General features: G+C 45.1%; 2 protein-coding genes across 9 annotated transcripts; both read left to right on the forward strand.

Moving 5' to 3' along the window:
- Positions 1–9,818: 9,818 nt before the first annotated feature.
- On the forward strand, positions 9,819–36,720 carry LOC103172960 (NACHT, LRR and PYD domains-containing protein 3-like). 8 transcript variants are annotated; one of them, XM_042346247.1, is made up of 11 exons: positions 9,819–9,916; positions 16,941–17,022; positions 18,128–18,162; positions 18,271–18,351; positions 21,137–21,218; positions 22,613–22,693; positions 28,389–28,557; positions 30,119–30,285; positions 30,778–30,949; positions 31,038–31,103; positions 34,901–36,720. In XM_042346247.1, the coding sequence occupies exons 7-11, from the start codon at positions 28,467–28,469 to the stop codon at positions 36,703–36,705; spliced, it is 2,301 nt and encodes a 766-aa protein (XP_042202181.1). In that variant the 5' UTR covers positions 9,819–9,916; positions 16,941–17,022; positions 18,128–18,162; positions 18,271–18,351; positions 21,137–21,218; positions 22,613–22,693; positions 28,389–28,466; the 3' UTR covers positions 36,706–36,720. The 8 variants fall into 8 exon arrangements, with proteins under 8 accessions (XP_042202181.1, XP_042202176.1, XP_042202183.1 ...); XM_042346242.1 differs by lacking the exon at positions 18,128–18,162; XM_042346244.1 differs by lacking the exons at positions 9,819–9,916; positions 18,128–18,162 and adding an exon at positions 14,452–14,477.
- Positions 36,721–36,842: 122 nt separating this feature from the next.
- On the forward strand, positions 36,843–46,640 carry LOC103173173 (NACHT, LRR and PYD domains-containing protein 3-like). Its single transcript, XM_042346241.1, has 3 exons — positions 36,843–36,873; positions 39,442–41,242; positions 46,550–46,640. The coding sequence occupies exons 1-3, from the start codon at positions 36,843–36,845 to the stop codon at positions 46,638–46,640; spliced, it is 1,923 nt and encodes a 640-aa protein (XP_042202175.1).
- The last annotated feature ends 14,905 nt before the right edge of the window (positions 46,641–61,545 follow it).

Here is a 61,545-nt window from a genome sequence, read left to right on the forward strand (position 1 = left end):
ACATCAACCAGTTTCAATAAACTCCACCCACAGTCATTAAACAGCAACAGCTAAACACCTCCAATAAACACCGGCTCGCAGCCAAAAACCACCAGCTTGCAGCCACTGAACACCGGCAAGCAGCCAATAAACACCGGCAAGCAGCCAATAAACATCGGCTAGCAGCCAATAAACACCGGCTAGCAGCCAATAAACACCGGCAAGCAGCCAATAAACATCGGCTAGCAGCCAATAAACACCGGCTAGCAGCCAATAAACACCAGCGAGCAGCCAATAAACACCAGCGAGCAGCCAAAAACCACCAGCTAGCAACCAGTAAACACAAGATTGCAGCCAATAAACACCAGATTGCAGCCACTAAACACCAGCCACAGCCATTACAAACCAGCTACAGCCACTAAACACCGGCTATCAGCCACAAACACCGGGTGTCAGCCACAAACCACCAGATCGCAGCCACTGAACACTAGTTAATAGCCAAAAACACCAGACTGCAGCAACTAAACACCAGCCACAGCAAACCAGCCGCAGCCATTAAACACCAGCTGGCAGCCACTACACCCCTGCTAGCCGCCAATAAATACAAGATAACAGCCACAAACACCAGCTTCGAGGCACCAAACACCAGCATGCAGCCACATACACCAGCCAGCAGCTTCCAAACACCGGCAACCACTGAATAGCAGCTACAGCCACTGAACAACAGCAACAGATGCGCACACACAGACAAAGGAACAAAGACACACATACAGATCTACATACACATTGTAACATCAGACTGTAGAGAGGTGCTCCCTGTTAACATCAGACAACCAGAGCCACGAACCAGCTGGAAGATACTAAACACCCCCTATAAAAACAACAGACACAGACACATGATTGCATAGATTGACACATAGATGCGTACAGACCAGAAAATAGAGGCACACACATATACACACTTTGTAAATATCTGACTATATTGAGGTGCTCATTGTTAATATCAGACAATATAGCCGTCATTATTAATATCATTATATAGACAAACCCAGCGAAACACACAACCATACACATAGACACACATACTCGATCACACACACCAGCTACAAGAAAACAGACGCGAACTAGCAGCCAATAAACACTTCCAGAGTCACGAAACACCACCCACAGCCACTGAAATCCAGACACAACCAGCCGCTGAAGATCTGCCACAGCCACTGAGCAAAAGGGAGCGGCCACAGCCGCTAAACACCAGCTTGCAGCCATTCAACACCAGTTTGGCGGTACAGATTAACAACTACACAAATGAACATCAGCAACAGATGCGCACACACAGAAACACAGAAACCCGGGAGCACATACACAGACACACACAAACAGATCTACATACAGTGTTAACATCAGACTACACAGAGGTGCTCCCTCATAATATCAGACAGCCAGAGCCACGAAACAGCTGGAAGATATTAAAAACCATCTGTAACAACAACAGACAGAGACACATGAAAGCAAAGATTCACAAATGGATTCATACAGACCATAAATCACAGGCAGACACATATGCACACTCCCTAAATATCTGACTATATTGAGGTGCTCACTGTTAATATCAGGCGATAAAGTAGTCATTGTTAAATCATTATATAGACACAAACAAACACAGAGAGAGACGCACGAACACAAAAAGACACACATATGCGCGAATATAGAAACACACACTCGATCACACACACACACAGATATACATATGCGTGAAAATACCAATACGCACACGATCACAGATATTCAGACACACATACATGATGCACCAACTGGAATCAACAGACGCAACTTAGCAAATGATAAACAACTTACACAATCGCTAAACACAACCCGCAGACACTGACCACCAACTAGCAGCCACAAAACACCAGCTACCAGCCACTAAACACCGGCTAACAGCCAATATACACCGGCTAGCAGCCACTAAACACCGGCCAGCAGCCACAGAATAACAGACACAGACACTGAACACCACCAGCAGATGCGCACACAGAGATAGATAGAAACACAGACACATAGACGAACATACACAGACACACACACATACTGATCTACGTACGCACAGTTAACATCAGATTATATAGAGGTGTTCCATGTCAATATCAGACACCCAGAGCCACTAAACAGGTAGAAGCTATTAAACACCCACTGTAAGACAACGGACATTGACACAGGAAAGCAAAGATTCACAGATAGATTCATAGAGACCAGAAAATACAGACACACACAAATACGCGCTCCGTAAATATCCGACGATATTGAGGTGCTCACTGCTAATATCAGACAGCCAGAGCCGCTAAACATCTAGAAAATAATAAACGCCATCCGCAACAAGAACAGACAGACACATGAAAGTATAGATTCACAGAACCACATAGAGGCCAACAAACAAAGGCAGAAACATAAACACACTCTGTAAATATCTTACTATATAGAGGTGCTCCCTGTTAATATCAGACAACCGGAGCCACTTAAGAGCTGGAAGATGCTAAACACCCGAGATAACAACAACGGACAAAAAGACACATGATAGCATCATGTGTATTGTGTTTGTGTTCACACAGATTCATACAGACCAGAAAACACAGGCACACACATATACACACTCCTTAAATATCTGACTATATTGAGTTGCTCACTGTTAATATCAGACAATATAGCCGTCATTGTAAAATTATGTAGACACACACTGACACACAAGCACACATATTCATAAACATAGAAACACAGAATGAATCACAATAACGCACACACACACACAGGTCAGATGAACAACCACAGCCAATTAACATCAGCAACAAATGCGCACACACAGAAACACGGGAGTACATACAGACACACATAAATACAGATCTACATATACACTGTTAACATTAGACTAAATAGAGGTTCTCCCTGTTAATATCAGACAGCCAGAGCCACTAAACAGCTGGAAGATATTAAACACCACCTGTAACAACAACAGACAGACACATGAAAGCAAAGATGCACAAATGGATTCATACAGATCATAAAACACATGCAGACACATAGACACTCTCCGTAAATATCTGACTAAATTGAGGTGTTCACTGTTAATATCAGACGATATAGCTGTTATTGCTAAAATCATTATATAGACACACAAACATACAGCGAGACGCAAAAACACGCAGACACACATAAGCGTAAATATAGAAACACTCATTCGTTCACCAAGCCGCTAATAAACACCTGCCAATAAAACACCAGCCGTGGCCACTAAACACCACCACAGCCAATAAACACCACCACAGCCAATAAACACCACCACAGCCTATAAACACCACCACAGCCAATAAACACCAGCTTGCATACACTGAACACGAGATGGCAGCCACTGAACACCATTTAGCTGCCACAAAACACCAGTTTACAGGCACAGATTAACAACCACAGCCAGTGATATCAGCAACAGATGCGCACCAATAGAAACACGAGATTACATACACAGACAAATACAGATCTACATACACAACGATAACATCAGACTATATACAGGTGCTCCCTATTTATATCAGACAACCAGAGCCACGAAACAGCTGGAAGATATTAAACACCATCTAATACAACAACAGACACATAAACATCAAATCAAAGATTCACGCATAGATTCATACAGATAAGAAAACACATATACGCTCTCCGTAAATATCTGACTATATTGAGGTGCTCACTGTTAATGTCAGACGATATAGTGGTCATTGTTAAAATCATTATATAGACACTCACAATCACACACATCGAGACCCAAAAAGACAAACAGTGAGACGCACAAACACACACACGCATATCTGCAAACATAGAAACACACACTCGATCACAGACACGCAGACAGACACACACATATGATGCACCAGATAGAAGTCACCAGATGCAATTTAGCAACTAGTAACCAACTTCCGCAATCACTAAGCACAGAAACTCAGACACATGTGAACACATACACATATACGCACACATATATAGAACTGCATACACGCTGTTAACAAAAGACTATACAGTGGTGCTCCGGGTTAGTATCAGACAGCCACAGCCACTAAACAGCTGGAAGATATTAAACGCCATCCGCAACACAGACACATAGATTCAGACAACCACATACAGGCCAATAAACACAGGCAGACACACAAACTCGCTTTGTAAATACCTGACTATATTGAGGTGCTCACTGTTAATATCTGACATTATAACCGTTACTGTTAGTATCATTATATAGAAACACACAGCGAAACACGCAATCATACACACAGATATACACACTCGATCACACATGCGCAGACACACACATATGCACACCAGCTGCAAGTGAACAGACAACAACAACAACAAGATTCCATTTATAAAGCGCCTTTCACGTCAGGAGGACGTCCCAAGACGCGATTTAAACACTTCCAGAGTCAAGAAACACCACCCAAAGCCACTGAAATCCAGATACAACCAACAAGCACCAGCCGCTAAAGACCAGCCAATAAACACCAGCCACAGCCAGTAAACAACACCACAGCCAACAAACACCAGCCAGCAGCCGCTAAACACAGGCTGGCAGCCACTAAACGCGAGACAGGTGCCAAAAAACACCATCTTGCAGGCACAGAATAACAGCGAGTAGCGACTACACACCTGGTAGCAGCCACTCAACACGTGATAACAGTCACTGAATAACAGCCATAGCCACTGAACAACAGCTACAAATGCGCAAACACAGATAGACAGAAACACAGATACATGGACGAACATACAAAGACACACACACATACAAATCTACATACACACTCTTACTATATAGAGGTGCTCCCTGTTAATATCAGACCACCAGAGCCACTAAACAGTTGGAAGATATTAAACCCCTTCTATAACAACAACAGACACAGACACACGATAGCACAGATTTACACATAGATTAATACAGACCAGAAAACCCAGGCACACACATATACACACTCCGTAAATATCTGACTATATTGAGGTGTTCACTTTTAATATCAGACAATATAGCCGTCATTGTAAAATTATATAGACACACACAGACACACAAACACACATATGCATGAACAAAGAAACACATACTCGATGACAATTACGCAGACAGACACACACACAAACACACCCGCTACAAATCAAGAAACGCGATTCAACAGCCAATAAACATATCCACAGTCACTAAACTCCAGACACAGCCAATAAAAAATTCCACAGTCACTAAACTGCAGACACAGCCAACAAACAGCAGCCGCTAAACGCCTGCCAGTGAACAACAGCCTTAACGACTAAACACCACCACAGACACGAAACAACAGAGAGCAGCCAATAAACACCAGCTTCAGCCTTCAACACGAGTTGGCAGCCACTAAACACCAGATAGCTGCCACATAACACCAGTTTGCAGCCACAGATTAACAACCACAGCCAATGAACATCAGCAACAGATGCGCACACACAGAAACACAGCAACACGGGAGCACATACACAGACACACACAAATACAGATCTGCATACACACTGTTAACTTCAGACTGTATAGTGGTGCTCCCTGTTATATCAAACAACCAGAGCCACGAAACAGCGGGAAGATAATAAACACTATCTGTAACAACAACAGACACAGACACATGAAAGTAAAGATTCAAAAATGGATTCATACAGAACATAAAACACCCGAAGACTGGTATACACACACTGTAAATATCTGACTATATTGAGGTGCTCACTGTTAATATCAGACGATATAGCCGTCATTGTTAAAATCATTATATAGACACACAAACACACAGTGAGAAGCACGAACACAGAATATGAACCAAACGGTATTGTAACTCTCGCTCATTCAGTTAGTCCTGATTTCCTTAATTACAATAAATGTTGCACGAACAACAACAACTTGCATTTATATGGGTTGTTCTCTCTGTGCGCGTACAACCTGGGATAACAGTATGACTTTATTTCAGCCACAATCAGATCTAATAAGAGACTCACCGTCTTGTCTCCCCATTGACTGAGCTGCGGTTCCTGCCTTTGGTTCCCGAGCCTCTCAGTGATGTGGCTTCAATGTTCTGGGCTGTTCAGGTAATAGCACACCCTGGTCAGAGTCTGGTAGTAAATCATAGCCAAGCCATGTTCCCTTGGAGATTTCCACACAAAGCAATGGTTTATTAATTAGACACTGTTGACGCAAATCTGAAACAAACAAAATTACCTTTTTTGCTATTTGCCAAATAAACTTTAGCATGGCGATGGGTCCAGAAATTACCTGTGCAACTCAAAACTTATATCGTCTTGTACTACTTGCTTGGTGGGTCCCAACTTACTGTACACTCTTTAGTTTTTCAATCCCAATTAGAAAGTTCTATCCCTTACAGTGTCTCCTCTCTCTCATCCCAGTCAGTCCAATCCTCTGTTTACCATCACAGCTCATCTAAACCCCTCTCTCTGTTAATCTAACCGTCTCTCATAAAAGCCAGTCTAACCCTCTCTCTCCCTCCTCAAAGCCAACCAAACTCTCTATCTTTCTGATCGAAGTCAGTCTAAACCCTCTCTTCTCATAAAATCAGTCTGACCCTCTCTCTGTCCCTCCTCACAGACAGTCGAAACCACTATCTCGCTTTTGACAACCAGACTAACCTTCTCTCGTTAAAGCCAATCTAACCGTTGGTCTCTCATCACAGGCAGCGTAATCCTTCCTTAATATCATTGTAATAGAATTGGTGGATACGACCAATACCGTTGTTTAATAATCGAAAGTTTATTAAGTGAGTCACAAAAGCTCCAACTGAGACAATAGTTACAGTAAAATCCATCTTATCCGGTCCAACTGGGAAGATGTGTTCATCCCCTTATTTCGACTCTCATGTCAACTCCAAAGATTTCATAGTAACATATTTCCTTTAAGAGATCCTAACTCTGCCGACCCTGGTCACAGAGATAGCCCCCACCATTCGCAAACTGCTGGTGACTCTGAGCAGGGAAATTTCCCATAGAAAAATACACTGATCGAGAGAAAGACAGATTGGCACCTTTGGTTCTGGCGATCTTCTCCAGCCTGAGAGGTTCTCCGCCTTGAGCTCCGCAGGTGTGTGAGACTGCAGCCATTTCTCTCTGTGGTCCTTTATTCTTACATCTGTGCTCAAGGACCTGATTGCTCATTATCTCAGAGGAGTGAACTTCTCCCCAGACAGGTAAGAAATGTCATAAAAATCTTACGTCAACCGGTCCAGCAAAGCTACATATAATCTGGTCATTAAATCAAACGCAACTTATTAAACTGCTACAAGTGAGAGGTTAATTTAAAAGCCTTAAAGACGTTAAGGAATACAAATAGAATCTTACACCATATATCAAAGATTGTGCTTTTATCTTAGCGGCATAATCAAGGTAAATGTTACCAGACATTTCTGCACTGAGAGAGTTACTATTCATTCATCTGCAGAGGCCGGATGACAAGAGAGCAAAACTGAACTGAGTAAAAAAGAACATTGAGGGTATATGGGGTGAAAGATGGACGTGTTTCGTATGCGAGACATTCAAATTGTCGGGTTTACTGGAGCCTCAGTTTACTCAATAAGAGTTGGCACAAAGATTCAAAGTAAAGGTCTTTATTCAATACAAGAGCAACAGTCTCTGCATTAACCGTGACATTATATGTTCATATCAGCATACAGATTTATACAGCAAAACAATAGAAATGTATTTTACCCGCGATAACATCACACTGCGAATAGAGGAAGCCCTCCTTCCTCAAGGACTTCACTGCTCCTCCTCTTCCTCTTGTAAGGGTCACTTTCTTACTGGAGGTAAATCCCCTCACCCCATGTATATCTACTGTTCTCCTTTACGGTCCCTTGAATTGATCAGTCCGAAGTTCTGTCATCTTTGACTCACATATAACTGATATCTTAGATTTGGGAGAATCAATATCGATTCCACTGGTAAATGTGCAGACCCTCAACACAAATCCATCTCTTCCAAAATTACATTTTTTTGGTGTGTATCTACCTCCACCTCCCGTTATCACAGAGGAAGGCCCCACCCTTCATACGCTGCTTTACACAGCGAGAGAGAGAGAGAGATGGACAACTTCTGAGCAGCCTTTCCCGATCTGCTTGTTTCTCATACTTCAGTTCGGCAGATGTCTGAAGCTCAGCCTTTAATTTCTGTGGTCCAATTATCTTACATCTGTGCTGAAGGATCTAATTGCTCTTTATCTCAGAGGTGTGAACTTCTTTGCTGCAAAATATGGAATGTGTTAGGAAGCTGACCTCGATCAGTCCAGCAAAGCTCTGCATAACCCCAAGGGGCAAGGAAAGGGGCGCTGTAAATTGGGTAGTTGTATGAAAGTTTAGAGGGATTGCGGGTGGGTATTTGGAGGAGGGGTTGGTAACAGCAATGTTCTATATCAAGGTCAAGTTATGTGTCTCTTAATAACCCGCATGTTATCTGCATCACATTGAAAAGGTACAATAGAGAATAAGGCGATACTAGTTAATAGAGCAAAGTTACCGCAAGTTCCCAGCGGTCGGACCTTCAGCCATTCTGCCCCACTCGCTGGTACTCTATCCCACAGTCCCTCTGCCTCGCCCTCTCCATTGGCTTCTTGAAGACCCATCTCAAAACCCTCCACTTCGACCATGGTTTTGGTCGCCCTCCTTTCCCCCCTCCCCAATCCCAACCCACAGCTCAGGTCTGACTGCCCAGTGCCTTGGGACATCCTCCCGATGTGAAAGCTGCTGTACAAATGTGATGTTATTCTTGTTCTAACCTTGAGATGTTTAGGTTTTCACCGGTTGCCTTCTTCCTCAGAAGCCGACAATACAAACGAGATTGTCATGAACTGTCTCCTCGAGGAATTTGTCCTCATATTGACGTTGAGGTGAAACGTAAAAGCCACAGTAAACCCGCGATTCGATGCCATTCCAGCGCTTGGCTCTCAGTGTCAGAGAACGCAGACAATTCATTGAAGGATACTCTGTGAAGACGCGATAAGGCGCTGTACCAAATGCAAGAATTAATATTATTATTGTATTAAATAAATCATATAAAATGCTATGATCTGGAACGATGCAACTTCTGTCATGGTTTAACAGTGTAATGTTGAGGTGTTGCTGGATGGCTATTTGATGTCTGTTGGATCAGAATGGAATCTTTTCTAATCCAAAGCGTCCACATCTATTCATTTATTTCCAATGGTGAACATTAGTGCCCTTATGGTTTCCGGGGGTGTTATTTGTTGGCAGCGATATAATCGGTGGAGTCCTGTAGCGGAAGCAGTTAGTGCAAAACACTAGTAATTTGAGCGATAACACTAATAATATTTGCATTTGTTGTGGCGCCTCATCACATCTTAAAGCGCAACACAGGATATAGTGTAAAGTGAACTCACTGTGTGTATTGTGGGCAATATATTTGGGTGAGGCCCCAATGTCTGGGCTCTCTGTGGATCAAGTGCGTGGATGACTGTAGTGACGGGATCCGCCTTTGTCATTCGGGTACAAAATTCCAGAATTGTTTGTGTGTGTTATTCATTGGCGTCGGGAGGCCTCAGTGTGAGGTTTAAACGGTCGATGGGTTCAGTCGCCTCTGTCGGTCGGTTGTCTCTCACTCTCTCTCTCTGTGTCTCTCGTCGCCTGACTTTGGCGCCTCTTTTTCCCTCTGACTCGGCGCCTGCGCAGTGGTGTCCCCGAGCGCGAGGCCGACGGTTTTATTTGAACTCGGCGCCTGCGCAGTGCCGTCTCCGGGCGCGAGGCCGACGGTTTTTTTTTGAACTCGGCGCCTGCGCAGTGCCGTCTCCGGGCGCGGGGCTGCCGGTGTTTCGGGGCGCGGCGCCTGTCTGTCTGAGCGCGAGGCGGGACCGCGGGAGGTGGTGATGGCGGCGGAGACGACGGTCAGTGTCGGTGACAGAGAAAGAGAGAGTGTGTGAGAGAGAGAATGTGAAACTGAGAGAGAGAGTGAGATTGTGAGAGAGTGAGAGAGAAAGAGTGTGAGAGAGAAAGTGTGAGTGAGTGTGAGAGAGAGTGAGACAGAGTGTCAGAGAATGAGAGTGAGTGAGTGAGAGTGAGTGAGAGTGTGAGAGAGAGAGAGACTGTGTGAGAGAATGAGAGTGTGACAGAGAGAGAGACTGTGTGAGAGAGTCAGTGTGTGAGAGAGAGTGTGAGAGACAGAGACTGAAAGAGTGAGAGTGTGACAGAGAGAGACTGTGTGAGACTGAGTGTGTGAGAGTGTGTGTGAGAGTGAGTGTGTGAGAGAGAGTGTGTGTGAGAGACTGTGTGAGTGAGTGAGAGTATGAGAGAGAGAGAGTGAGAGTGTGAGAGAGAGACTGTGAGAGACTGAGAGTGTGTGAGAGAGACTGTGAGAGTGAGAGAGACTGTGAGAGAGTAAGTGTGAGAAAGTGTATGAGAGTGAGAGAGAGAGAGTGTGTGAGAGATAGAGAGACAGAGAGAGTGAGAGAGTGGAAGTGTTTGTTTCTGTGTATAATATTATTAAGTTTTATGGTCCGAACTGATATGACTTCTGTGATGATGTATTGAGGAACATTGAGCGGTTTCGTGGCGGATGATATTCCCGTCTCATTTGCTGTTGTACACTGTGGGATCAGACGGGACCTTCATTCCAGGCCGAGGGGAGAGAGGGACTGAAGCTCCAACAACATTCTTCCACATTTATTCATTCATTTCTAATTCGGGGTATTATTTTTCTCGTGTTGCCTGGTTCGGTGTCAGGGTTTGTTTGTGTGTGTGTGTGTGTGTGTGTGGGTTCAATGTGTGTGAGAGCGAATGTGGGAGAGAGGGTGAGAGACTGACAGTGAGAGTGTGTGTCAGTCTGTGTGTTTGTCTGTATTTGTGTGATAGACTGACTCTGTGTGTGTGTGTGTGTGTGTCAGTCTCTGTGTGTGTGTGTCAGTCTCTGTGTGTGTGCGTATGTCAGTCTGTGTGTGTGTATGTGTCTTAGTGTGTCTGTGTGTGTCCGTGTATGTGTATGTCTGTTTGTGTGTGTGTTTCAGGCTCAGTGTGTGTGAGAGAGAGTGACAGAGAGTGAGAGTATGTGTTTGTGTGTCTATGTCTCTCTCTTTCTCTCTCTCTGTCACCGACACTGACCGTCGTCTCCGCCGCCATCACCACCTCCCGCGGTCCCGCCTCGCGCTCAGACAGACAGGCGCCGCGCCCCGAAACACCGTCAGCCCCGCGCCCGGAGACGGCACTGCGCAGGCGCCGAGTTCAAAAAAATACCGTCGGCCTCGCGCTCAGGGACACCACTGCGCAGGCGCCGAGTCAGAGGGAAAAAGGCGCCAAAGTCAGGCGACGAGAGACACAGAGAGAGAGTCAGACAACAGTGCGGCCATGTCACCCCCCACCCCCCAGTCACCCCCACACCCCAGTCTCCCCCCACCCCCAGTAACCCCCACCCCCCAGTCACCCCGCCTCCCCCCCAGTCACACACACAGACAGTGAGGAGCCAATGTCAACACCTGGTCACCAGACACACAGACACAGGGACACAGAAAGAGAGAGAAAGACCGACAGACATTGGCGAATTTAAACAGTTTACTCCTCACACTGAGGCCTCCCGTCGCCGAGGAGTAAACCCCACAAACAAATCAGGAATGTTTTACCCCAAAAAGATAAAGTTTAATTCCCTCATTAATTCCGAAGAGAAGGAAAGACGAGACAGGAAGGGGTTTGTGTGTGTGAGTGACGCCGCGGCTTCTCTGTCAGGACGTCGGTGAAGTGAAACCTCCGGACAGAGACTCGAAGCTTTTCTGACCCGATGACCGGACGCGGTGAAGACCTTCGTGTTGGACCGTGACCTGCGGTCACCTCACCCCTCGGCTCGGCCTCGAGCGCCGCCACTGTCCAGCGCTCTGGGACCCTCCCCTTCACCAGCGGCGCCATATAAAGGCAAGTTGTTGTTGTTGGTACAGACACAGTATTAATACAGAATGGTTTAGTTTGACACAGTAGCCGTTGTCCCCACCGCAGGGCGAGGAGACGGGCAAACTGTGCAGTGTAATGTTTTATCCGAGGCTCCAGGAAAACAGTACATTGACACTGTACGAAAGGCTGATCCCGTCACTACAGTCATCCAAACAGGTCACTGGGGCCACAAACAGCCCAGACATTTGGGCGTCACCCAAATATATTGCCCACAAAACATACAGTCAGTTCTCTTCACAATATATCCTGTGAAGCGCTTTCAGGCGTCTCGGGTACGCGATGAGACGCCGTATCAAATGCGCGGCTTATTACTGAATTTATTATTAAATGACGAATTACTAACTGATATGCTACAGGACTCCACCGATTAAATCACTCCACAAAAATAACATCCCCGCAAACCATAAGGAAACTAATATTCAAAATTGTAAATAAATGAATAGAAGAGTTTTGTTGGATTCTTTAGGCACTCTACGCCTTTGGCCAAGTAAAAGATTCAGCCCTTTCCAGGTATCCAACAGACAAATGAATATTAGCAATCCCGAAACCTCCAAATGTACCACAATAAATCATCAGAGAAGCATATCCGTCTGGACCCAAACATTGAATATGACTTATGTGAATATAATAATAATAATTCTTGTATTAATGGAGTTCAGGTCCTCCAGCATGTGAGGCGAGAGCTTTAACCGCTGAGCTGCAGGACTCCGCGTGAAGTCCGAATTGCAGGCAAATTGTACAAATTGTGAAAAAGTAGATTTAATAAACATGTGCAATTTAGTACAGCCAGAAAATGTCAGGAACGGATTAAGACTACAGTTTCCCCGATTTAATGTGTCTTGATCCATAACCACATGCGCACAGAGAGCCAAGCGCTGGAATGACATTGAATCGCGGGTTTATTGTGGCTTCTGGATTTCACATCACTCTCAACGTGAAGGACAAATATATTGTGGAAACTGTTCATGACAATCCCGTTGGTTTGACAGCTTTTGAGGAAGAAAGAAACAGCGACAACCTGAACATCTCAAGGTTAGCCTTTACAACAACAGCAATAACAAAACTACACGAGTCTTTTTGGAGTCCTGTAGCTCAGTGATTAGAGCACTCGCTTTGCAAGCGAGAGATCTGAGTTCAATTCCAGGCACAGGGCGAAACCTTGGGCAAGTTTCCTTACTCCACACAGAGCCTAATAATAATCCCTCCAAAGCCAAAAACAATAATAAATTGCTCATTTTCAATCTTCGACTGTTTGTGGGACATTACTGTGCGCTTTGGGACGTCCTCCCGACGTGGAAAGCGCTGTGTCAAATGCAAGGATTATTATTATTATTAGTGCCTTTCACTTCGGGAAGGGACTGGATGGTTAGTGTTTCTGAACCGAGCGCGGGGTCCGGATTGGGGCGGGAGGAAGGTATGGCGGGGTAGTGGAAGGCAGGTGATCGAAACTACTGTTGAAGTGGAGGGTCCTGAGTTGCGTGTTGAAGAAGCCAATGGAGGGAGTGAGTCAGTGGGACTACGGAAAGGAGTTCCAAATGATGGGGACAGAGTGGCTGAAGGCCCACCCACCAGGTACATCTGGAAACTTTGCGGTTTAGCTCGTACCTTTTTATTCTCTGTTGTACATATTCATTATGATGCAGATAACATGCAGATTATTAAAAAAAACATACCTTGTCCTTGATATAGCACTTTGATTTTATCAACCCCCTCCTCAAACCACCCCCCAGCCCCTCAATCGCTCTAACCCCTAATACAACTATCCCATTTCTATCCTAGTATTTCCAATCTGCCCCTCCTTGTCAAACGCATTGTGGCAGGTCAACTTTGGTCTCATCTCTCTCGCCACTTGCTCCTCGAGCCCCTGCTGTCTGGTTTTCGTCCTGACTGCGCACAGCACAGAGATGACGCTGGTCAAAGTCACAAACAATGTTCTCTCTATTTGCGATCAGGATTCCCCCTGCCTCCTCGTCCTCCTGGATCTCTTTACCGTGTTCGACAAGGATGACCATTTAATCTTCCTCTACCACCTCCTCCTCCCTCATCCACCTCAGTGGGACAGTACTCGCATGGTTTGAACCCTACTTAACAAAGAGCCCCGACTTCATCTTGGCCAACGTTTGCTCCTCCTGCCCCCGCCTGATAACCTGTGGGTACCCCAGGTCTACATTCTTGGCCCTCTTCTTTTCCTCATCTATATGCTCCCTCTGGGCTATGTCATCCGCAGATATGGAGTAAACGTCCACATATATACTGATGGTACACAAATCTACTTTGTCTTCTCCAGTATCGACTGCAGGTCCACGAATGTTCCATCATCTTGACTGGCAGACATTGGGGCCTGGATGAGGGCAAACTTCCTGCAGCTGAATATGGACAAGATGGAAGCCATACTCTTTGGCTCCCGTCAACGTATTCACTCCTGCGGATCTGAGCTCCTCAAACTCCATGGGCTCTCCCTCAGACTCACTGAACCTGTGCACAATCTTGGTGTCTGGTTTGACCCCCAGCTCTGTAAAGTTATATTTATGATGTTTATATCAATGCTAATTGCTGTCGTTATTTGAACTGATCACCTTAGTATGGTTTAATGCATAAATGGTCTCCAAAATCCATAGGGGAAACTTGATTTATCTGAACTACTGTTTACACAGAGATGTGGAGTATAAGCAACAGCCTGGCAGTTGGGCCGAATAGCCTGTATTTTCTAACCATCTATGAATCTAAGAGCCACAGCTTGTCTAATCCTTGTTCATATTTATTTCCTCTAACACTGGTGATCATCCTGGTCGCTCTCCTCTTCACTGCGTTAAGGATCTGTGCTGACTCTTTAGTTATTCTTTGCCTCAATCCTTCCATCTTGCGGTTTTGGCTGGTTAGACTCCAGCCTGGGTGATTCTCCCTAGATTATCTAACGATAGTTTACAACTTATCCCTCCAACTCGAGAGATCGGTCTGCTCCGAATATGGTGACACTATAGAGAAGATGGCATATTTCTGAATGGTTTTCACTTTCTTTTACGCTGTAGGAAATAAGACTAAATTATGTTGCAGTCTACAATCTAACGGACTGAATGCCGCCATTTTCTTTCTCTTTCCCGACAAGTGGAAATGATTTTTGATAAATTGGTGCTCATGTTGTTGACTATCTTCCTGGTCCCAAGTCCGAAGCCCAATCCACAGTTACATTAACTGAAATTATCCATAAAAGGCAACATTGCATATTGTTGTAACGTTTCGCTGACTGTTACACAAATGAGGTTCAAAGATCAGGATTAGGAGATTAGATAGAGAACGCAGTGGATGCTCTAAATTGGGCGGGTTGTTAAAATGAATCAAAGGTGAATTTGAAGTTGGAGGTGGCAAAGTCACACTGGTGTTGGTCTGATGATGGGTGGGAAAACAGATTCCCACCTACTCTTGCTCTATAGCAGATTGTACAGTTTCTGGAGACGAGCTTTATTGATGACACTCTATGAAATGGATAATGACCGGAACTCGTCAATCATCTTCTTGTTGTATTAACATAGACAACAACAAATGTCTTATATCGTGCAATGCATGCAGCATATAATCACAGAAACCTTGCGCCTGAGAAATGAGAGTCAGTCCGATTTACAGAAATGAGGGAGAGTGTGTTAGAGATAGGATGGGCATGAGAGAAAGAAACAGATTCAGCGAGCGAGAGATGGAGAAAGCAGTGAATGACTGAGTGAGTGAGATTGTGAGATGGATTTTGTGTGAGGAGCAGTGAGGGAGAAGGTTTGTGAGAGAATGAGAGAAGAGAGTGTGTGTGGGTCAGAGTGTGAGTAAGAAATGAGAGAGACAGTGGAGGGAGAGGGGTGGATGGATATGGAATAAAGAGAGAGATAGAGTGAGTGTGGGTGAGAGAATGAAACAGAAGTTTAGGGAGTGGGAGAAATCAAAGAGGTGAGAGAGAAGCAACCAGTGAGTGTTTGACAGAGGGGGAGACAGATTGATTGTTACAGAGACTGATAGAAGCGAAACAGAGTGGGAGAGTGTGAGTGAGAAAAGAGGGCGAGAGTGATTGACAGAAATGGTGGATGGAGTGAAAGAGAAAGACGGGCTGTGGCGAGAGTAAGAAACCGAGACAGAGAGAAAGCAGAGACAGAGAGTGAAAGGGAATGATTGAGCGTGTGGGTGGAGAAAGTGTTTGCGAAAGAGGAGAGTGAAGAGGGGGGTGTGAGTGACAGAAAGGGGAGATAGAGAGAGTGTGAGAGGGGAAAGAGAGTGCGAGAGCGGTGATGTTGTTTGTGAGAAAGGGTGTGTGAGAGGGTAACTGAGAGAGGGAAGGAATGTGTGAGAGAAACAAAGGGAGAGAGGGCAGAGACTGATTGAGAGAGTGATACAGACAGAGTGTGAGTTGAAAGAGTGAAAATGAGCGAGAAAATCCACAACATTTAACACAATATTAAAAACATTGGCATTTCCAATAAGGTTATTTCTTCCTTTCCCATTTAGTTTTTCGAGAAATCCCTGAAGCCAAACTTTTGTACCACACCCACAAACAAAGAGCCATAGAGATGTACAGCGCAGACGAAGATTATTCAGCTTATAGTGGATGTGGTGGCACTTTTTGATAACAATTCTTTCAGTCCCGTTTCCCTGCTCTGTTCCCAAATTCATTTTTAGATAGTCTACGCCATTCATATCGATATGTAGACATGTTTTGAAAACCAATATGGATTCTGCCTCAACACCATTCCCGCCAGCGCTTTCCATAACCCAACAACCAAATGTGTAGGACAACATATTCTCCAAACCTGCTCATTTACTAGTTTGCTAACTCTCTATCTTAAATTGATGCTTTAAGAACTGAACCTCGACCAGTGGAACTTTTATAGCAGGTAAAGATTGAGTTTCTGTGGAAATCTCCTAGGGAACAGGGCGAGGCTATGATTTACTGCCAGACATTAGCTGCTGGACTCTGACCAGTGTGTGTTATTACCTGTACAGCTCAGAACACTGAAGCCACATCACGAAGAGGCTCGGAAACCAGAGGCAGGAACCGCAGCTCAGTCAGTGGGGAGACAAGACGGTGAGTCTCTCATTAGCTCTGATTGTGGCTGAAACAAAACAGTAAAGTTACACCAGGTTTTAAGCACTTGGAATGAGAGGATAGAAGAAATAGAGTGCGCGTGAGAATTGAGAGGGAGAGGTTGGAGGGAAGAATGGTTGACAGGAATAGGGAGAGAATGAGAGAGAGAGAGAGAAAGAGAGAGAGAGAGTGTAGATGAGTGAAAGAAACAGAGACAGGAAGAGAGGGAGGGGGGGAAAAAACAGAGTGTGAGTGAGAGATCGATAGTGTGAGAAGGAGTGTGTGTGTGTTAGAGGGGGAGACAGAGTGCGGTAGAGAGACGATGGGGTGACAGAAAGAAACAGAGACCGGGAGGGAAAGAAGGAATAAGCAAAGCGGTGAGAGATTGGCAGTGAGTGACTGCACGACGGAGGCGAAGAGATACCTATTGAGTGAGAGAGTGTGTGTGAGAATGTGAGTGAAATGTGAGTGGCAAAGTGAATGACAGAAAGGAGGTGAGAGGGAGAGAGGTGGTGAGAAAGAAACAGAGATATGGAGACAGAGAGTGAAAGAAAGTGAATAAGATTGTGGGAGGAGAGAGTGTTTGTGAAAGAGAGGAGGGAGAAAAGGAGGAGTGAGTTATCGAGAGAGCGTAGACGGAGAGACCTTGAGAGGGGAAAGGAAGTATGAGTGGAGGGAGGGCTGGTGTGGGAGAAGAGTGGGATAGAGAGAGAGGAACTGAGAGAACGAAAGAGTGTCGGTAAGACAGAGAGAGAGGGGGAGCCAATGACTGAGAGAGGACAGAGAGAGAGTGTGTGAGAAGAAAAAGAGAAAATGAGAGAAAAATTTCACAACATTGAACAAAATATAAAACCGGGCATATCCAATATGCTTTTTCCTTCCTTTACTGATCAGTTTTACATTGCTCTTTTCCCAAATCCCTTTTTAGATAGTTGACTCCATTTAGATCGGTTTCAAGTGATTATCTGAAAACCAATCTGGAATCTGCCTCAAACATCATTCCCGCCAATGCTTTCCATCACCCAACAACCAACTGTGCAGGAAAACAAATTCTCCAAACGTCCCAATTTGCCAGTTTGCTAACTCTCTGAAATTGATGCTTTAGGGATTGAACTCTGACCAGAAGGACTTTTATATCAGGTAATCTTGAGTTTCTGTAGAAATCTCCAAGGGAACAGGGTTTGGCTATGATTTACTGCCAGACATTAGCTGTTGGACTCTGACCAGTGTTTGTTGTTACCTGTACAGCCCAGAATACTGAAGCCACTTCACTAGAGGCTCGGGAACCAAAGGCAGGAACGGCAGCTCAGTCAGTGGGGAGACTAGACGGTGAGTCTCTTATTAGATCTGATTGTGGCTGAAATAATGTCATACTATTATCCCAGGTTGTAAGCGCACAGAGAGAAAAACCCATATAAATGCAAGTTGTTGTTGCTCGTGCAACATTTATTGTAATTAAGGAAACCATGAGTAACTGAATGAGCAAGAGTTAAAATATCATTTGTTTCATAAACGGAAGATCTCGCTTTACGACTGTGCTTACGGTCATCCTCCTTCACACATAGTATCCTCCACCACTCCAACATTCTCCGACACACTGTCCGGCGAGTTGGCCGCTATATCAATGCAAGTTGTTGCTGTTATTTGAATTAATCATCGTAGAATGTTTTAAGAAATAAATGGTCTCCGAAATCCATTGGGGAACTTGATTGATCTGAACCATTGTTAACATACTAATGTGGAATTTAAGCAACAGCCACGTGGTCGGACCAAAACTGAGCTGTACTTTCTATGCATCTATGTTGTTGATCGGGTTTCGGTGGGACAGACACTCGGCTGACAAAAAAATTTCAGCTCAGATACCACACTGCTGCTTACATGCTCCAAGCTGCAACCCACTAGAAGGGCACTCTATAGTTGTTGTTGCCATTGTTTTTATTTCCTCCTCTGAGACGTCTCTTTTGTTTGGCGCTGTTTGTCCTACAATAGTTTAAAATTCATCCCTCCAATTTAAGAGATCAGTCTTCTCCGAATATGGAGACGCTGTAGAGGAGCTGGGGTATTGATGAATGGTTCTCACTTTCTTTTACCTTGTAGGAAATAAGACTAAAGTATGTTTCAGTCTGCAATGAAACGGACTGAATGCCGCCATTTTCTTTCTCTTTCTCCGGAAGTGGAAATGATTTTTGACAAAATGGTGCTCAAGTTGTTGACTTTCAAGGACTATCTTCTCGGTCCCACGTCCGGAGCCCAACCCACAGTTACATTAACTGGAAATATCCATAAAAGGCAACATTGCATATTGGCAATGATAACGTTTCACTGACTGTTACACAAGTGAGGTTCAAAGATCAGGATCAGGAGATTAGATAGAGAGCCCAGTGAATGCTCTGAATTGGGCGGGTTGTTAAAATGAATCTAAGGTAAGTTTGAAGTGGGAAGTGGCAAAGTCACGTTGGTGTTAGTCTGATGATGGATGTGAAAATAGATTCCCAACTATTGCTCTGCAGCAGACTGTAGAGTTTCTGGAGACGAGCTTTATTGGTGACACTCTCTCAAATGGATAATTACCAGAACTCGTCACTCATCTTCTTGTTGTATTAACTTACGCAACAACAAATGCTTTACATAGTGCAAATGGTGCAGCGTATAATCACAGAGAAATTGACAGAATGTGAAAGAGGAGTGAATCGAGATAAATTGAGAAAGAAGAACAGAATAGAGGAGAGAGGGAGAGTGTGCTTCAGAAATGAGACAGTCCGATTTACAGAAATGGCGGAGCGTGTGTTGGAGAAAGGATGGGCATGCGAGAAAGAAACAGATTCAGGGAGAGAGCGATTGAGAAAGCAGTGAGTGACTGAGTGAGTGAGATTGTGAGACGGAGTGTGTGTGAGAGTGGTGGAGAGGGGCACTGATGGAGAATGATTGTGAGAGAATGAGAGAAGAGAGTGTGTGTGGGTAAGAGAGTGAGTAAGAAATGAGAGAGACAGTGTGGGGAGAGGGGTGGATGGACATGGAGTAAAGAGAGAGATAGAGTGAGTGTGTAGTGAGATAATGAAACAGAGAAGTTTAGGGAACGGAAGAAAGAAAGAGGTGATAGAGTGAGTGTTTAACAGCGGGGGAGACAGATTGATTGATACTCAGACTGATAGAAGAAAGACAGAGTGTGAGAGTGATTGATAGAAAGGGTGGATGGAGTGAAAGAGAAGGACGAGCTGGGGAGGGTGGGGCGAGAGTAAGAGACAGAGAGGGAGAAAGCAGAGAGAGAGTGAAAGGGAATGATTGAGAGTGTGGGAGGAGAAAGTTTTTGCGAAAGAGGAGAGTGAAGAGGGGGAGTGAGTGACAGAGAGATGGGAGATAGAGAGAGTGTGAGAGGGGAAAGAGACTGAGAGAGGGATGATGTCGTGTGGGGAGAACGGGTGTGTGTGAGAGAGAGTAACTGAGGGAGGGAGGCAACGTGTGAGAGAAACAAAGGGAGAGGGGGAATAGAGTGATTGAGAGAGTGATACAGAGAGAGTGTGAGGGGAAAGAGAGAAAATGAGCGACAAAATCCACAACATTTACCACAATATTAAAAAAATTGGCATCTCCAATAAGTTTATTTCTTCCTTTCCCATTCGGTATTTTGAAAATCCCTGAAGCCAAACTTTTGTTCCACACCCACAAACAAAGAACCATAGAGATGTACAGCACAGACGAAGATTATTCAGCTTATGGTGGATGTGATGGCACTTTTTGATAACAATCCTTTCAGTCCCATTTCCTTGCTCTGTTCCCAAATGCATTTGTAGATAGTTCATTCCTTTTAGATCTATATCTGGATATGTTTTGAAAGCCAATATAGATTCTGCCTCAAACACCATTCCCGCCAGGGTTTCCATAACCCAACAACCAAATGTGCAGGACAACATAGTCTCCAAACCTCCTCATTTGCTAACTTGCTATCTCTCTATCTTAAATTGATGCTTTAAGAACTGAACCCCGACCAGTGGAACTTTTATAGCAGGTAAACATTAAGTTTCTCTGGCAATCTCCAAGGGAACAGGGCGAGGCTATGATTTACTGCCAGGCATTAGCTGTGGACTCTGACCAGGGTGTGTTATGACCTGTACAGCCCAGAACACTGAAACCACATCACTGAGAGGCTCGGGAACCAGAGGCAGGAACCGGAGCTCAGTCAACGGGGAGACAAGACTGTGAGTCTCTCATTTGCTCTGATTGTGACTGAAATAAGGCAGTAAAGTTACTTCAGGTTTTTAGCACTTGGAATGATAGGAGAAGGAGAGATAAACTGCGCGAGAAATGAATGGGAGTCAGAGGGTTGGAGGGTACAGTGGTTGACAGAAATGGGGGAGAGAGTGACAGAAAGGGCGTGGGTGAGTGAATGAAACAGAGACCGGGAGAGAGCGAGAGAGAGACAGCAGACTGTGAGTGCATGGTTGAGAGTGTGGGAAAGAGTGTGTGTGTGTTTGGAGAGGCGTAGAGAGCAAATGGTGGAGAGAGGATATGTTGAGAGAAACAAGCAGAGACAGGGAGGGAGAAAAGGGAGGAAGCAGATCAGTGAGAGAGTGGCAGTGAGTGACTTTATGGCAGAGGGGGAGAGAAATGTGTTAAGAGTGAGAGTGTGGGTAAGAATGTGAGTGGAAAAGTGATTGACGGAAAGGGGTGAGAGAGTGAGAGAGAGTTGAAGTGGTGAGAGAAAGAAAGAGAGACAGTGAGAAAGCAGAGACACAGAGTGAAAGAAAGTGACTGAGATTGTGGGAGGTGAGAGTGTGAAGGAGAGGGGCGAGTGAGTGATCGAGAGAGTGGAGATAGAGAGTCTGTGAGAGGGTAAAGAGAGTGTGAGTGGAGGGATAGGCGTGTGTGAGAGAAGGGGATAGAGCGGGAGAGAGAGAAAGAGGAATTGAGACAGCGAAAGAGTGTCTGTGAGACAGAGCGAGAAGGGGGAGCCAATGATTGAGAGAGGACAGAGAGAAAGTGTGAAAGAGGGAAAGTGAGAAAGAAGGAAAAGAGGAAATCAGAGAGAAAATCTACAATATTTAACACAACATAAGAAACGAATGTCCCCAATATGTTTTTTTTTGGACCTTTCCCGATTAGTTTTTCGAAAAATTCCAGAAGCCAACGTTTTATATCACCCCCACAAACAAACAACCATAGAGATGTACAGCACAGAAGAAGGTTATTCGGTTTATGGTCACATTGGTAGCACTTTTTATAACAATCCTTTCCGTCCCATTTTTCCTGCTCTGTTCGCAAATCGCTCTTTAGATAGGTCACTCCTTTCAGATCGAGATCGAGACATATTTTGAAAGCAAACATGGATTCTGCCTCAAACTTCCCTCCCATCAGGGCTTTCCATAACCAAACAACCAGCTGTGCAGGAAAAAAAAATCACCAAACCTCCCTATATGCCAGTTTGTTAACGATCTTAAATTGGTGCTTAGGCACTTAATCTCGAACAGTGGAACGTTTATAGCTGATAAGCATTTATTTTCTGTGGAAATCTCCTTGGGAACAGGGCGAGGCTGTGATTTACTGCCAGACATTAGCTGCTGGACTCTGACCAGGTGTGTTATTACCTGTACAGCCCAGAACACTGAAGCTCATCACTGAGAGGCTCGGGAACCAGAGGCAGGAACCGGAGCTCAGTCAGCGGGGAGACAAGACGGTGAGTCTCTCATTTGCTCTGATTGTGGCTGAAATAAAGCAGGAAAGTTATTGCAGGTTTTAAACGCAGGGAGATGCCACTCCATGCGAACAGCGCAAGATAAATGCAACTTGCTGTTTTGTAGTTAGTGAAAGTTTACTTATATGAAATAAACGCGGAGCCAGTGATCGTGGAATCATTTAAATTTAATTTGCTTAATTAGTTTAACTAACCATCGTGACATCGTTTAAGGGAGAAATGTTCTTTTACATCTACTCATAAATTTGATTGACCCGAAATATTGTTGATCAACGATGGGCCCTCGTGTGGAATATTAGCACCAGCCAGACTGCACGGGCTGAATGGCTTTTTGCTGAGCTTGTTTAATCCTGGCTGGTAGACGGTTCTTCTAAAACTAGCCATGATCCTGCTTGTTTTCCTCTACACTGCCTTAAGGAGCTGGGCAGACACTTTTGACAGCCATTACCTCAATCGTTCCATCCTGCTCTTTGTGGAGTTAGACTCCAGCTATTAACCCAAAGCACATTCTGGGCTCTCACAAACCTTGGCTCTTGCCAATCTGTGCCGAGCACTTTCCAGCAGTAGTTAAGAAGGATAGACACTCCATAGAGAGGTTGGTCATTCCATCTACAATCGATCGCTGTAGTGTCCACGTATAGGTGGGGTGCATGGACATCTCAACTTTATTTGGATACTGTTTGGTTTGGTGATGGGTGGTGTTAGACCCTCAGCTGACAAAAGTAATACTCAATACAGCAACTACACTACTGTTTAAGTGCTCTAAGATGCCAAAAACGTGAAGGAGCCTATATTGTTGTTCTTGATATTGTTTTGTTGACTTCTCTGAGATGTCCCTTGTTATGGCTGAAGCTCCACAGAATATCTCATTTTGTTTAAAATTCATCCCTGTAACTCAGAGTTTCAGTCTATTGTGGATCTGGAGATGGTGAAGAGAACCTGGACCTTTCTGAATATTGCTCACTAGCTTTCACTATGTGGGAAATCAGACTTAATGCTCAATCGTAATCTTCCCGACTGAATTGCCTCCATTTTCTTTGTCATTCCCCACAACTAGATATGATTTTGTTAAGATGGCTCTCATGTTATTGACTTTTAAAGAGTTGAGTGTAGCTCGCCTGATCTTATTGGTCCAAAGTCTAGAGTCCAACACCCAGTTATATTACCCGAAAATATCCATAAAAGGCAGCATTGCCTGTTTGCATTGATAATGTTTCACTGACTGTTACATAAATGAGGGTTCAAAGAGCACGAACAGGAGATTGAAGCACTGAACACAGTGGAATTAGGCAGTAAACTCAAGTACATCAAAGGGAAGGTTGAAGTTGCAGATGGTACTCGCACCGGTACTCGTGTTAGTCTGATGATGTGTAGGAAGCCGAGTGATTGGGGAATAGAAATAGATACAACACCAATTTGCATTTATATTGCACCCTTCTCGCAGGGTCAGTATCCCAGAGCGCTTCAAACATAACGGGCTATAACAGATATATATTGTAAGAGGAACTGTGTAGGCTGGAGTGAATTGTTTTATTGCTCACATGAAAAGATTAATAAAGAAATGCAGCACTACCTGCACATGACAGCCTGGCTCAGTGCTTGCACTCTCTTACCTGTGTCAGAAGGGTGGGTTTACCCACAAGTCTGGACATGAAATAACACGGTCTAAGATGAGAATCCAATGCAGTGCTTGGGGTATTTTTCATTATCAGAGGTGCAATGCCAAAGGAGTAGAGTTTCAGAACAGGGAAAGAGGAGATGGAGCTTGGCCACTGATGTTCGAGAGCATCAGGCATGGGACCAAAAGTACACATGAGCCAGAATGGAGAGAGCAGCTGGGGCAGTGGCTTTGTAAAATGTCAAAGAGATAGAATGGGCGATCCTTGCAGAGATGTAAACAAGGGGACACGGATCTGAATTGAATCTGAAAGAGAAGCTTTCTAAACAGTGTTCTGAAGGCAAGCCACACATTTTGAGCTGGGTAAACTCCATCAGTGTCCCCTATACATAACCATACCCAATGAGGTCCCCACGCTTCCACTCTTGCCAATTTGTGTCTAATACTTTCAGGGATAAGGTTAAAAGTAGATATACCTCTGGGCCATTCCATTCTAAGCAAAGCGTGTTTGATGTGTTGGTGGGTGGAAGCAGTCTCAGTCTGGTTTGGATATCCTTAATCACCGTGATGGCTTTGTACATGTGCTAGACACCCGACAACCAAGTTACATACTACAGGATCAAGTGAAGCGAGAGGATGATGGTAATACGATACTAAATCTCATCTGATGTGTTTGTGTGGAGGAAGGAGAAGAAGCTGTTAGAGTACACAAAATGCAGAGTGGGGGGGGGTATTGCATGCACAAGTACAAGTGACGAGGAATTGAGGCGGACTCAACAGCAGAAAGAGTAAGTGTGAAATGGATTGAGAGAGAGAAAGAGAGAGAGGACCATAGTTAGGGGCATGGGAACTGTAGGCAATGGTGGTGTGGAGTGGGATATCCAGGTTCAACATGTGATATCCTGGCTGGTGAAGTATGTGCGTGTGTTAGTTTGTCAGTGTTGGTGTCATGGGGCTGAGTTGAAGGGTGTGTGTGTGTAGGTGTTGCTGATTGAGTGTTTGTGTGTGTCAGTGTTGTGACTTGGGGGTTAGTTGTGGAAATATATGTGTGTCATTGTTGATAACATGGAGCTGAGATGGTGAAGTGTGTGGATCAGTGTTGGTAACATGGAGCTCAGCTGTTTATCGTTGTGTGTCAGCGTTGGTGACGATACCATGGGGCTGAGCTGATGGAGGTTGTGTGTGTCATTGTTGGTGCCATGGAGCTGAGCTGGTGAAGTGTGTCTCAGTGTTGATGAAGACACCATGGGGCTGAGCTGCTGGAGCTTTTGTGTGTCGTTGTTGGTGACACGTTGCTGAACTGGTGAAGTGTGGTGTAAGCGTTGGTGACATGGAGCTGAGCTGGTGAAGTGTGTTGGTGTCAGTGTTGGTGATGGCACCATGAGGCTGAGCTGGTGAACTGTGTTGGTGTCAGTGTTGGTGAGGGCAAAGTGGGATGAGCTGGTGAATTGTGCGTGGGTTAGTGTTGTTGAGGACACTGTGGGGCTTTGCTGGAGAAGTGTGTGTCAGTGTCTATGCCATGTGGTTTTGTTGGTGAAGTGTGTGTGAATGTCTGTGGCATGGGGCTGAGTTGGGGAATTGGGTATGTCAGGGTTGGTTACATGGTGCTGAGCTGGAGAAGTCTGCGTTGTCAGTGTTGGTGGCATAGGGCTGAGCTGGTGAAGTGTGTGTGTGTGTTGGTGGCAAGAAGCTGGGCTGTAGATGTGTACGTGTATCAGTGTTGATTAGTGCAGTCCTGCAGCTCAGTGGTTAGAGCACTCGCTATACAAGTGAGAGACTTGAGTTCAATTCCAGAGGGCGAAACCTTGGGCAAGTTTCCTTACTCCACACAGAGCCTAATAATAATCCCTCCAAAACCAAAAACAATAATAAATTGGTCATTTTCAATCTACGATTGTGTGGGACATTGCTGTGCGCAATTGGCTGCCGCGTTCGCCCACAAATATGCAGTCAATTCACTTTACAGTGTGCTCTGTGAAGCGCTTTAGGACGTCCTCCCGACGTGAAAAGCGCTATATCAAATGCAAGGATTATTATTATTATTGATGACATGGTGCTCAGTAGAGGAAGAATGTGTTGGTGTCATGGGGCTGATTTGGGGATGTGTGTGCATCAGTCTTGGTGAGGACACCGTGGTGATGATCTGGAGATGTGTGTTTTTGTCTCTGCGGGTGGCATGGAGCTGGACTGGGTAAGCGTGAATGCCAGGAAAAACCCGGGAAAGAATGCTAAAGCAAGGCCAGTCACACTGACATCAGTGGGAGAGAAACGTCTGGAGACTATAATCCGGGATAATATAAAATTTCACTCAGTAAAGTATGGGTTAATAAAGGACAGTCAACATTGGTTTATTAAAGACAAATCGGTCCTGAAGAAACCGATAGAGTCTTTTAATGAAGGATTGGAGAGTATGGATGAAGGTTGTGCAGTTGATGTAGTTCATATGGATTCTCAAAAGTGTTTGATAAAGTGCCACATAAGAAATTTGTAAGCAAACTGGAACCCCACGGTATCAAATGCACAGTAGTAGCATTGATACAGAACTGGCTGGGAGACAGAAAACTGAGAGGGGTGTGTACACCGGTGTCCCCCAGGAGTCGCTGTTGGATCCACTGCTGTTTCTGATCTACACAAATAACCTGGACTTTGGTGTAGGAGTATATTTTCCAAATTTCCAGTTGAGACTTAGCTCGGAAAGGTAGCAAACAGTGAGGAGGATCGTAGCATAATGTAAGGGGACACAGACAGACTGGTCAAATGGGCAGACACGTGACGTATACATCTTACTGTGGAGAAATGTGAAGTAATACATTTTGGGAGGAAGAGTGAGGAGGGCAATATAAGATAGATGGTAGAATCTTAAAGGGGGTGAAGGACAAAAGAGACTGGGGTTCATACAAGTAAATCTTTGAAGTTGGCAGGACAGGTATATAATGCTGTTAAGAAAGCATGCAGGATAGCAGGCTTTACAAATAGGGGCATAGTATACAAATGTCAAGAAGTTATGATGAACATTTATTATACAATGGTTAGGCCTCAGCTAGAGATTGTGATGAGTGATGAGCACCACACTTTAGGAAGGATGTCAATGGATTGGAGAGGGTGCAAAGTAGATTTACAGCAGGAGACCAGGAATGAGGGACTTCAGTTATCAGGAGAGGCTACAGAAGCTAGGATTATTCTCATTGGAGCAGATAAGGTTTAGTTGAGACTTAATAGATGTTTACAAAATGATGAAGTGATTTGACAGCTTGAACCAGGAGAAAGAATTTCCACTGGTGGGTGGGTCGGTAACCCGAGGACACCGATTTAAAATAGTTGTTAAAAGAAGCAGCCGGGAGGGAAGGAGAATTTTTTTCGGATCTGGAATACATTGCCTGAAAAGGTGTTGGAAGCCGATTCTAGAGAAGAAGTAGAGAGAAGTAGATAATTATTTGGGGAAGGCAAATTTGCATGGCTATGAGGAGAGAGCGGTGGAATGGTTTTGGTTTGGGCAGCTCTTTTCAAAGAGCCGGCACAGATAAAATCGGCCGAATGGCCTCCTTTTCTACTCTATGATTCTGCGGCTGCTGTATTCACCTACAAAATACAGATTCACTATGATTCGCCGTAAGCGGGGAAGTGTTTTGAGACATCTTACTAACTTGAAAGAAAACAAATGCAAGAAACGTCAGTACATTTACGCCTTACTGCATTTGAGTAAGAAATTTGAATATACTTAATTGCTGAATTTGAACTTGTCATGACGATAGTCTTGAAATTTATTTCATTGTAGGGTAAATGTCAATTGTGAGAAAGTAGGAGAGTCCATTAGAAATGCTAACCTGGTGTTCTGCCTGAGAGATCACGTCTGGATTCTCTGTTAGCCTTGCAACTATTAAAAACGCTCAACACCTGTCGCAAATCTTACAAACTAGGCTGCACATAGCAGCAGTTGAGGGGATTTTGAAACATTGTTGGAAAGAGGAAATATTTTTCTGAAACACAGAACCACGAGAAAACAGATGTCTCAATTAAATGGTCACCATCACCACTACTAAGCACATCTACATCTGGCAGGACTGAAACAGCGACCACATCTGGTGTTGCCCAACTACATTGTGAATCAGTTCCACCACTTTGGGAGATTGGAGTGAGATGGCCTCCACGGAGACTGAACCAAGTGCCAGTGCAGAGGGCAATGGAATGACCCGTGGTGTGGATCAAACCCCCTGCAACAGACCAACAGGTAATAGCTTCCCTTTAACTGATTTCGAGGAAAAATTTAAAGGGATCATAATGAACAAATGTAATGTGTTTATTAAGTACGTTTAAACAAAAGCACGTACATTTATCTCACACACTTTGGAGCCGGAAGATCAGTCAATATTTATTGGGGTTGAGCAACAAGATCAGGGACATGTTGGACGGTTCATGAACCAATCACTGATGATGACAGACCATCCAGACTGGCCCGTGGGCAGGTCTTGTAGTGAAAATGCAGCCAACCTGACACATGGGCAGGGCTTACAGTGACTAATCAGCCTGCCTGGCACATGGTCAGGTCTTGCAGTGATAGATCATTCCTGGGGGATAGTATGCTTCCACATCAGCTCCTACTGAGGTTGCAAACCAAAGCCATTGTGGGTAAAGTGGACACAGTCCACATGTATGATAGACAATTCCACTGCACCGCTTCCTCCTTCTCCTCCAGCTGCAACTCCAAGTCCGCTGATGCCCTGTCAGTTTGTGTGACGGGCATCATGGCATGGATAAGTGCAAACTTCCTGCAGCTCAACGTCGGCAAGATGGAAGCCATACACTTTGGCTCCCGCTAACGACTTCTTTCTTGTGGCTCCGAACTCCTCAAACTTCTCGGTCTCTCCCACAAACACACTCTACCCGTGCAAAAATTAGGTATTAGGTTCTCTCCGTAGCCTTCCTTTCTCCCCCACATCCGTTCCCTGACCAGGACAGTTTGTTTTTCCACCTCTGTCACATCACCCGCCTCTGTTCGTACATCACATCCGCAGCAGACAAAACACTCATCCACGCCTTTGCCACTTCTCGGCTGGACATTTCGAATGCCCTCCCTCCTGGTCTCCTGAGTTCCACCATAAAGAGCATTTAATTAACTCCGTCATCCGGATGCTGAACCACAGAAAAGAGAGGATCCAAATCACTTCAGTCCTTGCCAGACTGCACTGGCTCCCAATTTCCGAAAAGATCGATTTTCAAATCCTCTCTCTCGTTTTCAAATCCCTACATGTCCCTGCACCTCCCTACCCTTCCGACTTGCTCAATCCCCATTCCACCACCTGCTGCCTTGGGAGGATGGGAATTCCAATTCCCGCCATGGGACTTTAACCTATAAACTTTTGAATCTGGTATGAATGTGTTCAACTTAAGAGATCAACTGGAGATGTTCAAAAATAAGAAGGGTTTTGATCGAGTAGAGCGGGAGAAACTCTTTCGACTGGAGTGTAGATCGGTAACCAGGGGACACAGATTGAAGATAATTGGCAAAAGAACCAGCGAGGATTCCTGCAGTGGATTGTCAGGCTGGTCTATGAGGTCAAAATTCTTATGTGTAGCTTGAATCACAACCTTCTGACTCAGGGGTGAGAGTGATACCAACTGAGCCAGGCAGACAGGTGTATGATGTCAGTTACTAAATGTTGTTTTTGGCCAACTGAAGTTTGTTTATTCTGGGCTTTTGAAACAATCAACTTGTTAATATACTCCGAAACATGTTTTGAGGAACAAAAGTAAAATAATGTCTGACTAATGCTTTTATTGGTCGCTAACAGGTACAAATACCTTATTCACTGAGACCCTGGCCCTGTATGATGATTACCAGCTGCACAGACTGACAAAGTTCTACCGGGACAGATTGGAACAGGCTATTGAGGAAGGCGTGGAGGACATCAGCTCAAGGCTCAGACAGAAGGAATGTTTCAGCCCGCAGGAGCACAAAGTAGGTTTGAGACAGACTGCATCATTTTCCTTTCATTTGTTAAAGTCTCAGAAAGTCAGTGCTTGCCTGCACGGCTCAAGTGCTGCTTTTTTCAGAAAATCAACAATAGCAAACAAGCAGCTTATGCAAAAGCATAAGCGAAAGCATTTTATGTTAAAATACAGAACATGCACCATATGTGTGTCGTGGATCAGTACAGAGCAGTGTAAGAGGTGTCTGTATGATCAAAAAACTAAGAACAGAAACTTGCATTTATTTAACGCCCTTCGCGTGGCGAGGAAGTCACAAGGCACTGGACAGTGAAGTTAGAGCACGAGCTGGATTTGGGAAGTGTCGGGGAGGGCGGATGATGAAAGGGTGGTCACAGAGGTAAGCAGTTTGTGGATGGAAGAGGAAGCAAGTCCAGTAAATCCGTCAATGGTGCTGGGTATTGCTGGTCACTGTCACTGTTCATGTTTCACACATTAATACATTAATGCTCACTCTACGCAGAAACTCACTGAGCTCACACACAGTGGGCAGAGGAGACAAAGCTCCAAATTTCTTCTGAACCTGGTGATGGGGAAAGGTTCTGATGCCCGGAGAGTGATGTGGGAATCCTTTGTGAAAATGAGGCCCACTTTGCCCAAACTGAACAAAATCATGACGGAAATACAGCAACAAGGTAATGTGTGGTGTTACTCTGTGCCTCCATTCACATTTTACTGATACACCATCGCTTCAATTTAATAATATGAACTGTATTCAAACAGGTGCCAGTCTAGTGGATGAAGTGACCATTGTCCGAAGTGTATCAGGTGTCTCCAGTGATCTGAAAGGTATGTGACAGGGACAAGATACACAGCAGTCAATCACTTCTGAAATACACAGTTTGGCAGTTTACTATTTACTGATGATATCCAGAAAATACAAATAGGGGAGGGGGGATGTGGGAGGAGGGAGCAAAGATTGGACTGGAGAGAGGAGTATGTTGGGGAGAGGGGTGTATGCTGGGCAGAGGGGATTATGGAGTGGGGAGAGGGGATTATGGAGTGGGGAAGGGAGTTGGGTAGGAGAGCATGGATGGGAGAGGGGAGCATGAAGGAGACAGGTAATCATGCACGGGAGAGGGGAGCATGGAGTGTTCAGGTAAGCTTGCAGGGGAGAGCGGAGCATACAGGGGAGTGGGGAGCCGAGAGGGGAACATGGAGGGGAACACCGGAGAGTAGAAGGGAGCATAGAGGGGCAAAAAGAGCATGGAGGGGACCATTGAGGGGAGTTTGGAGCAGGTAGGGAGCATGGAGGTCAGCATGGAGGGGAGCATGGAGGGGAGCATGGAGGAGAGAGGAGAGGTGAATATGAACGGGAGAGGCGGTATGCAGGGGAGTGGAGAAGGCGAATATAGAAGCGAGACAGTATCATAGAGGCGAGAGGGATTATGGAGGAGAGAGGGGATTATGGATGAAGAGTGTATTATAGAGGGCTGAGGGGCGTACGAAGGGGAGAGGGGCGTACGAAGGGGAGAGGGGCGTACGAAGGGGAGAGGGGCGTACGAAGGGGAGAGGGGCTTACGAAGGGGAGAGGGGCGTACGAAGGGGAGAGGGGCGTACGAAGGGAGAGGGGCGTACGAAGTAGAGAGGGGCGTACGAAGGGGAGAGGGGCGAACGAAGGGGAGAGGGGCGTAGGAAGGGGAGAGGGGCGTAGGAAGGGGAGAGGGGCGTACCGAGGGGAGAGGGGCGTACCGAGGGGAGAGGGGCGTACCGAGGGGAGAGGGTCGTACCGAGGGGAGAGGGTCGTACCGAGGGGAGAGGGGCGTACCGAGGGGAGAGGGGCGTACCGAGGGGAGAGGGGCGTATGGAGGGGAGAGGGGCGTACGTAGGGGAGAGGGGCGTATGGAGGGCAGAGCGGAATATGGATGGAGTGGTCAGCATGGAGGGGCGAGGGGCGTATTGAGGGGCGAGGGGCGTATGGAGGCGAGAGAGGCGTATGGAGGGGAGAGGGACGTATGGAGGGCAGTAGGGCGTATGGAGGGGAGCGGGGCGTATGGAGGGGAGAGGGTCGTACCGAGGGGAGAGGGGCGTACCGAGGGGAGAGGGGCGTACCGAGGGGAGAGGGGCGTACCGAGGGGAGAGGGGCGTACCGAGGGGAGAGGGGCGTACGTAGGGGAGAGGGGCGTATGGAGGGGAGAGGGGCGTATGGAGGGGAGAGGGGCGTACGTAGGGGAGAGGGGCGTACGTAGGGGAGAGGGGCGTATGGAGGGGAGAGGGGCGTATGGAGGGGAGAGGGGCGTATGGAGGGGAGAGGGGCGTATGGAGGGGAGAGGGGCATATGGAGGGGAGAGGGGCATATGGAGGGGAGAGGGGCGTATGGAGGGGAGAGGGGCGTATGGAGGGCAGTAGGGCGTATGGAGGGGAGCGGGGCGTATGGAGGGGAGAGCGGAGTATGGATGGAGTGGTTAGCATGGAGGGGAGAGGGGATTATGGACGGGAGAGCGGAGTGTGGACGGGAGAGCGAAGTGTGGACGGGAGAGCGAAGTGTGGACGGGTAAGGGGAGTATGGCGGAGAGAGCGGAGTATGGCGTGGAGAGCAGTGTATGGAGGGGAGAGCGGTGTATGGAGGAGAGAGCGGTGTATGGAGGGGAGAGGGTGTATTGAGGGGAGAGAGGATTATGGAGGTGAGAGAGGATTATGGAGGTGAGAGGGTAGTTTGGAAGGCAGTGAGGAGCATAGAGGGGAGAGAAAGGTATGGAGGGAATAGGAGAGTATGGAGGGGAGAGGGGTGTGTAGAGGGGATTATGGAGGGGAGAGGGGAGTATGGAGTCGAGACGAGAGTATGGAGGGGGAGGGTAGTATGGAGGCGAGAGGGGAGTATGGAGGGAAGAGGGGAGTATGGAGGGGAGAAAGGAGAATGGTGGGGTGTATGGAGGGGAAAAGTGAACATGGAGGGGAGAAGAGAATATGGAGGGGAGAGATAGGAGGGAGGGATAGTAGGCAGCCGAAGGAAGATGGGAGAAGGGAGATGAGGAGTGAGGGGAATGATCCTTATTTAATTCTTAAATTCTTTCAGCAAATATTACTTTGGAATGATCTTTCCCACAAGAAGTCACACATTCATGATATAATGCCCTGAAAATCTACCATGGTTTGAATGTTCTGACCTGAGTCCAATTCCCGACAGAGGGCGAAACCTTGGGCAAGTTTCCTTACTCCTCACGCCTAATAATAATCCGTCCAAAAAAACAAAAAAACACAATAAATTGGTCATTTTCAATCCATGACTGTTTGTGGGACATGGCTGTGAGCAATTGGCTGCCTCGTTTGGCCACAAATATACAGTCAATTCAGTTTACAGTATATTCTGTGAAGCACTTTGGGACGTCTAGCAGACGTGAAAAGTGTTATATCAAATCAAGGATTATTGCTATTATTATTATTAACAATTTAATTCAGATTGTTTACTCCTTGTTTGTTCAGCTCAGTTTGTGTTCCTCTTGTCTCGGAGTCAGAGTTATGGGTTTCAGTTCACAATATATAAATACGGAAATCAGGGTGGCATGTAGCAAAAACAACGTGTTATAATTGGAGATTTTATTTTTCACATGGACTGGGAGAAGCAGAACACCTCAAGTAGTAACGACGTAAATGGCACTCTGTAAAAGTAGTTTTGTTGTTGTTATTGCGTTCAGTTTTGGGCACCACACCACAAGAAAGATATATTAGAGGGCTGCAGCGCTGATTCACCAGAATGTTATTAGGCCAAAAAGGGTTAAGTTACGAGAAAGGCTGCTTAAACTTGGATTGTATTCCCTCGAGTTTGGAAGATTGAGAGGTGATTTGATGGAGGTTTTTAGGGCGATAAAGGGATTTGATAGGGAAGATGCAAAAAGCTATTTCCTAGGTTGGGGGAATGCAAATCAAGGGAGGATATTCTTACACGTAGAACCAGACCATTTAAGAGTGAAAGTAGGAAGCATTTTTTCCCTCAAAGGGTGTTAGAAATCTGGAACTCTCTCCCCCAAAAGGTCATGGATGCTGGATCCATCCACTCCGTCAAGAAAGAGATTGACAGATTTTTGGTAGGTCGGGGTATTAAAGGATACGGGGAGAAAGCAGGAAATTTGATTTGAAATTCCAGTAAAGATATAGATCAGCCATGATCTAATTAAATGGCGAACAGGCTCGATGGCTGAATGGCCTACTCCTGACCCTATGTTCCTGAACATCAACAGGATATGTTGACACTCCAGTGCCATTCTGGGTTGTGCTGCATTGAAGTCGATGCCGTCATTTGGACATTAAACTGAGGTCCCGTCTGCCTATTCGGGTGGATGTTAAAGATCCAGCGGCACTATTTGAAAACAGAATGGAATTTCTCTCTCCCGGATTCCTGGCCAACAAACCCTCAAATAAATGTAGTCACACAGTTCCCGACTACTTGTGGCTGCTGTCGCTTTTCGCAATGTGGCTGCTGCATCTGCTCAAGAAACACAGTCACTACACTTTAAAGTAATTCGTATGCAGCGCTTTAGAATGCTTTCCTTCTTTCAAAGCCCCTTAACTGAAACTAAGTGTCATTTTTTAATAATGCTAAATAATTCCTCAATTTACTCTCCGATTATTTATTGTTCCACATGAAGCCATTCAGCAATTGCACAAGGAGACGTTAAAGAAACAAAGTGAGAAACTGGTAGTAAATACCATTCTGATAAAGGAGAAGGTGAAGCAGTTTCAGTTGGTTGATCGCTACACAGAGCTAACAATCATTTCTGATGTACGTGAACGGGATCTGGTAGAACATGAGCTGCTGGCGAGAGGCAGAGACCACGAGGAGTGGAGACAGAAGCAGCTCCGGGGAGAGCTGGAAAAAATCCGAATTGATAAACTGTTCCACAGCAGCTTCTCTGGAGGAGGTCCAATTTCCTGGTTGAAAAAATTCTACAAGAGAAGCGGATCTGGCAATTTCACAGGGACTTCCGCAGTAGTGAGTGGAGTGGCAGGGATTGGAAAAACAACCATGGTGCAAAAGATTGTCCATGACTGGGCCACAGGCAAAATCTATCCTCACTTTCACTTTGTTTTTATTTTGAAATTTCGAGACCTAAACACTCGTAACATCAGATTAACACTGAGACAGTTAATCTTGGATGAATATCCGTACCTGAAATATGTTCTGGACGAGCTGTGGAAACACCCAGAGAGATTGCTCTTTATATTTGATGGTTTGGATGAATTCAGGCGAAGCATTGAGTTCGCTGACAGTTGGAGAGAAGCAGAGTCTCAGAGTAGATGCACAGACCCCGGTTTCTGGTGTGACGTGTCTGAAATTGTGTACAGTTTAATACAGAAAAAGCTGCTGCCAGGCTGCTCAGTGCTGGTGACCAGCCGCCCCACTGCATTACAGTTACTGGCAAAGGCTCAGGTCAGTGTCTGGGCTGAAATCCTGGGATTTGTGGGTGAAGAGAGAAGGGAATATTTTCACAAGTTTTTTGAAGATCAGGAGGTGGCGGCTGCTGTTTACAGCCACGTGGAGGAGAACGAGCTCCTGCTCACCATGTGCTACAACCCGTCCTACTGCTGGATCCTCGCTCTGTCTCTGGGTCCCTTCTTTACACGGAAACACAGCAACAAACAGCGAGTTCCCAAGACAGTCACACAACTCTTCTCCTATTATATTTATAACATACTATCACATCACAGTGTCAAGATGGAAAGCCCCCGTGATGTGATGCTGAAGATTGGTGAGATGGCCTTCACTGGAGTCTCCCAGAGAAACATTGTCTTTAATGATGAAGATCTGATCAAATATAACCTCCAGCCTTCCCAGTTCCTCTCTGGCTTTCTCATGGAACTTGTGGAGAGAGAGTCTTCAGAGCACAGTGTGGTCTACACATTCCCGCACCTCACCATCCAGGAGTTTGTAGCCGCACTCGCTCAGTTCCTGTCTCCAAATCCAGGAAATCTGAGGAAACTCCTAAATGAAGCTCACAGGGAGGAGGACGGCCGGTTTGAGATATTCCTGCGCTTTGTTGCTGGTCTCTCCTCCCCACGGGCAGCTCAGCCACTGGAGAAGTTTCTGGGTCCATTTGTCCATCAGACAACCTGCGCGGTGATCGATTGGCTGAAGGAGAAGGTTAAAGCTCAGATCAGAGACACAGACACCGTCACTGGGAAAAGGAAGCTGCTGAACACACTCCATTACCTGTTTGAGTCTCAGAATCAAGCCCTAGCAGAGCAAGCACTGGACTCTGTACAGACACTGACATTTGGTGACTCCTCTCCAGAGAAAGCATTGAGACTGACACCGATAGACTGTGTTGTGCTGTCTCAGGCCATTGGACTGTGTGACACAATAAAACGACTCAATCTGAGGAGTTGCTACATTCAGGAGGAGGGTATTCAGCGTTTGGTTCCTACTCTGCACAAGTGTCAGAAGTTGCAGTAAGTTTACTCTTTTTGTAAACCTCATTCTTATTATTTTTATATCAAACTCAAATTCCAGGACTCTACTGATATTAAGCACCAGCTGATCAATGGGAGAATGGTATCACACAGCAGGAGTTAACAGTGGGTGACACTGTGATGGCCGTCACACACCACAATCCTGCCCTGGGTGATTGAGAGGTGAATGGCTGACATTCACTGCACACCTGACTGCTCCACACCGTGAGCCGTTTGGTGACATTCCCAGTTTGCTGATGTTATTGGGATTGGTTCCTGATTCCCGACTGGAATAGTCATTTTATTGACTGTATTGTAACTTGATCCCAGCGTAGAGATGCCATTCGGTGGTTCCTGGTTATTCATACAGGTGATGGTTTTCCTGAACACAAAGTCTCTGACACACATACATCCTTCTAAACTCTAACCCTCTGAGCTTCCCCCTAGCTCAGCCCCCCAGGACTATCCTGAACCGTGTGGTTAGGCCGCAGGCTTCCTGTGTCCTCTTTTTCGGCAGTAGCACCTCCCCCAGTGCTGTATTTCAGGGCGAACTGACCTCTCCATGGCTTGGCCATCCCATTTATCCAGTGGTAGTCACACGCTATCTCCAGTACAATGTTATAACACTGATACATTATAATTCACCCCAAACACATCTCCCTCAGCCTGACTTCAGTCTGACTGGTGTGGGCTCCCCTGGTCCTGGTGAAGAGTCTCCATTTCCAGCTCCTGAGATCTCACAGCCACAGGGATTCCATTTCCCAGATCTGGAGCTCACAGACTGTGGAGAATGAGACAATAGAAACATAACCAATGGCCTGATCCTGAAGATTACACGCCGGGCTGCAGAAGCCAAGACATTAGCCTCACCCAAACACTGACTGAGGGTTATAGTGCTGCTGGAATAGACCCAGGGTAAACTGTGCTGCTGCCACGTCCAGGCACTGAGGAGATCCCCACTACATGTTGCCCCAGCAGCTCAGCATGTTAAGACGTCTTGTGCAGATAAGCTGCTGTAACAAATGCAAGACTTATCACTATTATCATTGTCATTATTATTATCAGATCCTGTCTCTCACACCAGCTACACTTTGTCCCCACAAACGGTCACTCTCACAAAACACACATTCGCTTCACAGATATATATTCTCGCTTAGTCTCTCCCCCTCTTTTTTTCTCTTTCTGTCTCTCTCTCTATATATATCTCCCACAAAACACACTGCATATCTATCTCTCATTGTATTTCTCTCTTCAGCTGTCATTCGTTCTCATAGTCTGTATCTCATTCTCTCTCATTCTCTCTTTCTGTCTCTTGTTTTCACTCTCAGTCTATCTCTCAATCTCCGTCTCTCACTGCATCTTGTGTTGGATCTCTCACTCTCTCTCTTTCCCACCAAACAGTCATTGCACTTCATAATATATTCGTTGTCTCTCCATCACGCACAGAGTCTCTCGGAGTCTCTTTCTCTCTCTCTCTGAGTCGCTCAATCTCTTTCTCTGTCAATCTCTCTGTCTCCTCCACAAAACACAGGCACCACAGTTAATAATGTATTCTGCCTCTCAGTCTCTCTCTTCACTAACTCTGTCTCGTTTTCTTTCTTTTGCAGTTATTCTCTCTCTCCTAGTCTCTCTATTTCTCACTCAGTCTCTCTGTCTCTCACACAAAACGCACATTCACTACACATTTGTTTTTCTCTTTCAGTCTCTGAAAGTATGAGAGACTGCGAGAGAGAGTGACTTCGAGAGAGAAAGAGACGGAGAGAGGGAGACAGAGACTGTCAGAATTAGACTGACACAGAGAGAGAGGTTGGCAGAAAGAGATACAGAAAGAGAGAGACGGAGAAGCACTGAGAGAGGGGAGATCGAGAGAAGAGAATAAGAAAACGACTGAGTGAGAGAAAGTTAAGCGATGATACCGAGCCAGAGAGACTGAGACAGAAAGGAGAGGCATTGCAAGAGAGCGACTGGGAGAGAGAGACTGAGAAACGAACGGACACTGAGAGAGAGAAACTGAGTGAGAGAAAGAGAAAGCAAAGGACAGAGAGAGACGGACTGAGAGAAAGAGAGAGAAAGACTGAGAGGGAGTGACTACGAGAGAGAGAGAGAAAGAGACTGGGAGAGATATACAGAGAGAGAGAGAGACTGCGGTGAAAATATATTACAAACTGTATTGACTGTGTTTTGTGGGAAAGACAGTGAGGCAGATTGTGAGAGAGAGATTGAGTGAGATACTGAGTGAGAAAGACAGAGAGGGAAAGACAGAAAGAGAAAGACTGAGAGAGAAAGAGACTGATGGCGAGACTAAGATAAACAGAGAGAGACTGTGAGAGGAAATAAAATTTGTAGCGACTGTGTGTTTTGTGGGAGAGATTCAGCGAGAGAATGCGAGAGATACTGAGAGAGATTGAGAGAGAGACTGAATGGGAGAAAGACAGTGACAGATGGAGAGAGAGTCTGAGAGATGGAGAGAGAGAGATACAGACATAGGGAGAGATAGAAAAGAGACAGAGATAGACAGGGAAAGAGACTGAAAGAGAGTGAGATTGAGAAAGAAAGAGAGACACGTGGCTGCTGCATCTGCCCAACAAACACAGTCACCACACTTTAAAGTAACTTGTATGCAGCGCTTTGGAATGCACTCCTTCTTTCAAAGCCCCTTAACTGAAACTAAATGGCATTATTCAATAATGCTAAATAATTCCTCAATTTACTCTCCGATTGGTTATTGTTCCACCTGAAGCCGTTCAGCAACTGCACAAGGAGACGTTACAGAAACAAAGTGAGAAACTGGTAGTAAATACCATCCTGATAAAGGAGAAGGTGAAGCAGTTTCAGTTGGTTGATCGCTACACAGAGCTAACAATCATTTCTGATGTACGTGATCGGGATCTGGTAGAACATGAGCTGCTGGTGAGAGGCAGAGACCACGAGGAATGGAGACAGAAGCAACTCCGGGGAGAGCTGGAAAAAATCCGAACTGATAAACTTTTCCACAGCAGCTTCTCTAGAGGAGGACTATTTTCCCGGATGAAAAAATTCTACAAAAGAAGTAGCTCTGGCACTTTCACAGGCACTTCTGCAGTAGTGAGTGGAGTGGCTGGGATTGGAAAAACAACCATGGTGCAAAAGATTGTCCATGACTGGGCCACAGGAAAAATCTATCCTCACTTCCACTTTGTTTTTATTTTGAAATTTCGAGACCTAAACACTCGTAACATCAGATTAACACTGAGACAGTTAATCTTGGATGAATATCCGTACCTGAAATATGTTCTGGACGAGCTGTGGAAACACCCAGAGAGATTGCTCTTTATATTTGATGGTTTGGATGAATTCAGGGGAAGCATTGAGTTCGCTGACAGTTGGAGAGAAGCAGAGTCTCAGAGCAGATGCACAGACCCCGGTTTCTGGTGTGACGTGTCTGAAATTGTGTACAGTTTAATACAGAAAAAGCTGCTGCCAGGCTGCTCAGTGCTGGTGACCAGCCGCCCCACTGCATTACAGTTACTGGCAAAGGCTCAGGTCAGTGTCTGGGCTGAAATCCTGGGATTTGTGGGTGAAGAGAGAAGGGAATATTTTCACAAGTTTTTTGAAGATCAGGAGGTGGCGGCTGCTGTTTACAGCCACGTGGAGGAGAACGAGCTCCTGTTCACCATGTGCTACAACCCGTCCTACTGCTGGATCCTCGCTCTGTCTCTGGGTCCCTTCTTTACACGGAAACACAGCAACAAACAGCGAGTTCCCAAGACAGTCACACAACTCTTCTCCTATTATATTTATAACATACTATCACATCACAGTGTCAAGATGGAAAGCCCCCGTGATGTGATGCTGAAGATTGGTGAGATGGCCTTCACTGGAGTCTCCCAGAGAAACATTGTCTTTAATGATGAAGATCTGATCAAATATAACCTCCAGCCTTCCCAGTTCCTCTCTGGCTTTCTCATGGAACTTGTGGAGAGAGAGTCTTCAGAGCACAGCGTGGTCTACACATTCCCGCACCTCACCATCCAGGAGTTTGTAGCCGCACTCGCTCAGTTCCTGTCTCCAAATCCAGGAAATCTGAGGAAACTCCTAAATGAAGCTCACAGGGAGGAGGACGGCCGGTTTGAGATATTCCTGCACTTTGTTGCTGGTCTCTCCTCCCCACGGGCAGCTCAGCCACTGGAGAAGTTTCTGGGGCCATTTGTCCATCAGACAACCTGCGCGGTGATCGATTGGCTGAAGGAGAAGGTTAAAGCTCAGATCAGAGACACAGACACCGTCACTGGGAAAAGGAAGCTGCTGAACACACTCCACTACCTGTTTGAGTCTCAGAATCAAGCCCTGGCACAGCTCACACTGGGCTCTGTACACACACTGACATTTGGTGACTTCTCTTCAGAGAAAGCATTGAGACTGACACCGATAGACTGTGTTGTGGTGTCTCAGGCCATTGGACTGTGTGACACAATAAAACGACTCAATCTGAGGAGTTGCTACATTCAGGAGGAGGGTATTCAGCGTTTGGTTCCTACTCTGCACAAGTGTCAGAAGTTGCAGTAAGTTTACTCTTTTTGTAAACCTCATTCTTATTATTTTTATATCAAACTCAAATTCCAGGACTCTACTGATATTAAGCACCAGCTGATCAATGGGAGAATGGTATCACACAGCAGGAGTTAACAGTGGGTGACACTGTGATGGCCGTCACACACCACAATCCTGCCCTGGGTGATTGAGAGGTGAATGGCTGACATTCACTGCACACCTGACTGCTCCACACCGTGAGCCGTTTGGTGACATTCCCAGATTGCTGATGTTATTGGGATTGGTTCCTGATTCCCGACTGGAATAGTCACTTTATTGACTGTATTGTAACTTGATCCCAGGTCAGACAGACCAGAGCTTACGTAGAGATGCAATTCGGTGGTTCCTGGTTTTTCATACAGGTGATGGTTTTCCTGAACACAAAGTCTCTGACACACATACATCCTTCTAAACTCTAACCCTCTGAGCTTCCCCCCAGCTCAGCCCCCCAGGACTATCCTGAACCGTGTGGTTAGGCCGCAGGCTTCTTGTGTCCTCTTTTTCGGCAGTAGTACCTCCCCCAGTGCTGTATTTCAGGGCGAACTAACCTCTCCATGGCTTGGCCATCCCATTTATCCACTGGTAGTCACATGCTATCTCCAGTACAATGTTATAACACTGATACATTATAATTCACCCCAAACACATCTCCCTCAGCCTGACTTCAGTCTGACTGGTGTGGGCTCCCCTGGTCCTGGTGAAGAGTCTCCATTTCCAGCTCCTGAGATCTCACAGCCACAGTGATTCCATTTCCCAGATCTGCAGCTCACAGTCTGTGGAGAATGAGAGAATAGAAACGGTTACAATGCTGCTGGAATAGACTCAGCGTAAATTGTGCTGCTGCCACGTCCAGGCACTGAGGAGATCCCCACTACATGTTGCCCCAGCAGCTCAGCATGTTAAGACGTCTTGTGCAGATAAGCTGCTGTAACAAATGCAAGACTTATCATTATTATCATTGTCATTATTATTATCAGATCCTGTCTCTCACACCAGCTACACTTTGTCCCCACAAACGGTCACTCTCACAAAACACACATTCGCTTCACAGATATATATTCTCGCTTAGTCTCTCCCCCTCTTTTTTTCTCTCTCTGTCTCTCTCTCTATATATATCTCCCACAAAACACACTGCATATCTATCTCTCATTGCATTTCTCTCTTCAGCTGTCATTCGTTCTCATAGTCTCTATCTCATTCACTCTCATCCTCTCTTGTTTTCACTCTCAGTCTATCTCTCAATCTCCGTCTCTCACTGCATCTTGTGTTGGATCTCTCACTCTCTCTCTTTCCCAGCAAACACAGTCACTGCACTTCATAATATATTCGTTGTCTGTGTGTCTCTCCATCACGCACAGAGGCTCTCTGATTCTCTCTCTCTCTCTGAGTCGCTCACTCTGTTTCTCTGTCAATCTCTCTGTCTCCTCCACAAAACACAGGCACCACAGTTAATAATATATTCTGCCTCTCAGTCTCTCTCTTCACTAACTCTGTCTCGTTTTCTTTCTTTTGCAGTTATTCTCTCTCTCCTAGTCTCTCTATTTCTCACTCAGTCTCTCTGTCTCTCACACAAAACGCCCATTCACTACACATTTGTTTTTCTCTTTCAGTCTCAGAAAGTATGAAAGACTGCGAGAGAGAGTGACTTCGAGAGAGAAAGAGACGGAGAGAGGGAGACAGAGACTGTCAGAATTAGACTGACACAGAGAGAGAGGTTGGCAGAAAGAGATACAGAAAGAGAGAGACAGAGAAGCACTGAGAGAGGGAGATCGAGAGAAAGAGAATAAGAGAACGACTGAGTGAGAGAAAGTTAGAGCGAGATACCGAGCGAGAGAGACTGAGACAGAAAGGGAGAGGCATTGCAAGAGAGCGACTGGCAGAGAGAGACTGAGAAACGAACGGACACTGAGAGAGAGAAACTGAGAGAGAGAAAGAGAAAGCAAAGGACAGAAAGAGATGGACTGAGAGAAAGAGAGAGAAAGACTGAGAGGAAGTGACTACGAGAGAGAGAGAGAAAAAGAGACTGGGAGAGATATACACAGAGAGAGAGAGACTGCGGAGAAAATATATTACAAACTGTATTGACTGTGTGTTTTGTGGGAAAGACAGTGAGGCAGACTGTGAGAGAGAGATTGAATGAGATACTGAGTGAGAAAGACAGAGAGGGAAAGACAGAAAGAGAAAGACTGAGAGAGAAAGAGACTGATGGTGAGACTAAGAGATAAACAGACTGAGAGAAAGGGAGAGAGACTGTGAGAGGAAATAAAACTTGTAGCGACTGTGTGTTTTGTGGGAGAGATTCAGCGAGAGAATGCGAGAGATACTGAGAGAGATTGAGAGAGAGACTGAATGAGAGAAAGACAGTGACAGATGGAGAGAGAGTCTGAGAGATGGAGAGAGAGAGATACAGACACAGGGAGAGATAGAAAAAGACAGAGATAGACAGGGAAAGAGACTGAAAGAGAGTGAGATTGAGAAAGAAAGAGAGCAACAGCCAGACAGACAGACAGACAGACAGACAGAAATAGAGGCAGAAATAGATATTGAGAAATAGATGGCGAGGCAGTGAGAGAGAGGAAGAATGGGAGACACAGAGCGAGAGCATTAGGGAGAGAATGAGAGAGAGACTGAGTGAGAGAAAGATAGAGCAAGGGACAGATAGAGAGAGTGAGAGTGAGAGAGTGAGCCTGGCAGAGAGAGACTGGGAGAGAAAGAGAAAGCCACAGACAGAAAGAAAGACTGAGACAGAGTGACGACGAGAAAGAGAACAACAACAGATAGACAGAAAGAGAGAGAGACTGAGAGAAACTGTCCAGAAAATACATTACAAAATGTAGTGATGTGTGTTTTGCGGAAAAGACAGAAAGAGAGACTGGGAGAGAAAGAGACTGAAAGAGACTGTAAGAGAAAGAGAGAGTGAGACTGGGAGAGAAAGACTGATAGAGAGACTGAGAGAAAGAGACGATAGAGAGACTGAGACAGTGACAGAATGAGATAGGTATAGAGAGAGAGAGATTGTGAGAGGAAATATAACATGTCGTGACTGTGTTTTCTGGGAGAGACAAATCGAGAGATTTGGGGAATGACAGAGTGGAAGACTGAATGAGAGAAAGACGGAGTTAGAGTCAGAGCGACATTGAATGGGAGAGAGAGAGACTGTGACAGAGAATAAATTGTGTATTTTAATGACTGTTTTGTGGATGAGACAGAGACTGAGAGAGCGAGACAGAGAGAGTGACAGAGAGAGAGAGAGAGAGAGAGAGAGACTGACAGATAGGGTGACAGAGAGAGAGTCAGATAGAGAGTCTGAGAGGGACTGAGAGAGAGCGTCTGAGTGAGAGAAAAGTGAGAGACAGAGAGACTGAGAGAGAGAGAGCGAGAGAGAGAGAGACAAATGGACACACTGAGAGGGAGAGAAAGTGAAAGCAAAGAGAAAGAGAGAAATAGACTGAGATAGAGAAGATGATTGTGAGAGAGAGACAGATAGAGAAAATATATTATAAACTGTCTGTTCTGTGGGAAAGACTCAGAGAGAGACTAAGACAAAAAGAGACTGAGAGAGACAGAGAGAGTGAGAGAGAGACTGAGAGAAAGCGAGAGATAGAATGTGAGACGAAATATAACGTGTAGTACTGTGTGTTTGTGAGAGACACAGAGAGAGATGCCGTGAGAGAGACTGAGACAAAAAAAAATATTATAAGGTGCAGTGACGGTTTTGTGGGAGAGACAGAATGAGAAAATGTGAGAGTGACTGTGAGATAGACGGGGATTGAGAATGTAAGAGGGTGACAAAGAGAGACAGAGACAGAAAGAGACTGAGAGAGTGGCTACTGAGAGAAAGACAGTGAGAGACAGAGTGAGCGACTGAGAGAGAAAGAGAGAGAGACAGGGTGAGTGTAAATATATTATAAAGTGTAGTGACTTTGTTCTGTGCGAGACATAGAGAGAGACTGAGAGAAAGAGAGAAACAGATAGAGAGAGAACCACAGAGAGAGAGAGAGACTCAGAGGGAGACTGAGAGAGGGTATGAAAGTGACTGTGAAAGAAAATATCTTATAACGTGTGGCGACTGTGTTTTGTGGGAGAGACAGAGAAGGAATCCGAGAGAGACTGAGTTAGATAGAGAGATAGAGACTGGGTGAGAGAGAGAGAGACACAGACAGACAGACAGACAGACAGACAGACAGACAGACAGGGAGAGAGGGAGAGAGGGACTGAGAGAGAGAGAGAGAGAGAGAGAGAGAGACTGATAGAGAGAGAGAGAGAGAGAGAGAGGGGAGGGGGGAGAGAGAGAGACAGAGAGAGAGAGAGAGAGAGTGAAATGGAGAGAGAATATATTATAATGTGCATTGACTGTATGTTTTGTCGGTGAGACAGAGAGACAGAGAACAGAGATAGTGACTGAAAGATTGACTGAGTGACACACAGAGAGAGAAAAAAAAATTGATAGCGAAACAGAAAGAGATGCTGATAGACACATATAGATCGAGAGAGAGGGGGAGAGAGTGAGAGAGAGAGAGACTGAGAGAAAATATGTTTTCAACTGTAGCGAAGGTGTTTTTTGAGGGGGAAACTGATACAAAGTGACTGAGAGAGAGAGAGAGATTGGGAGAAACTGCGGGAGAGAGAGACTGTGGGACACCCTCGGAGAGCCCGAGAGATAGACTGAGAAAGGTGAGAGAGATTGTGAGATAGACTGAGAGAAAGAGAGAGATTGAGAGAGAAAGCGACTCAGAAACACAGAGTGAGAGAGAGACTGGGGACAGCTCAGAGAGCCTGAGAGGTAGAAACTGCGACAGTGAGGGAGGGAGCGTGAGAGAGAGAGAGAGAGAGAGAGAGAGAGAGACAATGAGCGAGAGAGTGAAGGATTGTGAGAGAGAGACTGAGAGAAATAGAGAGATTGTGAGAGAGAATATGTTATAATGTGTTGTAACTGTGTTTTGTGGGAGACGCAGAGAAAGAACCTTAGAGAGAGAGACAAAGTGAAAAACATAGAAAGAGACTGAGAGAGAGATAGAGAGATGGTCAAATAGAATGTATTGTCAAACGTAGTGACTGTTTTGTGGGGGAGACAGAGAGAGAATCAGAGATATATATAGAGAGAGAGTCTGTGATGTGGGTGCACATGTTTCTGTGTTTCTGACCTTCTATAAGGCGCTATAAATGGAATATTGTTGTTGACCCTGGTCCCAGCGCCTTGGGAAAGGCTCCGGTATATACACGGCAATGTGTATTGTGTTGTTACACTAGATTCCCTGTGTTTGTGTCCCTGTGTCCAGGTTGGTGGACAATAATCTGGGAAATTGTGGAGTGAAACGACTGTGTGAGGCTCTGAGGAACCTGGAGTGTAAAATACAGAGTCTGGAGTAAGTATCGCACTGTGTCTCCAGAGTCTGAATGTGTTTATTGTGACTGTCTGATCAGTGCGGCTGAATATTGTGACAGGAATCGGTGTGACAGTGTGAGGCCAAAAGCCATCGTTTACATCAAACTATCAACAGTGTTAAGATGTGTCTGTGTGTGAATGAATGTGTTTGTCTCTGTGTTGTGTGAGTGTGTGTCTGTCTGTTGTGAGAAACATTTCCAATTCTCTCTAACAATTTTACAATGACTCGATTCCAGCTCACCAACTGGATGAGTTAAGTTACTTTGTTCAGGTCAAAACAGCAGGAAATATACAAATAAATGAAACAATAAAATAACACACAAGAAACAAAACGGTACCGACCGGATTCCTGTTACAGCCCTGGTCGTGTCCCGAACTGCTCCGCTACCGTTCCCGAGAGGTATCTAACACACATTTGTTTGAAGACAACTTAATAACTCCAGACAAAGCTGTCTTCTTTAAGAAAAACAACTCCTTATACGGTTATATCCATAATATATTTCAATTCTCCCTTTAACCACATTGTATTCTCTCCTGATCAGTCCCTCCGTCCAGTGCGTAAGTGTGAACAGACTTTCTGTGTCCCTGTACGTCCTGACCTTATATTGTCATTGTTTTGTGCTCTGCCTTCAGTTACTGAGCTTTGCCGCCTTTGCACTTCTATTTTATATCCTTAAACCACACTTTAACATTATACCATGAAAACACTCTGTGTATGTCTTTGTGTGTGTGTGTCAGGACATGTGATTTAGTCGGTGTGTGTGTGTGTTGTGTGTGTCTGTTTGGGTATCTGTGTGTTGTGCCTGTTTCTGTGTATGAATCTGAGTGTTTTGGGGACTTTGTTTGTGTGTTTTTGAGTGAGCTTCTGTGTTTTTCTTGTGAATGCGCCATTCAGTGTGTGTTTGTTTCTGTGACTCTGTGTGTGTAGCTGTGCCTGTCTGTTTGTTTGTGTGTATGTTTGTGTATATGTTTGTCTTTCTGATTGTGTGTGCATTTGTGAGTGTTTGTGTGTGTGTGTCAGCGCCTTGGGACGTCCTCCCGACGTGAAAGGCGCTATACAAATATTGTTTTTGTTGTTGTGTGGGTTTGCGTATGTTCCTGTGAGTGTGTGCGATTGTGTCTGTGTTTGTGTGTGTGTTCCCAACTCTTCCCTTCACAGCTGCAGATCACCCAAACCACTGAAGCTCCTGTGCTCACACACACCAGGCTCCCCAACACTACGACCCTCGCCCGACACCATCGCTCTCACACTCGCCCGACCCCATCGCTCCCACCATCGCCCGACCCCATCACTCCCACCCTCGCCCGACACCATCAGTCGTACCCTCGTCCGACACTATCACACCCGACCCCCCACCACTCGTCCAAGTCTCTCCATCGTCCAGAAGATCGAGTTCAAGATCCTCGTCCTCACGTTTAAGGCCATCCATGGCCTCGCCCTCTCCTCCACTCTCTGACCTGCTGACTCCCTACCAACCTGCCCGCTCCCTCCGTCCAGTGGGCTCCGGGCTGCTCCGTGTCTCCCGCCCGACCCGCCCTCCCATCGGTGGCCGGGCTTTCTGCCTCTCTGACCCCACATTCTCGAACTCCCTCCCATGGATGCTTCCCCTCACTTGCTCCCTTGCCTCCTTCAAGGCCGGTCTCAAGACCCTTCTCTTCTACCGTGCCTTTGATCTCCCTCACACCTCTCTGCCTTCCCCCAGCCCTTCCCCACTTCTCCCCCATGCTCAGGCCCCAACCCCCGACTCTTCAGCGCTTTGGGTAATCTTCCGGACGTGTAATTGTCATTTTGTTGATGTTGTTGTGCATTTGTGTTTGTGTGCGAGTAAGTGTGTATGTGTGTTTTTGGGTGTGTCTGTGTGTTTGAGAGTTTGTATGTGTATTTATGTGTGTGTTTTTGTGTTTGTTTGCTTGAGTATGCTCGCGTGTGTGTTTGTGTGAATGTACGTTTTTCTTTGTGTGTGCATTTGTGTGTTTGATTGTGTGTTTGATTGTGTGTATGTGTGTACGTGTATTGATGTGAGTGTGTGTTTTTGTGTTTTTTATGTTTTTGTATGCTTGCGTGTGGGTGCTTGCGCGTGTGTGATTTTGTGTGCATGAGTTGGTGAGGTTTATGTGAATGTTTGTGTGTGTTTCTGTGTGTGCTTGTGTGTGTGTGTGTGTTTTTGTGTATGTATATTTGCTTCTGTTTGTGTGTTTGTTTGTGTGTGTCTGTGTATGTGTATTTATGTGTGTTTCTATTTGATTTTGCGTTTCTGTTTGTGTTTAAGTGCTTTTGAGTGTGTCTCTACATGTGTTTCCATGTGTGTGTGATCGTGTCTGTTATGTTTGTTTGAGTTTACATGTGTGTGCGTGTTTGTGAGTTTGTTTTTGGGTGTGTTTGTGTGTTTCTGAGTGTATGTTTGTGCGATTGTTTGTGTGTATGTTTATGCATGCTTGTGTATGTGTGTGAATTTGTGCTTTTGTGCTTTTTTCTGTGTATGTGTGTTTTTTTGTGTGAGATTTTGCGTGTTTGTTTCTGTGTGTTTCTGTCTGTGCGCGATTGTGTGCGTTTGTGTATCGCTGTGTTTATTTGTATGTGTTTGTGTGAGTAAGTTTGTGTGTCTGTGATTGTGTTTCTGTTTGTGCGTTTGTGTGAGTGCATTGGTGTGGGTGTGTGTCTGTGCGTGTAATTTTATGTGTGTATTTGTGTGCGTGTGTTTGTGTGCATGTGTGTGTATGTCTTTTTGTGCGTTTATGTGTGTATGTGTGTCTGTGTGTGTGTGTCTGTGTGTGCGTATGTGTGTTTCTGTCTCTGTGGGTGCATTTTTTTCTGTCGGTCATGTGTTTGTATGTGTATTTATGTGTGTGTAATTGTGTGTGATTTTGATCATTATTTTGTGTGTGCTTGTGTGAATTTGTGCGTGTGTGTGGTTGCGTGAGAGTGTTTGTGTTTTCATGTCTGTGTGTATGTATTTATATGTGGGTCATGTGTTTGTTTGTGTGTTTATGTGTTTTTATGTGTGCGTGTTTTTGCGTTTCTGTGTGTGTCTATCTGCGTTTGTCTATGTGTGTTTGTGTGCATGTCTGTGAGTGTGTGTATTTGGCTGTGGGACATGTGTTTGTGTGCATATTTGTGTATTTATGTGTGTGTTTGTGCGTGATTTTGTTTATGTTTGTATGTGTGCGTGTGATTGTTTGTGTGCTTGTGTGTATGCGTCTGCGATTTTGTGTGCATGAGTTTGTGTGTGTTTGTGCATGTTTGTGGGTTTCTGGTTTGATGTGTGTGTATATTTGCACGTTTGTTTGTTTGTGTATCTGTGGATGTGTATACATGTATGCGTGTTTGTATGTGATTTTGTGTGCTTGTGTATTTATTTTCTGTTTTTATGTGTGTTTATATGTTTGTGTTTGTGTGTGCTGTTTGTTTGTGTGTACATGTGCGTGCGTGTTTGTGAGTTTGTTTTTGTTTATGCTTATTTGCTTGTGTATTTCTGTGTGTGTGTATTTATGTTTGTTTGTCTGTATGTTTGTGTATGTATGTTTGTTTGTGTTTATTTCTGTGTTTATGTGTGTTTAAGGATGTGCGTTTGCATATGGTTATGTGTGCGTTTGCGTGCGTGTATGTCAGTATTTATTTGTGTGTGTTTCTCTGAGTGTGGGGGATTGTGTGCGTTCGTGTGTCTGTGTATTTGTTTGTGTGTTTCTGTGTGTGTTTTCGGACGTATGTGTTTGCGTGGGTGCGTTTGTGTGTGTGTGCGTTTATTTATGTGCATGACTGTGTATGTTTGTTTCTATACGTATGTGTATATTTCAGTGTGGCTGTGTGTGTGTCTATGTGTGCGCGTCTGCGTGTGTTTGGGTGTCTGTTTTTGTGTATCTGTATGTGGGTCATGTGTTGATATGTGTGTGTGTGTGTATAAGAGTATATCGATGGCTGCGTGTCTGTGTTGGTGTGTATCCTGGTGTGCTTGTGTGTGTGTGTATGTGTGCCACTCCTACAACCTGTCCGGCACTCAACAAACTGTGAGTGACAGTGGGTTACACACATTGTGTTTACTCTGATCCCTGTTATGTCTCTGTGTCTCTGATCTCCAGGTTGGACAGTAACAATCTGACAGCTGATTGTACCGAGGATCTGACCTCCGCTCTCAGCACAAACCACTCACTGACGGAGCTGATCCTGAATAATAATAATCTGGGAGATTGTGGAGTGAAGCGACTGTGTGAGGCTCTGAGGAACCCGGAGTGTAAAATACAGAAACTGTGGTAAGTTACGCACTGTGTCTCCAGAGTCTGAATGACTCCAATATCTCAATGTGTTTATTGTGACTGTCTGATCAGTGCGGCTGTATATTGTGACAGGAATCGGTGTGGCAGTGTGAGGCCACAAACTATCGTTTACATCAAACTCTCAACATGTATTAATGTGTGTCTGTGTGTGTGTCTGTATGTGTATCTTGTGTGTGTCTGTTTGTGTGTCTGTGTTTGCGTGTGTTTGTGATTCTGTGTGTGTGCTTGTTTGCATTTGTGACTGTTTTTGTGAGTGTCTGTGTGTGATTGCATGTGTATTTGTGATTATCTCTGTTTGAATCTGTGTTTGTTTGTAGGTTTGGTTGTGTTTGTGTGTGTGTTGTGTGTGCATTGGTGAATGTTTGTGTGAATGTGTGCACGATTGTGTGTTTGTATGTGTATATCTATTTGTGGATGTGTATTTATATGTATGTTTGTTTGTGTTATTTTGTGTATGTGTGTGTTTGTGTGTATGTTTGTGTATGTGCGTTTGTGTGTGTTCTTGCGTGTGTCATTGCCTGTTTGTGAGTGTTTGTTTGTGATCACTTGTGTTTCAGTGTATGTTTCTGTGTATGTATTTGTTTGTTGTGGATGTGTGTGTTTATTGTGCTTCTTTGAGTGTTTCTTTGTTTGTTTATGCGTAAGTGTGTTTGTGCACGCATGTTTGTGTGTGTGTATATTTATGCTTGTTTGTTTGTGTTTATGTGCATCTATGTTTATGCCGTTGGTTATGTGAGTCTGTGTTTGTGTTTTCTGTGTGTTTGTTTATGTACTCCTATATATTTTCGTGTTTGTTTCGTGCTGTGCCTCTGTGTGTGTGCATTTCTGTGTGTGTTTGTGTGTTTTTATGCGTGTGTTTGTGTGAATGTGTGGTGTGTTTGTTTGTGTGTGGGCTTGTGTGCGCGTGTTTGTGTGTCGGTTTGTGTGTTTGTTTTGTGTTTCTGTGTGTGTGTATATATTTGTTTCGTGTGTATGATTGTGTATTTGTGTATGTGTGTGTGCTTGTGTGTGTTTGCATATGTATGTGTCTGTGCGCCTGTTTTTTGCGCCTTGCTTGACATTCTGTGCTTGCTTGTGTATGTTTGTCTGTTTATTTGTGTGCCTCTGTTCGCGTGTGTTTGTATGTGTGCATTTCTGTGTGTTTGTTTGGGTACTTGTGTGCGCGTGCATTTGTGTGTAAGCTTGTTTGTGTGCACGTTTGTGTTCATGTGTGTTTGTGTTTTTGTGGTGTCTTTGTTTTTTGTGTGTGTACTTGTGTGTTTTGTTGTGTGTGTGTTTTTGTGAATTTTTTTGTGTGTGTTTGCTTGTCTGTGTTTCTTTCTGTTTGTGTATGTGTGTCCGTGCGTGTGTATTTCTGTGTGTGTCATGCGTTTGCTTGTGTGTAAGTGTGTTTCATGTCTGTTTGTTTCTGTGTGTACCTGTGAGCGTGTGCAATAATATCTGTTCCTGTCTATGTGTTCTGCATCTGTATTTGTGTTCGTGGTTGTATATGTGTGTTTGTGTACTTGTATTTGTGTATTACTGTATTTGTGCACGTGTGCTTGTGTTTGTGTGTGGGTGCTTGTTTGGTTGTGTGTGTGCATTTATGTGGTTTTGTGTGTATGTGTGTGTTAAGTTCTTTTTGGTATGCATGTGCCTGTGTGTGTTTGTTTGTGTCATCTATTTGTATGTTTGAGTGTGTATTTGTGCGAGTTTGTATGGTTGTGAGTATGCGGGTGTGTTTTGTGTCTGTGTGTAGGTGTGTCTGTGTGTGCGTGTGTGCTGGTGCGTGTGTGTGTGTGTATGCGCGTGAACTGCTGCCACCTATCCGGCATCAAACAAACTTATAGTGACAGTGGGTTACACACACTGTGTTTACTCTGATCCCTGTCATGTCTCTGTGTCTCTGATCTCCAGGTTGGACAGTAACAATCTGACAGCGGATTGTACCGAGGATCTGACCTCCGCTCTCAGAACCAACCACTCACTGACGGAGCTGTACCTCAATATTAATAAACTGGGAAATTGTGGAGTGAAGCCACTGTGTGAGGCTCTGAGGAACCCGGTGTTTAAAATACAGAGACTGGAGTAAGCAACACAATTTATCTCCATAGTCTGAATAACTCCAATATCTCAATGTGTTTATTATGACTGTCTGATCAGTGCGGCTGAATATTGTGACAGGAATCGGTATGACAGTGTGAGGCCACAAACCATCTTTTACATCAAACTCACAACATGTGTTAAAATGAAACCATGTGCTGGAAACCCCATCTCTAGTGACATGTGGATCGTCACAGCTCCGATCCCTCCACTGGGTTTGAGTTTTTTTTTGTCAGAATCTTTCCAGTCAAAATGTCTGTGTAAAACGCTCACCCAGAATAAAGTCTACACAGCTTCAGCCCTGAGTTACCCTGTGTCTGCTCACATACTGCAGTCTGAGCCCTGTAGCTCAGTGGTTAGAGCCCTCGCCTCGCTAGCGAGAGGGCCTGGGGGTGATTCCTGGCAGAGCAAAATCTTACGGATGTGTCCTTACTCCACTCGTGTCTGTTTGCCACACAGTCAGTCACAATCCGGTTGGTAGACAATTTGCAGATCACTTTTCGAGGGTTATTAATCCCTTGAAAACAATATTTCATGCGAGAATGTGAGATAGATGGGAACTGAGAGAGAGGAAAACAGAGTGATACAGAGACAGAAAGAGATACTGAGAGAGAAGAGAGACTGAATGAGAGAAGACAGAGTGATAGACTGAGAAATAAACTGAGAGAAAGAGAGAGATACTGAAAGAGAGAGAGACTAGGGGAGAAGAAATTTATTAGGCAGTCTTTTTTTGTGAGAGGGACTAAGAGAAAGTGACAGAAAGAGAGAAGCAGATAGTAAGATAGGGAAGAGAGACTGAGGGAACGAAAGATAGAGTGAGAGGCGAATACAGAGACAGATAGATAATGAAACAAAGAGAGCGACTGAGAGAGAGAGACTGATTTAGAGAAAGAAAGAGGGAGAGAAAGAGAATCAGAGAGAGATTGAGAGAAAGAAACTAAGCAGGAGATAGAGAGAGAGACTCAGAGAAAGAAAGGTAGAGTGAGAGAGGATAGGGTACTTGACATACAACATATAGTGACTGTGTATTTTGTGTGAGAGACTAAGAAATAGAGACCGAGAAGAAAGTGAGAGAGGTAGAGACACAAAGAGAGACTGATACAAAAATATATAATATCGAATAGTGACTGTGCCTTGTGGAAGAGCCAGAGTGAGAGAATGTTAGACAGACTGTGTGTGAGAGAGAGAGAGAGAGAGAGAGAGAGAAACATACACAGAGTTAGAGAGACAGTGACAGTCAGAGATAAAGACAGAAACAGGGCGAGAGATTCAATGAGGGAAAGAACAGAGCGAGAGATACAGAGAGAAAACGAGAGAGAGAGAAACGTAGAGAGAGAGTGTGAGAGAGATATTTTAAAGTTTAGTGACACTGTGTTTTGTGTGACAGACAGTGTTACTGCGAGAGAGAGAAAGAGACAGAGAGAGAGAGAAGCAGAGAGAGAGAGTCAGTGAGAGAGACTGACAAAGAAAGAGAAAGAGAAAGAGAGGCCGAACGAAAGGAGGAGAGAGAGCCAGATAGGCACTGAGAGTGATTGGGAGAGCGACAGAGAGACTACAAGACAGAGAGAGAGATTGAAAGAGCGAGTGATGAGACAGAGATTGAGAGATAGAGTGAGAGGCTGGGAAAGGGGACTGAGAGAGACAAACTGAGTGAGAAAATGAGAGAGGGAGAGTGAATGCGAGAGAGGAGAGAAACAAAGAGAGAGGGAGGCTGAGATAAAAAGTGACTCAGAGACACAGAGTGAGAGAGAATGTGAGAGAGCGACAGAAAGAGATACTGAGAGACACCAATAGAGAAAGATAGTCTGAGAGACTGAGAGAACGAGAGACTGTGACACGTAGATGGAAGGAGAGAGATTCTGGGAGACAGAGAGAGAGAGAGAGAGAGAGACTGAGAAATAGGGAGAGAGGCTGAGAGAGAGAGAGAGAGAGAGAGAGAGAGAGAGACTTAAGGGCGAAAATAAGGGAGAGAGAGAGACTTAGAGAGAGCGATTGAGAGAGATATGAGGAAGAGAAGAGACTGAAAGACTGAGTGAGACAGAAATGGAGAGAGTATATATTATAATGTGAAGTGACTGTATGTTTTGTTCACGAGACCGAGAGACTCAAAGAGATTGACTGACTGAGACAGAGATTGAGAGAGAGAGACAGAAAGAGACATTCATAGACACAGATAGAGAGAGACAGAGACTGAGAAAATGATTGAGAGAGTGAGAGAGAAAGAGAGAGTGAGAGAGAGATTGAGGAACAGAGACCGAAATAGAGACAGAGACGGAGACTCAGAAAGATTGAGAGAGAGAGTGAGAGAGATAGTGAGAGAGAATATATTGTGAAGTGTTTCGTGGGGAAAACAGATAGAGATTGACTGAGAGAGAGAGAGAGATTGGGATAAGCTGCCGGAAGAGATTATACTACTTCTACTACCACAACTAATAATAATCCTTGCGTTTGATATAGTGCTTTTCACGACTTCCAGAAGGCTCAAAGCGCTTCACAGAATCGACTGTAAAGTGAATTGACTGTATATTTGTGAGCGATAGAGGAAGTTACCGAGAGAGAGAGAGTGAGAGAGAAAGTGCCTGAGAAACAAAGTGAGAGAGAGACTGAGAGAAAGAGAAAGACAGAGAGAGAAAGTAACTCAGAGATACAGAGTGAGGAAGAGACTGAGGGACAGCTTCAGAGAGCCAGAGAGATAGAGACTGAGACAGTGAGAGAGAGAGAGAGAGAGAGAGAGAGAGAGAGAGATAGAGACTGAGACAGTGAGAGAGAGAGAGACTGAGTAAAAGAAGAATGATTGTGTGAGAGAGTGAATAAGAGACTGAGAGAAAGAGAGAGACTATGAGGGAGAATATGTTATCACGCGATGGGACTGTGTTTTGTGGGAGAGGCAGAGAAAGCAACTTAGAGAGAGGGAGACATAGAAGGAGACTGAGAGAGTGAGAAAGTGAAAGACATAGAAGGAGACTGAGAGAGAGAGAGAGAGAGAGAGATGGTGAAAGAGAATATATTATTAAACATAGTGACTGTTTTGTGGGAGAGACAGGGAGAGAATCAGAGAGAGAGAGACAGACTGTGATGTGTGGGCACATGTGTGTGTGTCTGACACTGGTCCCAGCGCCTTGGGACCTGCTCCCCACGTGAAAGACTCCTGTATATACATTTCAATGTGTATTGTGTTGTTACACTATTTTCCCTGTGTTTGTGTCCCTGTGTCCAGTCTGGGGGGAAATAATCTGGGAGATTGTGGAGTGAAGCCACTGTGTGAGGCGCTGAGGAACCCGGAGTGTAAAATACAGAGTCTCAGGTAAGTAACGCACTGTGTCTCCAGAGTCTGAATGACGCCAATATCTCAATGTGTTTATTGTGACAGTCTGATCAGTGCGGCTGAATATTGTGACAGGAATCGGTGTGACAGTGTGAGGCCACAAACCATCGTTTACATCAAACTCTCAACGTGTGTTTATGTGTCTGTTGGTCTGTGTTTGTCTGTGTGTGTGTCTCTCTGTTTGCGAGTCTGTGACTGTGTGTGCGTCTGTGTGTGTCGGTGTCTGTGTGTGTATCTATGTTTGTGGTTGAATGTGTGTGTGTGTTGTCAGGAACAATTGCAACTATTTACAACGACTTACAATGATCCTATTCCAGTTTACCAATTGCATCAGTTTAGTCACTACATTCAGGTCAAACAGCAGGGAATATACAAATAAACGAAACAATAAAATAATACACAAGACACAAAGCGGTACCGAGCGGATTCCTGTTACAGCACTGGTCGTGTCCCGCACTGCTCCGCTACCGTTCCCGAGAGATATCTAACACACCTTTGTTTAAAGACAGCTTAATAACACCAGACAAATCTATCTTTTTTTTAAGAAAAAAAAACTCCTTATTTGGTTATATCCATAATATCTTTCAATTCCCACTTTAACATATTTCATTCTCTCCTGATCAGTCCCTTCGTCCAGTGTGTAAGTGTGAACAGACTTTCTGTGTCCCTGTACGTCCTGACCTTATGATGTCATTGTTTTATTTCTGCCTTCAATTACTGAGCGTTGCAGCCTTTGCATTTCTATTTTATATTCTTCAACCAAACTTTAATATTGACCCATGACAACACTGTGTGTATGTCTCTGTGTGAGTGTGTGTGTGTATCAGTACATGTGAGTGTACCTGTGTGTGTGTCTTGTGTGTGTCAAGTTGCGTATCTGTGTGTGTGTGTGTTTCTGTGTATGTGTGTCTGTGAGTGTTTATGTGATTGTGTTTGTATGCGTTTTTGAGTGAGCTTCTGTGTTTTTCTTGTGTATGTGCGATTGTCGGTGTATTTGTTTCTGTATTTCTGTGTGTGTATTTGTGTGCGTCTGTTTGTTTGTGTATATGTTTGTCTTTGTGTTTGTGTGGTCATTTGTGAGTGTTTGTGTGTGTGTCAGCACCTTGGGACGTCCTCCCGACGAGAAAGGCGCTATACAAATATTGTTGTTGTTGTTTGTGTTTGTGTATGTTCCTGAGGGTGTGTGCGATTGTGTCTGTGTTTGTGTGTGTGTTCCCAACTGTTCCCTTCACAAGTTGCAGATAATCCAAAACTCTGCAGTTCGTGTCCTCATACACACCAGGCTCCCCGATCCATCACTCCCACCTTCGCCCGACCCCATCACTCCCACCCTCGCCCCACTCCATCACTCCCACCCTCGCCCGACCCCATCACTCCCACCCTCGCCCGACCCCATCACTCCCACCCTCGCCCGACCACATCACTTCCACCCTCGCCCAACCCCATCACTCCCACCCTCGCCCAACCCCATCACTCCCACGCTCGCCCAAGTCTCTCCATCGTCCAGAAGATCGAGTTCAAGATCCTCATCAACAACACAACAACAAGATTCCATTTATAAAGCGCCTTTCACGTCAGGAGGACGTCCCAAGGCGCTGCAGAGTTGGGTCATGACCCGAGCAGGGGGAAATGGTCAGGGTGAGGGGAGGGAAGGGAGGAGCGAGGAGGGGGGAAATGGTCAGGGTGAGGGGAGGGAAGGGAGGGAGGGAGCGAGGAGGGGGAAGAGAGTCGAGAGGGGAGCTGAAGGCACGGTCAAAGAGAAAGGTTTTGAGACTGGCCTTGAAGGAGGAAAGGGAGGAAGCGGCGAAGGCACTGGGGGATAGAGTTCCAGAGCCTCGGTGCTGAGAGGCTGAAGGCCCGACCACCAATAGTAGGGCGGTTGGGGCGGGGGACGTGGAGCAGACCGGAGCCAGAGGAGCGGAGGGTACGGACAGGTAGGTAGGGGATAGTAGGTTGGAGAGGTAGGAGGGAGCATCCTCATCTTGAAGGCCATCCTTGGCTCTCCGACCTGCTGACTCCCTACCAACCTGCCCGCTCCCTCCGTCCAGAGGGCTCCGGGCTGCTCCATGTCTCCCGCCGGACCCACCCTCCCATCGGTGGCCGTGCTTTCAGCCTCTCTGCCCCCACACTCTGGAACTCCATCCCGTGGATCCTTCCGCTCGCTTCCTCCCTGCCTCCTTCAATGCCGGTCTCAACACCTCTTCTCTTCTCTTCTACCGTGCCTTTGATCTCCCTCCCATTTCTCTGCCTTCCCCCAACCCTCCCACACCGATCCCACCACTCAGCCCTTCCCCACCTCTCTCTCATGCTCGGGCCCCGACCCCCGACTGTTCAGCACTCTGGGAAGTCCTCCGGACGTGAAAGGCGCTCTGTAATTGTCATTTTTTTGATGCTGTTGTGTATTTGTGTTTGTGTGCGTGTTAGTTTAAGTGTGTGTGTATTTTTGGGTGTGTCTGTGTGTTTAAGAGTTTGTATGTGTATCTGTGTGTGTTTTGCGTTTGTTTGCGTGAGTGTGCTCGCGTGTGTGTTTGTGTGTGATAGTATGTTTTTCTTTGTGTGTGCATTTGTGTGTTTGATGGTGTGTTTGATTGTGTGTATGTTTGTACGTGTATTGATGTGTGTGTTTTTCATATTTGTGTGCGCTTTCGTGTGGCTGCTTGCGCGTGTGCGATTTTGTGTTTGAGTTTGTGAGTGTTTTTATGAGTGTTTGTGTGTATTTTTTGTGTGTGTGTATATTTGCTTGTGTTTTTGTTTGTGTGTCTGTGTATGTGTGTGTGTGTTTGTATTTGATTTTGTGCTTCTGTTTGTGTTTGTGTGCTTTTGAGTGTGTCTTTATGTGTGTTTCCATGTGTGTGTGATAGTGTGTGTTATGCTTGTTTGAGTGTGCATGTGTGTGCGTGTTTGTAAGTTTGTTTTAGTGTGTATTTGTTTGTTTCTGAGTGTATATTTGTGCGAGTGTTTGTGTGTATGCTTATGCATGTTTGTATATGTGTGTGAATTTGTGCTTGTGTGCTTTTTTTCTGTGTATGTGTGTTTATGTGTATGTGTTTGTTTGAGTGTTCATGTGTTTGTTTCTGTTTGTGTGCGATTGCGTTCTTTTGTGTTTCGGTGTATTTGTTTGTATGTGTTTGTGTGGGTCAGGTTGTGTTTCTGTGATTGTGTGTTTGTGTGAGTGCATTTGTGTGGGTGGGTGTTTGTGCGTGTAATTTTGTGTGTGTATTTGTGTGTGTGTTTCTGTGTATGTTTGTGTGGATGTGTGCGTGTGTCTCTGTGTGCATATAAATCTCTGGATATGTGTCTGTGTGTTTCTTTCTCTTTGTCGGTGCATTTTTTCTGCGGATCATGTGTTTGTGTGTGTGTATATGTGTATTTATGTGTGTGTGTTTGTGTGTGATTTTGTTCATTTTTGTGTGTGTGCTTGTGTGAGTGTGTTTGTGTGTGTGTCTGTGTGTGTGTATTTGTCTGTGCGTCATGCGTTTGTTTGTGTGTATGTGTATTTGTGTGTGTGTTTCTGTGTGTGTGTCTGTCTGCGTATGTCTATATGTGTTTGTGTGCATGTCTGTGTCTGTGTATTTGGCTGCGAGACATGTGTTTTTGTGCGTGTATGTGTATTTATGTATGTGTTTGTGTGTGATTATGTTTATGTTTGTATGTGCGCGTGTGATTGTTTGCACGCGTGTGTGTATGCGTATGTGTGATTTTGTGTGCCTGAGTTTGTGAGTGTTTGTGCGTGTTTCTGGGTTTCTGTGTTTGACTGTGTGTACATTTGCATGTCTGTTTGTTTGTGTATCTGTGTATGTGTATTTACGTGTGCGTGTTTGTATGTGGTTTTGTGTGTCTGTGTGTAATTATTTCTATTTTTATGTGTGTTTGTGTGTTGTGTTTGTTTGTGTGTACATGTGCGTGCGTGTTTGTGATTTTTGTTTTGCGTATTCTTGTTGGTTTGTGTGTTTCTGTGTGTGTGTATTTGTGTGTGTTTGAGTGTATGATTGTGTATGTATGTTTGCTTGTGTTTTCTCTGTGTTTATGTGTGTTTACGTATGTGCTTTTGCATGTGTGTGTGTGTGCGTTTGCGTGCATGTCTGTGTGAGTAAATATTTGTGTGTGTTTCTCTGAGTGTGGGGTATTGTGTGCGTTTCTGTGTCTGTGTGCTTGTTTGTGTTTCTGTGTGTGTTTTCGTACGTACGTGTTTGCGTGGGTACGTTTGTGTGTGTGTGTGTGCATTTATTTATGTGCATGTGTGTGTATGTGTGTTTCTATATGTATGTGTGTATTTCAGTGTGTCTGTGTGAGTGTGTCTATGTTTGCGCATCTGTGTGTCTTTGTGTGTTTGTGTCTGCTTGTGTGTATCTGTATGCGGGTCATGTGTTTATATGTGTGTTTGAGTAGGAGTATATATGTGGCTGCATGTCTGGGTTGGTGTGTACCCTGGTATGTGTGTTTGTGTGTGTCGCACTCCTCCAACCAGGCCGGCATCAAACAAACTGTGAGTGGCAGTGGGTTACACACACTGTGTTTACTCTGCTTTCTGTTATGTCTCTGTGTCTCTGATCTCCAGGCTGTACAGTAACAATCTGACAGCGGATTGTACCGAGGATCTGACCTCCGCTCTCAGCACAAACCACTCACTGACGGAGCTGTACCTGAGTTATAATAATCTGAGAGATTGTGGAGTGAAGCGACTGTGTGAGGCTCTGAGAAACCCGCAGTGTAAAATACAGAGTCTGTGGTAAGTAATGCACTGTGTCTCCAGAGTCTGAATGAATCCAATATCTCAATGTGTTTATTGTGACTGTCTGATCAGTGCGGCTGAATATTGTGACAGAAATCGGTGTGACAGTGTGAGGCCACAATCCATCTTTTACATCAAACTCTCAACATGCATTAGTGTGTGTGTGTTTTTGTGTGTGTGTTTTGTTTGTGTGTGTGTGGCTGAGTGGGTGTATGAGTGTTTGTATATCTGTGTATGTCGGTGCGTGTTTGTGTGTGTATGTGTGTGCATGTCTATATATTTGCCTGTGTGCGTTTTTGAGAGTACGTTTGTGAGTGTTTGTATGTACTTGTGTGTGCGTCTCTGTGCATGTATCCCTGGGTGTGTTTTTTTGAACGTTTTTTCAGTATATGTGTGTCTCTGTGTGTGTTTGTCTGTGTGTATGTGTCTGTTTTTGTGCATTTGTTTATGTCTGTGTGCATTTTTGGGTCTATTTGGG

This window comes from Callorhinchus milii, unplaced genomic scaffold (genome assembly GCF_018977255.1).
Source record: "Callorhinchus milii isolate IMCB2004 unplaced genomic scaffold, IMCB_Cmil_1.0 Scaffold481, whole genome shotgun sequence".
Lineage (NCBI taxonomy): Eukaryota > Metazoa > Chordata > Chondrichthyes > Chimaeriformes > Callorhinchidae > Callorhinchus > Callorhinchus milii.

Coding starts and splice junctions, on each gene's coding strand:
- LOC103172960 (XM_042346247.1), top strand. CDS start 28,467: ATGGCCTCCACGGAGACTGAACCAAGTGCCAGTGCAGAGGGCAATGGA. Junction 28,558..30,118: donor CCCCTGCAACAGACCAACAG/GTAATAGCTTCC, acceptor GGTCGCTAACAG/GTACAAATACCTTATTCACT. Junction 30,286..30,777: donor TCAGCCCGCAGGAGCACAAA/GTAGGTTTGAGA, acceptor CACTCTACGCAG/AAACTCACTGAGCTCACACA.
- LOC103173173 (XM_042346241.1), top strand. CDS start 36,843: ATGGCCGTCACACACCACAATCCTGCCCTGG. Junction 36,874..39,441: donor ACACCACAATCCTGCCCTGG/GTGATTGAGAGG, acceptor TTCCACCTGAAG/CCGTTCAGCAACTGCACAAG. Junction 41,243..46,549: donor CACAAGTGTCAGAAGTTGCA/GTAAGTTTACTC, acceptor CCCTGTGTCCAG/GTTGGTGGACAATAATCTGG.